This window comes from Dendrobates tinctorius, unplaced genomic scaffold (assembly GCF_039654945.1).
Source record: "Dendrobates tinctorius isolate UK_male_01 unplaced genomic scaffold, ASM3965494v1 ptg000297l, whole genome shotgun sequence".
In the NCBI taxonomy this organism is placed as follows: Eukaryota; Metazoa; Chordata; class Amphibia; order Anura; family Dendrobatidae; genus Dendrobates; species Dendrobates tinctorius.
The window spans coordinates 1530545-1602274 of NW_027361964.1; the positions used below are offsets into that span (position 1 = coordinate 1530545).

General features: G+C 48.8%; 2 protein-coding genes across 3 annotated transcripts; one reads left to right on the forward strand and one right to left on the reverse strand.

Moving 5' to 3' along the window:
• Positions 1-11459: 11459 nt before the first annotated feature.
• On the forward strand, positions 11460-46600 carry LOC141073135 (uncharacterized). 2 transcript variants are annotated; one of them, XM_073560496.1, is made up of 5 exons: positions 11460-12051; positions 33879-34005; positions 34134-34207; positions 36869-39818; positions 43182-46600. In XM_073560496.1, the coding sequence occupies exons 1-4, from the start codon at positions 11733-11735 to the stop codon at positions 37294-37296; spliced, it is 948 nt and encodes a 315-aa protein (XP_073416597.1). In that variant the 5' UTR covers positions 11460-11732; the 3' UTR covers positions 37297-39818; positions 43182-46600. The 2 variants fall into 2 exon arrangements, with proteins under 2 accessions (XP_073416597.1, XP_073416596.1); XM_073560495.1 differs by lacking the exons at positions 11460-12051; positions 33879-34005; positions 34134-34207 and having other exon boundaries at positions 37301-39818.
• A 1996-nt stretch (positions 46601-48596) lies between these two features.
• LOC141073174 (olfactory receptor 10AG1-like) lies at positions 48597-49601 on the reverse strand. Its single transcript, XM_073560559.1, has one exon. The coding sequence runs from the start codon at positions 49599-49601 to the stop codon at positions 48597-48599; it is 1005 nt and encodes a 334-aa protein (XP_073416660.1).
• Between the last annotated feature and the right edge of the window lie 22129 nt (positions 49602-71730).

The window sequence follows — 71730 nt, forward strand, 5'->3', positions numbered from 1 at the left end:
GGGATAAACTGTTTGTTCCGGATTCTTTGCGGCCTAGACTTCTGCATGAGTTTCATGAGTCTAGGTTGAGTGCTCATCCAGGTATCACAGCTACTAGAGAGGCAGTGGCCAGGGGTTTTTGGTGGCCTTCATTAAGGTTCGATGTAAAGGAATTTGTTTCTGCTTGTGGCATGTGTGCCCGTTCCAAAAGTTCGCATAACCGACCGGCTGGGGAACTCATACCTTTACCGGTTCCTGATAGGCCATGGACTCACCTTTCCATGGATTTTATTACCGGCCTTCCACCTTCCAGGGGCAATACCGTGATCTGGGTGGTGGTGGATAGGTTTTCTAAACAGGCCCATTTCATTCCCTTGGCAGCATTACCCTCAGCAGAAACATTGTCAAGGTTGTTTATGCAGCATGTGGTCCGATTGCATGAGGTACCCCTGAATGTTGTGTCTGACAGAGGTGTGCAGTTTGTGGCCAAATTTTGGAGGGCGTTCTGTATGAAATTGGGCATCTCACTCTCCTTCTCGTCGGCATATCACCCGGAAAGTAATGGTCAGACAGAACGCACCAATCAATCCCTGGAACAAATTCTCAAGTGTATGACCTCCGCCAGACAGGAGGATTGGTGATGCGTTACCATTGGCGGAATTCGCTTTTAACAACCGGGTGAGTCAGTCCACCAACATGTCCCCATTCCTGATTAACTATGGGTTTAATCCGCATTTTGGGGAGTTTTCACGGGTGGATTCCGATTGTCCAGGGGCAGAGTTGTCCGTTCAACGGTTAAAAGACCTCTGGGCTGAAGTCCGGCGTAATATCTCTCGGGCCCAGGGGAGATACAAATATTTTGCTGACAAAAAGAGAGCCTCGGGAGACATGTTTCAGGTGGGAGAGAAGGTTTGGCTCTCCACACATAACATCAACTTAAAGGTACCATCAGCTAAGTTGGGACCAAAGTTCATTGGTCCGTACGAGGTTATGGAGATAGTCAACCCAGTGGCATATAGGTTGCGTCTCCCCGTCTCCTTAAAAATATCTAATGTGTTCCATAAGTCTCTGTTGAAATCCATAGGGTCTGTCACAGAGGACTCCGAGCCTGTTGTTCATAGAATCATAGAATCATAGAATCATAGAATCGTAGAGTTGGAAGGGACCTCCTGGGCCATCTGGTCCAACCCACTGCTCAAAGCAGGATTCGCTAAATCATCCCAGTCAGATGTCTGTCCAGCCTCTGTTTGAAGACTTCCATTGAAGGAGAACTCACCACTTCTCGTGGCAGCCTGTTCCACTCATTGATCACTCTAACTGTCAAAAAGTTTTTTCTAATATCTAATCTGTGTCTCTTCCCATTCAGTTTCATCCCATTGCTTCTAGTCTTTCCTTGTGCAAATGAGAATAAAGTTGATCCTTCTACAATGTGACAGCCCTTTAGATATTTGTAGACAGCTATTAAGTCTCCTCTCAGTCTTCTCTTTTGCAAACTAAACATTCCCAAATCCTGCAACCTTTCCTCATAAGACAGGGTTTGCAGACCGGTCACCATTCTGGTCGCTCTTTTCTGAACTTGCTCCAGTTTGTTGATGTCTTTTTTAAAATGTGGTGCCCAAAACTGGACACAATATTCCAGATGAGGTCTGACCAAAGAGGAGTAGAGGGAAATAATGACTTCACGTGATCTAGACTGTATGCTTCTGTTAATACATCCTAGAATTGCATTTGCCTTTTTTGCTGCTGCATCACACTGTTGACTCATATTCAGTCTGTGATCTATTAGTATACCCAAGTCTTTTTCACATGTGCTGTCACTTAGCCCTATTCCTCCCATTCTATATATGCTTTTTTCATTTTTATTGCCCAGATGTAGTACTTTGCATTTCTCCCTGTTAAAAACCATTCTGTTAGTTGCTGCCCACTTCTCCAGTTTATTTAAATCTTTTTGAATCCTCTCTCTCTCTTCTCTAGTATTAGCTATCCCTCCTAGCTTTGTGTCATCAGCAAATTTAATCAGTTTACCCTCAATTCCTTCATCTAAATCGTTGATAAAGATGTTGAACAATACAGGGCCCAGGACAGAGCCCTGTGGTACCCCACTTGAGACATTCTTCCAACTGGATGTGCAGCCATTTACGACCACTCTTTGGGTCCGATTACTAAGCCAGTTATGAATCCACCTAACAGTTGCCTTGTCCATTCCATACTTAGTCATTTTTTCAATAAGGATTGTATGAGAGACTTTGTCAAATGCTTTGCTGAAGTCAAGATATACTATATCTACAGCATTTCCTTGATCCACCCAATCAGTGATACCGTCATAGAAGGAAATTAAGTTAGTCTGACATGACTTATTAGTTACAAACCCATGCTGACTCTGTTTAATCACTTCATTCTTATCCAGGTATTGACATACATGTTGTTTAATAATTTGTTCAAAGATCTTTCCTGGTATAGAAGTCAGACTCACCGGCCTATAGTTGCCTGGGTCCACCTTCTTCCCCTTTTTGAAGATAGGAACAACATTTGCTCTTCTCCAGTCTTGTTCCTCCAGTTCTGGTGGAGGGTCAGTTGGAGTATGAGGTAGGATATATTGTGGACTCTCGGTGGGTGCGCCGCTCTTTGCAGTACCTGGTCCACTGGAAGGGATATGGACCAGAGGAGCGCTCATGAGTCCCTGCTCACTCTGTACGTGCAGATCGCCTGGTTCGGGCTTTCCATGCCAAGTACCCGGGGAAGCCTGGGGGTCCAGAGGCCCCCCGTTGAGAGGGGGGTACTGTCATGATCCCAGTGCAGGTTTTTGAGCTGCACGTCAGGGGTTAATGTCTGGAGCTCGGTGCAGGTTTTGACTTGCACGCCTGGGGTTAATGATTGTGGCCTCTTTCTGGTTCTGGGAGAGCTTCTTAAACCCCTGGGAAGCTTCAATCCCTGCCAGTTATACTTGTGCCTTTGGCCTAGTGTGCTGACCCCCTTGTGCCTGTTCGTTGCTATAGCTTGTTTATATGGTTCTGACCCGGTTCTGTTTCCCGTTGTGAGTTTGCCTGTTGATTCTGTACTGTGCTATTCCTCTCTGTGTATGACTCGTTGCCTGTGACCTGACTACTCTCTGCTCACCCTTCTTGTACCTTACAGCTATCTCTGTGTGTTGACTCATTGGCTACGTCGACTCCTGACTATCCTCCCTGTCTATGCCCCTTGGTAACTTTGTCTCGCAGTTACTCTGCTAGGAATTGTCTTGCAGCTCCTAGCGCTGTGGAGTTTAGGCCACACCCCCAGCAGTCACGTGCTTCAGCTCCTGCGGCTGTGAAGTATGCATCTACTCGGCTGCTGCCCGCTCCACAGGAACAGTTCGCTTTACTCAGGACACGCGCACTAGCTCAGTGAACAAGTTCAGTGCGGTGTTCCTGACATCACACTTCTTATCTTTAAACTGTTCTAATATCTCTGGCCACTACTGTTTCTCCCTCTCATAATGATAGTTCTGCATCACGTCACTTGTCTTAGCTATTGCATTATTCCTGTGTCCTGTTGTGTATAAATATGTGATTCCTCAGATTTTGTATTAGTCTATGCCTGATGAAGACCTGAGGAGTCTCGAAAGCTGTGATTTGTTACCATCTTTTCAGGTAGCCATTAAAGGTGTCAACCACTGAGGACTCTCAATTCTGAATCTCTTCAGTAACGTTGTTCACCTTTGGTTAGAAACATCAGTTGATGGCCTTACATAGATAACAAAGATACAACTGAGAGAAAGAAAAGGGGGAAGAAGAAGAAAGAAGAATGAGATTAGGAGGTCACTGATCTGAAGAAACCTTTATTATGTATCTAATCAATAAAATCCCCTTGTGTCAGCCATGTCTGAAATTGCTTAGATTCAGGATCCCACGATACCATATAGCCAACCATACAGAGTCCGATGTGTTACCGAACGTCGTGAGCTCCTCCACTCGCTGTAGAGCATTCACCGCCTCTAACCAGTCTATTCTTTTTGGTGAGAGAAGAGATCTTCATAGCTGAGGGATAGTTTGTCGGGTGGCTAGCATAAAATATGGTCGCAGATCCTTCTCAATTTTAGAAATAGACCACGAGAAAATAGATTGTATAACTATCTCAGGATCCGGCTTAATCCGTGAGTTGTGTAGACGATTATAGAGAGAAAATGTGTCACTCCAGTGAGATCTGATCCCTGGGAGCCCCACCAGATATGAAGCATTAATCCAGGCGCCCAGGAACACCTCCAGCAAATGTCTGACATCTCTGGGTAAATTCTGTGTACATTGACAGGCATTCTGTACCACGGGGACAAGATCGCATAGTTCTGTTCCTGTTGTGTACAAGACACGGTCAGTTTCTGAGTGATGATAAAGGACTAAGTCCACCTCTCAATTGGATTGACCCATACAGTTCAAAAGTTTGTTACCGGTCTACCCCGACACTACTATACATCAAAGATATGACTTGAGCTGGTGCTTTTGACATGAAGTAAAATTGTCCAAAATAGGTGAAAGCGTGTGGTAGGTCAGAACCAGGAGTCAGGGACTTCATGTTGCTATGTAGTTGAAGGTATTGTATCCAACATCCAAGTGCTCTCCTCCTACCACCCAAGATGGCCTCTAATGTTTTAAGTCCTGATTGATCAATTACATCTCTGACATGGTGTATAGCCTCCTGTGGTGGAGGAAGCAATATATGGTTGGGATTTTGCAAAGTAATAGGGACCTGGGGATTGCCAACCAAAGGGATCCTGGTATATTTACCAGGTTAAGGCATCTAGCAAACCTCCATTAGGTGTTATTTTATGCATCATAGAAGACACATTGACCTTCCCCAGAGTAGTATTTAGAGGCAACCAAAAAATTCCTTGATAGCGTGTCGTGGTGAGTTTGTGTTCTATTTCTACTCAGAGTTTGTTTTTTCTATTATGGAACAAGTCTAGTATGCTATTTCCAATAGTTGCTGCATGATAGGCCCTCAGATAGGCAGTCCTGCACCCCTGGTGTCCTTGGACCTAGTAAACTGGGCATGACTCAGTTGAGGTCTTCCGCTATGCCACACAAAATTTCTCATCATTTTACGCAGTTTAGTAAAGAAAAAAACCATCAATGTCCCAGAGAATGTCTGTAAGAAGTAAAGTATTTTGCGTGGACTTGCCGGTGAGCTTAAGAAAAATGGCACCAGAATCGGTGCATGCGAAGATTGAGATCTCAGCTCAATAATAAGCCAAAATCTCAATCTGCGCATGTGCAGTCTGAGGCGCCAGTTTCCTGAAGCCCACCCCGGTAGATCAATGTGCACGGTGGAGACTCCGCTTCTTCTTTGCACCCTCGTCATTTTCCTGAAGCCCATGCCAGGACATCAATGGGTTCTGCCTCCCATCACTAGGACATTTTCCTTTCCCAGCCCTTGGCTTGCAGCATCTCCCCACTCCTGCCTCCATCAGCTTACTGCAGCAATGAACCTGTCTCTCGTGACTCCGCTCAACCCTCCAGTAAACTAAATTTGGAATATAAGTGCAATAACCCTGGTATGGGGCCATCATGTTCACTGTTATCCACCCCCACGCAGCGTCCACACTGATAGAATAATCACAGACACCGGTCTCGGGGATAACAGCGGCTTTACTTCAGCAGAACGGGGAGATATAACATGGAGTAATGGGAACAGGTCACGTGGGGAATCCACGGCCCGTACAGATCAGGATTGGGTTCTGACACAGAATTGAGGTTCTGGAGCTTTAGGAACCTGGATTAGTCAGGATCAGGACCTGCAGGTAATTATAAGAGAGTTCACAGTCTCTTGGTGGCATAAAGGCAGAAGAGGGAATATACGGAATATGTACAGACCTGACATCCCGGGTTCATGTCCTCAGCCGGTCACGGTACGGGCAGAAATATACTGGAAGTAAATAGCGGATAATATGCGGTGAGGCGGGGGACCCTCGATGTGCTCAACATGCGGAGCAATAGGTTCTTCTGTACACAGTTAGTGCGACCTAATGCTGGAGAAGCACGCCTTACACCGGACAGACCCAGGGTTAGAAAGGGTGAAAAGTCTTCAGCCATCTTGGCTGTAGAAGTCAGGGGAAGATCCAAGGTTTTAGGCCTGGCTGTAAGAGAAGGATGGACCTCCAGGCTTGGAGACCCCTCACACGAGGTCTGCTCTGGGTCACATCATGAGCCAGACTCCCCAGGAAACCTTCCAGAACCCTGTCTTGTCTCCACAGACACTGGAGGTCGCTTCTGCCATTGACCCTTGGTGACGGGTCACCGACCAATAGGACAACTCTCAATTCTTGTGTCAGACTTCACATTGTGAGAATAATATATAAATCATGAATATATGAGATTAGTAATAGATTAATTTAGACCATATAACAGTAAGAGGATAACTTAGGGGTGAGCTGAGGTGTACAGAAGCTACTCAGGGTCCAGGGATACTTACAGGGACGGACACAGTCTGGACCCGGTCACTACATACTCCCCCTCTTAAGGTGAGCCGTCCTCTACGATTGTGTGAGTAGAGGGCTACTAAGAAAGGAAGGCAAAATGCATGCAATGCTAAGTAATGACAAGGCGGAAATATTCAGACATATGGAATAAATATCTGTAAAACATGACGGTGGCTATGTGGAATAGAGTCTCTTTCCGCAATATACTCTCGTCCATATGAAAGGCTCTGAGATGGCTCTTTTAGAGGCAAGAGAAAAGCACATCTCGTCCATGACGGAAGATGAGATAATGCAGGTGCTTGGTATGACCCAGGTACGGAGACTTGAACGTTACTAACCTAATTAAGGAAGTACAAGAAGATATACACTTGAAAGAGAAGATGGCGCTGTAAATCCTTACACACCAGCTACGGGGCGGCTTTTATAGCTTTTACCCCAGAGCTTCAGAGCGATAAGAAAAGGAGATTTGGTCGATTGAAGCTTAGCTGGATGGAGATCTCTGGAAGTTACAAGCTTGTAGATGTCTCCCTTTGGTCAGTAGAAGTTGCCTTGGGGTCCAGAATGAATTCAGTCAGGATGAGGTTAACCTTTCTTTCCACCATCTGTTCTCAGCACACATGCTCGGAGATAAAATCTTGTTTTTTCTTTCTTCACTGCACTGAGCTTTCTGCTGCAGTCCTGATTATTGTGGAGGAGGCAGCACCACCTCCCGGCAAGAGATCGACAGTCTATACTAGTCTATGGACGTGGGAGGGGCCAATTTGGGCACCATTTCTGAAGCTCCACCCACTATGAAGCTCACCACAAAGCTCCCTCAGACAAGGGGGAGGGGCATCTTTGGAGTATATTACAGTACAGTTCAATGCACAGATTAACACAGGCTTAAATGAAAGGCTCCCCCTCTTGAATAAAGCACTGCTGTGGAGGAGAACCTGCACTTATCTTTGCTCCACAAGGCAGCAGCAGTACAGCATATGCCAGGAAGCAATCTTTAGAAGTACTCACTGGCAAGATAGGGGTTAATGAGCAGTTCTGAGCCTTGTAGTGCCATAATAGTAGAAAGGCACAGAGAAATGTATCCTGTTCGTGACGCCACTTTTATTCCACAGCCCTGGTATGGGGCCATCACTTTCACTGTTATCCACCCCCACGCAGCGTCCACAGCCGATAGAATCACCACAGACACCGGTCTCGGGGATAATAGCGGCTTTACCTCAGCAGAACGGGGAGATATAACATGGAGTAATGGGACCAGGTCACGTGGGGAATCCACGGCCCGTACAGATCAGGATTGGTGTTATGATTGAGTGACCGTAGGAGGCAGACACAAAAATAGAAGCTACGTCCAGAAAACCAGAGGAACTGGCAACTATCCGATTGCAGACCCCTGAACCTATCAACACAACTAGCAGTAGCCGTGGGGTGTACTTACGGTGCCCTAGACCCCTCAAACACAGCCGGAGGACTATATAGCCTAAAGATAGAAAGGGAAATCTAAACTGCCCCAGAGCAGACCCCAAAGTAAAAGGCAGCCCCCAAAATATAATGACGGTGAAGCAAGATAAAAAAAAACACTGACACAGATAGAAAGATAGGCTGAGCAAACGATGGGGCCCAATCTAATCTAAACAGGAAAGGAAAGGAAAGCTGCTGTCTGCAATCGGCAAAAAACCCTATCAAAAACATAGGCCAGCAAGCTGAAATGGAAAAAGACCCTGAAGCAACTAAGCTTCAAAACTAAATCAGCACTCTGGTATTTTCAGGAGACAGAGCTAAGGAGTTCAGCTCACCCCAGCAGGGAATGGCTGAAATCCAGAAAAAACAAAGCAAGGCACAAATGCAAAAAGCAAGGAAGAAAACTTAGCTTTAGCAGAGCAGGAATTCAGACTGGACTCCAAGGATACCACAGAGAAATCACCCGCAGGGAGAATGGGCGTATGCAGCATTATATCCAGTCTGTGACTCCACTCAGCCAGTCATCATCATTAATCTCAGGTGTCTGATAATCAGACTCACTACCTCTCCTTACCAGAAGAGGGAGTTCCTCGGGCCTCAGTGATGAAGGGGAAAATGAACTCACAACAGATTGGGTTCTGACACAGAATTGAGGCTCTGGAGCTTTAGGAACCTGGATTAGTCAGGAGCAGGACCTGCAGGTAATTATAAGAGAGTTCACAGTCTCTTGGTGGCATAAAGGCAGAAGAGGGAATGTATGGAATATGTACAGACCTGACATCCCGGGTTCATGTCCTCAGCCGGTCACGGTACGGGCAGAAATATACTGGAAGTAAATAGCGGATAATATGCGGTGAGGCGGAGACCCTCGATGTCCTCAACACGCGGAGCAATAGGTTCTTCTGTACACAATTAGTGCGACCTAATGCTGGAGAAGCACGCCTTACACCGGACAGTGGGGACCCAGGGTTAGAAAGGGTGAAAAGCCTTCAGTCAATTTTGGCTGTAGAAGTCAGGGGAAGATCCAAGGCTTTAGGCCTGGCTGTAAGTCTGGAGATGAAGAGAAGGATGAACCTCCAGGCTTGGAGCCTGCAGGGGGTCAGGACACCCCTCACACGAGGTCTGCTCTGGGTCACATCTTGAACCAGACTCCCCAGGGAACCTTCCAGAACCCTGTCTTGTCTGCACAGACACTGGAGGTCGCTCCTGCCATTGATCCTTGGTGACCGGGTCACCGACCAGTAGGAGAACTCTCAATTCTTGTGTCAGACTTCACATTGTGAGATTAATATATAAATCATGAATATATGAGATTAGTGAGTAATGGATTCATTTAAACCATATAACAGTAAAAGGATAACTTAGGAGTGAGTTGAGGTGTACAAAAGCTACTCAGGGTCCAGAGTTACTTAAAGGGACGGACACAGTCTGGACCGGGTCACTACATAAGATACCCCCCATTTTCACATAAAAAATCTTTTTTTTCCCCTATTTTCCTCCTCTAAATTTCATGTGTGTCTTATAGTCCAAAAAAATACAGCAATCAGGTCTTCATTGTTTCCATTAGAGCATTCAACTTTTTGGTGGAAAAAAATGTGCAGCATGTTGTACCTCTTCTTCTGGTTAATATGATGAAACTTACGACTGAGCCTCCTAACAAATTGAAGTACACAAAGGTGTACCTAGCCTGAGCATTGAAATTTACAGTGGGCCCATGGAGTCACTTCTGCTGGTTGGCCCTAGGCACCACAGTGCGACACTGCATGTTATTTCAGTTTCCGTCACTTTTTTTAGCCATGTCCTGGACAAGCTGTCTTTGCAGGCGGTTACATGAATGCAGACAGGAAAGCACTGATGACTCTGCACCTCTAAAACGCGTGTACCTATTAGTCCTGCGAAAATTCCCAGCTTACTGCTAGGAGCTGCCAGTTATAGTTTTACAAACCCTGGTTCACATCTCTAGTCCAGCTCCTATATAGAAGTTCGGCCCACTCACTGTGGTGAGCATCGACAACGTGCCGGAGGAAATTGGAAGAATTGGTTCTCATACAATAACCATCTGAGCTAATCTTCCAGATCTCTGTTTAGATCCTTCTGCTCCTATATAGTCTGTTATTACCATTCTGATCTCAGCCTTTTTCCTGACTATTCTCTCTTTGATTTTGTGCCTTGTTTGCCCTCCTGGTGTAACCCCCGAGACATGACCATTCTTGCCCGCCTACTCCATCAGATAATAAGTACTGTGAGCACTCTACCGAGGACGCGTATGCAAGTCCACATCACTGTACAGGCCTAAAAGAGGGAAGGTTAAGGCTCCTGGTCTAATAGCCAGGCCACACTCACACGTTCAGTATTTGGTCAGTATTTTACATCAGTATTTGTAAGCCAAAACTAGGAGAGGAAAAGTATAATAGAAACTCATCAACACTTTTTACATGACATTGGAGTTGTCGAGTTACGGTTAGGCTACCTCTTTCAACGATTAGTCCCCATTTTACCACCACCCCACCCAAACCCCAAAATAATACCAGGACACCAAAATGGAATAGTAATGGTCACAGCAGCCTTTTATTTAAATAACATACAATTAGAAATAATATACGTAACATTGGGAGGGTCCTTGAAGCTCTCAAAAGCTGGTGACCAAACGTGAAGAATACTTTTGTGGACAAACACGTACCATAAAATACTCCCAGCCGTTACCCAACTGGCTCGGGAGCACCAATACCCCATCAGGGTTGCACTGTCCACTTAAGCCCTGGGGATCCGACCAACCACTGCCGGAAGTCCCCTCAAATCACCAGACCCAAACCACAAATAATAACAATTGAGGAATCCATATTACCACAGATCCCCCAAAACAAATTTAGCACCAACTTCAAGGACCTCCTCCCCCAAACACAAACCAGCCACCATGACCCGTGTAAATAACGCCTACACCCAGCACCATTCAAAAACAAGGGTGGGTGAGTGGGCGGGACAATCTCTGCGGCTCAGGAGCGGGAACTGAGGTAACCGCCCCACAAGCCGCCCCTCAAATACCCCCCTTATTTACATACCCCACCCTCCGGGCCCGTTAACCCCCTCCCTCCAACCCACTGTCATGTGGGCCTCCACTTACGCCACTGGGGGGGGATGTGGCTCACTCCAGCCCTTGCCTTCAATATGCACAAAAAGTGCAAAATGCATTAAAATGAATGGGAAGCTTCTTTTAAGCGTTTTTTGAGCTGATTTTTTGGTAAATCCGTGGGAAAAACGCGAAAAAAAACCGCAATGTGTGAACACAGCCTCAATGTGGCCTCAGAGCAGCCAACGCAAAGACTAAGATCTGCCAGGTGACCACAGATGCAACCAAGTTATTAATGAATCCTCACCCTATAAGTCTGGGGAGAGGTCCTGTAAGAACGGAGGCACTGCGTATGACCCAGAGGGAGCAGGACCTTCTGGAAGTTCTCCTGAGCTCTACCTCGCTCTATACTCGGCCGTAGAAGATGGAACATGAGAGTAGGACACACATTCATTTTAATCACATGTATAAACTGTGCAAAATATAGAGGGAAGAAGGAGAGGGGGGTGGGCGGCTTCTTATTTCTTCCTCTTCACAAAGGGTTAATACGGTGTCCTTTATATAGAAGTAACCGGAAAGTTTTACTTTCACTTTCATCCTTCAAAAGACAGTGAAAAATTACACTCCTGAGAAAGAGAGAAACAACCGTCTTCTCTCGATAGATCCAGCTCTTCTCTGTAGAATGGACTCCTCTCCATAGAACAGGCTCCTCTCTACAGAACCAGGTTCTCTCCAAAGAAACATCCCCTCTCCAGAACTAGCTCTTTTCCAGAACCAGCTATGGATTCTCGGTCCATGAAGGATTATATCAGGAACTTCAGCCTGAATAATGGGCCTCATGGTAATCAGGGCTACTCGCGGGTTCTCCTGCAGCTGTTCGGTTACACCGGTCACGGGAAGTCCTCCTTCATAAACTCCTGTACGTACGTGCTGGATGATGGACCCTATACGGCCCATACTAAGGTGGCCGAGTCAGAGGAGTATCCCGAGACCATGATAAGGAATGCGTATGAGCTGACGGAGACCATCACCTTGGTGGACAACCGAGGGTGTGCCAAAATGAGCAAGGATGAGACCGGGGAGATCTACGCTCAACTGGGTGAGTGCCGGAGATGACTTCATATTGTGCCACAATGTGGATGACTTATGAATTAGATATATATATATATACACATAAATCTATACCCGCTCCAGTCCATACTTAATGCAGCAGCCAGCGTCTTCTGTCTGGCTAATCGGTACTCGGATTCGTCCGCTCTTCGCCAGTTCTTACACTGGCTGCCCATTCATTATAGGATCCAATTCAAAGTACTTGTTCTCACCCGCAAAGCTCTCCACAGTGCGGCACCCCCTTACATCTCCTCCCTCATTTCTGTCTATCGGCCTAGCCGATCGCTGCGCTCTGCAAATGACTTTCAATTAACCTCTGCACTAATCTGTACCTCCCACTCCCAACTCTAAGACTTCTCCCGCGCTGCACCAATCCTCTGGAATGCTCTACCCCAAGAAATTAGGACCATCCACAATTTGCATAGTTTTAGGCGCTCCCTCAAAACACATCTGTTCAGAGCGGCCTATCAGGTTCACTAATCACAGTCATTCTATGTGTAAGTGTGCGTGTGTAGCCCATTCACTATATCCATCCCTCACTCCCTCAGGATGGCTGGACCACCATTGTAAATACACCATTGCAGGGACGGACATAGACTGTAGTGGGCCCCTGTGCAAGAAATTTTTTGCCCCCCTTCATAGGGCAACAAAGTTATTTGTTATTTGTTGTTCTCTAATATTGAGTCTATAAAGGGCTGGATATAATATCTGTATAGAATATAATGTAACCCCCCATAGAATATAATGCAGCCCCTTATACATGGGCGGACCTACCGCCTGTGCAGCCGATGCATTGCACGGGCCCTGGGGAGAGGGGGCCCCTCCAGCCTCCTGCACCACATGGCTAATTATGTCAAAATTCAAATTAGCCATGTGTTGCTTAAGCAGGAGAGCAGCAAAGGGGCCCCTGTGAGTGCCCCCCCCACTGAAAGAGCCAATGATGGGGCCTGGAGGAAAGAGCGTCAGTCGACGCGCCCTCTCCCATCATTCCCTGCTCTGCCTCTGACACAGCGGGTTCACGATGACGTCATCACGCTCTCACTGTGCACCAGGCAGCGCAGGAGACAGGAGTCGGGAGCAGCGCAGGCACCAGGAGAAGGTGAGGAGTGTGAGTACTGGACTATGGGGCCATATACCATGCTGGGGGGGCTATATACCATGGTGAGGGGCTATATACCATGCTGTGCTGTATTATACCATGCTGGGGGGCTATATACCATGCTGGGCTGTATTATACCATGCTGGGGGGGCTATATACCATTCTGGGGGGGCTATATACCATGCTGGGGGGGCTATATACCATTCTGGGGGGGGCTATATACCATGCTGGGCTGTATTATACCATGCTGTGGGGGCTATGTACCATGCTGGGGGGGCTATGTACCATGCTGGGCTGTATTATACCATGCTGGGGGGGCTATATACCATGCTGGGCTGTATTATACCATGCTGGGGGGGCTATATACAGGACAGCATGGTATATAGCCCCGCCAGCACGGTATATAGCCCCCCAGCATGGTATGATACAGGACAGCATGGTATATAGCCCCCCAGCATGGTATATAGCCCCCCAGCATGGCATGATACAGGACAGCACGGTATATAGCCCCCCAGCATTGTATATAGCCCCCCCAGCATGGTATATAGCCCCCCCCAGCATGGTATGATACAGGACAGCATGGTATATAGCCCCCCCAGCATGGTATAATACAGCCCAGCATCGTATATAGTCCCCCCAGCACGGTATATAGCCCCCCCAGCATGTAATAATACAGCCGAGCATGGTATATAGCCCCCCAGCATCGTATGATACAGTTCAGCATGGTATATAGCCCCCCCAGCACGGTATAATACAGCCCAGCATCGTATATAGTCCCCCCAGCACGGTATATAGCCCCCCCAGCATGGAATAATACAGCCGAGCATGGTATATAGCCCCCCAGCATCGTATGATACAGGACAGCACGGTATATAGCCCCCCCAGCATGGTATGATACAGGACAGCACGGTATATAGCCCCCCAGCATTGTATATAGCCCCCCCAGCATGGTATATAGCCCCCCCAGCATGGTATGATACAGGACAGCATGGTATATAGCCCCCCCAGCATGGTATGATACAGGACAGCACGGTATATAGCCCCCCAGCATTGTATATAGCCCCCCCAGCATGGTATATAGCCCCCCCAGCATGGTATGATACAGGACAGCATGGTATATAGCCCCCCCAGCATGGTATGATACAGGACAGCATGGTATATAGCCCCCCCAGCATGGTATGATACAGGACAGCATGGTATATAGCCCCCCCAGCATGGTATGATACAGGACAGCACGGTATATAGCCCCCCAGCATTGTATATAGCCCCCCCAGCATGGTATATAGCCCCCCCCAGCATGGTATGATACAGGACAGCATGGTATATAGCCCCCCCAGCATGGTATGATACAGTTCAGCATGGTATATAGCCCCCCCAGCATGGTATGATACAGGACAGCACGGTATATAGCCCCCCCAGCATGGTATATAGCCCCCCCAGCACGGTATAATACAGCCCAGCATCGTATATAGTCCCCCCAGCATGGTATATAGCCCCCCCAACATGGAATAATACAGCCCAGCATGGTATATAGCCCCCCAGCATGGTATTTAGCTCCCCCGCATGGTATATAGCCCCCCAGCATGGTATAATACAGCCCAGCATGGTATATAGCCCCCCCCAGCATGGTATAATACAGCCCAGCATGGTATATAGCCCCCAGCATGGTATAATACAGCCCAGCATGGTATATAGCCCCCCAACATGGTATATAGCCCCCCAGCATGGTATATAGCCCCCCCAGCATGGTATAATACAGCCCAGCATGGTATATAGCCCCCCAGCACGATATATAGCCCCCCAACATGGTATAATACAGCCCAGCATGGTATATAGCCCCCCCAGCATGGTATATAGCCCCCCCAGCATGGTATGATACAGGACAGCATGGTATATAGCCCCCCCAGCACAGTATATAGCCCCCCCAGCATGGTATAATACAGCCCAGCATGGTATATAGCTCCCCCAGCATGGTATATAGCCCCCCAGCATGGTATAATACAGCCGAGCATGGTATTTAGCCCCCCCAGCATGGTATATAGCCCCCCCCCAGCATGGTATGATACAGGACAGCACGGTATATAGCCCCCCAGCATGGTATATAGCCCCCCCAGCATGGTATGATACAGGACAGCATGGTATATAGTCCCCCCAGCATGGTATATAGCCCCCCCAGCATGGTATATAGCCCCCCCAGCATGGTATAATACAGCCCAGCATGGTATATAGCCCCCCCAGCATGGTATATAGCCCCCCCAGCATGGTATGATACAGGACAGCATGGTATATAGCCCCCCCAGCATGGTATATAGCCCCCCCAGCATGGTATAATACAGCCCAGCATGGTATATAGCACCCCCAGCATGGTATATAGCCCCCCAGCATGGTATGATACAGTCCAGCATGGTATATAGCCCCTCACCATGGTATAATACAGCCCAGCATGGTATATGGCCCCCCAGAATGGTGTAATACAGCCCAGTATGGTATATAGCCCCCCAGCATGGTATAATACAGCCCAGCATGGTATATAGCCCCCCAGAATGGTGTAATACAGCCCAGTATGGTATATAGCCCCCCCAGCATGGTATAATACAGCCCTGCATCGTATATAGCCCCCCCAGCATGGTATGATACAGTCCAGCATGGTATATAGCCCCTCACCATGGTATAATACAGCCCTGCATCGTATATAGCACCCCCAGCATGGTATGATACAGTCCAGCATGGTATATAGCCCCCCAGAATGGTATAATACAGCCCAGCATGGTATATAGCCCCCCAACATGGTATATAGCCCCCCAGCATGGTATATAGCCCCCCCAGCATGGTATAATACAGCCCAGCATGGTATATAGCCCCCCAGCACGATATATAGCCCCCCAACATGGTATAATACAGCCCAGCATGGTATATAGCCCCCCCAGCATGGTATATAGCCCCCCCAGCATGGTATGATACAGGACAGCATGGTATATAGCCCCCCCAGCACAGTATATAGCCCCCCCAGCATGGTATAATACAGCCCAGCATGGTATATAGCTCCCCCAGCATGGTATATAGCCCCCCAGCATGGTATAATACAGCCGAGCATGGTATATAGCCCCCCAGCATGGTATAATACAGCCCTGCATCGTATATAGCCCCCCAGCATGGTATATAGCCCCCCCCCAGCATGGTATGATACAGGACAGCACGGTATATAGCCCCCCAGCATGGTATATAGCCCCCCCAGCATGGTATGATACAGGACAGCATGGTATATAGCCCCCCCAGCATGGTATATAGCCCCCCCAGCATGGTATATAGCCCCCCCAGCATGGTATAATACAGCCCAGCATGGTATATAGCCCCCCCAGCATGGTATATAGCCCCCCCAGCATGGTATGATACAGGACAGCATGGTATATAGCCCCCCCAGCATGGTATATAGCCCCCCCAGCATGGTATAATACAGCCCAGCATGGTATATAGCACCCCCAACATGGTATATAGCCCCCCAGCATGGTATGATACAGTCCAGCATGGTATATAGCCCCTCACCATGGTATAATACAGCCCAGCATGGTATATGGCCCCCCAGAATGGTGTAATACAGCCCAGTATGGTATATAGCCCCCCAGCATGGTATAATACAGCCCAGCATGGTATATAGCCCCCCAGAATGGTGTAATACAGCCCAGTATGGTATATAGCCCCCCCAGCATGGTATAATACAGCCCTGCATCGTATATAGCCCCCCCAGCATGGTATGATACAGTCCAGCATGGTATATAGCCCCTCACCATGGTATAATACAGCCCTGCATCGTATATAGCACCCCCAGCATGGTATGATACAGTCCAGCATGGTATATAGCCCCTCACCATGGTATAATACAGCCCAGCATGGTATATAGCCCCCCAGAATGGTATAATACAGCCCAGCATGGTATATAGCCCCTCACCATGGTATAATACAGCCCAGCATGGTATATAGCCCCCCAGCATGGTATAATACAGCCCAGCATGGTATATAGCCCCCCCTGCATGGTATATAGCCCCCCAGCATGGTATATAGCCCCCCAACATGGTATATAGCCCCCCCTGCATGGCCCCATAGTCCAGTACTCACACTCCTCACCTTCTCCTGTCTCCTGCGCTGCCTGGTGCACAGTGAGAGTGTGATGATGTCATCGCGCCCCCGCTGTGTCAGAGGCAGAGCGGGGAATGATGGGAGAGGGCGCGTCGGCTGACGCTCTCTCCTCCAGGCCCCATCATTGGCTCTTTCAGTGGGGGGGCACTCACAGGGGCCCCTTTGCTGCTCTCCTGCTTAAGCAACACATGGCTGATTTGAATTTTGACATAATTAGCCATGTGGTGCAGGAGGCTGGAGGGGCCCCCTCTCCCCGGCCATGCAATGCATCGGCTGCACAGGCGGTATGTCCGCCCCTGTGCCACTGTATATACACCCCTGTCCTCTGTATCTCCCCCTCCTCACTGTAGATTGTAAGCTCCACGAGCAGGGTCGTCTTATTTCGCTTTAATTATTGTATTGTTAGCGTTGTTACTTATGACTGTTGTGTCTGAAACTGTTCAACTGTAAAGCGCTGCGGAATATGTTGGCGCTATATAAATAACGATTATTATTATTATAAAGCTGTACAAAAGTTTTACGCAGGTGTAGAGAAATACTGCAAAGCGAGAAGCTTTAAAAACTAGAAGTGTTAAAGTGAACCTGTCAGCTCTTTTGGCCGCTATAAGCTGCGGCCGCCGCCTTTCAGGGCTTATCTACAGGATTCTATATTGCTGTAGCTAAGCCCCCGATCTGACCTGCAGGATAAGAAAAATACCCTTTATTATACTCCCCCCCCGTGGGGCGGTCTGGTTGGATGGGTGTCGCAGGTCCGGCGCTTCCCCATCTTCCGGCATCGCGCTCCTGCGCAGGCGTGCTGATCTGTCCTGTTGAGGGCAGAGTAAAGTACTGCAGTGCGCAGGCGCTGTGCCTCTCTGACCTCTCCCGGCGCCTGCGCACTGCAGTACTTTACTCTGCCCTCAACAGACCAGAACAGAAGTGCGATGCCGGGAGTGATGAAGCAAGCAGGAGGTCAACGTCGTAAGAAGATGGGAGGCGCCGGACCCAGACCTGCGACACCCATCGGACCGCACCGCCCCCTGGGGGAGTATAATAAAACGTATTTTTCTTGCAGGTCGGACCGGGGGCTTATCTATAGCATTATAGAATGCTGTTGATAAGCCCTGAAAGCCAGTTGTAATGACCAGGCCGAGCGCTCCCTGTTATCCCCCCGCACACGGTGTCCGCAGCCGAACGAATTGTGCTACACACCGGTCTCGGGGATAACAGCTGCTTTTACTTCAGTAACGGGAATTATAACTTGGAACAAATAAGTCGCAGTCTCTCATGGGTCGTCCACGGCGATTCCAGTTCACACTTAGACGCTGAGATGTGATTGGGGTCTGGAGCTTTACGAGCACTGGACGGTGTCATTTGGTAGTTTACAGGAGGTAGACGCAGCAATTAGAGGTTACAGACCCGTACTCGGGTTATCTCCAGTGTGTCACGCCACGTGCACAAGTACTTATAGGTGAATGTAAAAACTGTGGTGAATCCTGTCAGAAAAACTTTAGAATGAAGTCTGTACATGTTAGAGAGGGAACCCAGGCTCTTAGGCCTGCAGGAGATCTTGTAGTGAAAACAGCCTCCACGTGTGTTCTGCTCTCCCTGAAGACATCCCTGAGACTAAAGAACATTCTTGACTTGCCTGCAAAACAGCTCCTCCTATTGACCATGTGACTAGGAGCTGGCCAATAGGACACCAAAGTCACATCTCAGATCCTTACAAAACAATAATTATGAGAAATTGTACACTTTCACCATTAGATGGCGTCAGAACACAGAAAATGAGAAATGCATTGCATCTAAAATGGAGGTGACTAGAAATGGAGAATTACAGCTCACAAATGCAGGGGATAATGTACAGGGGCAGTTAGAGAGTGAGCTGTAGTGTACAGAAGCTACTCACTATCCAGGATTAATTAGGGTGGTTTCACATTAGCGTTTCCAGCAGCAGCGTCGGCCTGCGCACAGCTGCCACTAAGCCCCGCCCCCTGCCGTGCCTTCTCCGGTAGCTCTACCTAGGGGCGCATGATGCTGCATGCGACCTGCGTCCCCTATCTTTAGCACTGGGGACGCAGGACGTGCGCAGGTATGCATTTGGCGGCGCATGCGTCCTTTTGACGGTGCGCTGACCAGCGCCAAACGCAACCTGTTGCAATTTGGTGCGCTCGGTGCACCATTAAAAGGATGCATGCACCGCCAAACACATACCTGTGCACAGCCTGCGTCCCCAGTGCTAAAGATAGGGGACGCAGGTCGCATGCAGTGTCACGCGCCCCTAGGTAGAGCTACCGGAGAAGGCGCGGCAGGGGGCGGGGCTTAGTGGCAGCTGTGCGCAGGCCGACGCTGATGCTGGAAACGCTAATGTGAAACCACCCTTAAAGGGACCGACACACTCTGGACTGGGTCACTACACAGTGACCGCATCTTATAGCGGCCAAAACTGTCGACAAGTTCCCTTTAATAGTAGAGACAGCAACTGCACAGTACAGGATTTGATGAACAGGAGATTTGTGACTGTAACAGGTTGGCAATGGGCCGCTCCGGCAGCAGCAGTACTACAGTATACAGTTGTGGCCAAAAGTATTGACACCCCAGCAATTCTGTCAGATAATGCTCAGCTTCTTCCTGATGAGATAGATGAGATAATGGACAGGGAATAGACACCCGACTGAGTATGGGAGATAGGCATGGGTGACAGCAGAGCGGTATAGAAAACAGACAACGGATGGTGAGATATTTTGTAGGACCACCTTAATCTGCAGTCTTTTGGGGTCTGTCTCTCCACCTCTCTCTCCAGTCTTTTGGGGTCTGTCTTTCCAACTTTCTCTGCAGTATTTTGGAGTCTGTCTCTCTGCTCCTTTCTCTGCAGTCTTTTGGGGTCTGTCTCTCCCACCTTTCTCTGCAGTCTTTTGGGGTCTGTCTCCCCACCTTTCTCTGCAGTCTTTTGGGGTCTGTCTCTCCACCTCTCTCTGCAGTCTTTTGGGGTCTGTCTCTCCACCTTTCTCTGCAGTCTTTTGGGGTCAGTCTCTCCACCTTTCTCTGCAGTCTTTTGGGGTCAGTCTCTCCAGCTTTCTCTGCAGTCTTTTGGGGTCTGTCTCTCCAGCTTTCTCTGCAGTCTTTTGGGGTCTGTCTCTCCACCTCTCTCTGCAGTCTTTTGGGGTCTGTCTCTCTAGCTTTCTCTGCAGTCTTTTGGGGTCTGTCTCTCCACCTCTCTCTGCAGTCTTTTGGGGTCTGTCTCTCTAGCTTTCTCTGCAGTCTTTTGGGGTCTGTCTCTCCACCTCTCTGCAGTCTTTTGGTGTCTGTCTCTGTCACCTCTCTCTGCAGTCTTTTGGGGTCTGTCTCTCCAGCTTTCTCTGCAGTCTTTTGGGGTCTGTCTCTCCCACCTTTCTCTGCAGTCTTTTGGGGTCTGTCTCTCCACCTCTCTCTGCAGTCTTTTGGGATCTGTCTCTCCAGCTTTCTCTGCAGTCTTTTGGGGTCTGTCTCTCCCACCTTTCTCTGCAGTCTTTTGGGGTCTGTCTCTCCCACCTTTCTCTGCAGTCTTTTGGGGTCTGTCTCTCCCACCTTTCTCTGCAGTCTTTTGGGGTCTGTCTCTCCAGCTTTCTCTGCAGTCTTTTGGGGTCTGTCTCTCCACCTTTCTCTGCAGTCTTTTGGGGTCTGTCTCTCCACCTCTCTCTCCAGTCTTTTGGGGTCTGTCTCTCCCACCTTTCTCTGCAGTCTTGTCTTTTGGGGTCTGTCTCTCCACCTCTCTCCGCAGTCTTTTGGGGTCTGTCTCTCCAGCTTTCTCTGCAGTCTTTTGGGGTCTGTCTCTCCACCTTTCTCTGCAGTCTTTTGGGGTCTGTCTCTCCACCTCTCTCTGCAGTCTTTTGGGGTCTGTCTCTCCAGCTTTCTCTGCAGTCTTTTGGGGTCTGTCTCTCCACCTTTCTCTGCAGTCTTTTGGGGTCTGTCTCTCCAGCTTTCTCTGCAGTCTTGTCTTTTGGGGTCTGTCTCTCCACCTCTCTCTGCAGTCTTTTGGGGTCTGTCTCTCCAGCTTTCTCTGCAGTCTTTTGGGGTCAGTCTCTCCAGCTTTTTCTGCAGTCTTTTGGGGTCTGTCTCTCCAGCTTTCTCTGCAGTCTTTTGGGGTCTTTCTCTCCACCTTTCTCTGCAGTCTTTTGGGGTCTGTCTCTCCAGCTTTCTCTGCAGTCTTTTGGGGTCTGTCTCTCCACCTCTCTCTGCAGTCTTTTGGGGTCTGTCTCTCCAGCTTTCTCTGCAGTCTTTTGGGGTCAGTCTCTCCAGCTTTCTCTGCAGTCTTTTGGGGTCTGTCTCTCCACCTTTCTCTGCAGTCTTTTGGGGTCTGTCTCTCCACCTTTCTCTGCAGACTTTTGGGGTCTGTCTCTCCACCTTTCTCTGCAGTCTTTTGGGGTCTGTCTCTCCACCTCTCTCTGCAGTCTTTTGGGGTCAGTCTCTCCAGCTTTCTCTGCAGTCTTTTGGGGTCTGTCTCTCCACCTTTCTCTGCAGTCTTTTGGGGTCTGTCTCCCCACCTCTCTCTGCAGTCTTTTGGGGTCTGTCTCCCCACCTCTCTCTGCAGTCTTTTGGGGTCTGTCTCTCCACCTCTCTCCGCAGTCTTTTGGGGTCTGTCTCTCCAGCTTTCTCTGCAGTCTTTTGGGGTCTGTCTCTCCACCTTTCTCTGCAGTCTTTTGGGGTCAGTCTCTCCAGCTTTCTCTGCAGTCTTTTGGGGTCTGTCTCTCCACCTTTCTCTGCAGTCTTTTGGGGTCTGTCTCTCCACCTTTCTCTGCAGACTTTTGGGGTCTGTCTCTCCACCTTTCTCTGCAGTCTTTTGGGGTCTGTCTCTCCACCTCTCTCTGCAGTCTTTTGGGGTCAGTCTCTCCAGCTTTCTCTGCAGTCTTTTGGGGTCTGTCTCTCCACCTTTCTCTGCAGTCTTTTGGGGTCTGTCTCTCCACCTCTCTCTGCAGTCTTTTGGGGTCTGTCTCCCCACCTCTCTCTGCAGTCTTTTGGGGTCTGTCTCTCCACCTCTCTCCGCAGTCTTTTGGGGTCTGTCTCTCCAGCTTTCTCTGCAGTCTTTTGGGGTCTGTCTCTCCACCTTTCTCTGCAGTCTTTTGGGGTCAGTCTCTCCAGCTTTCTCTGCAGTCTTTTGGGGTCTGTCTCTCCACCTTTCTCTGCAGTCTTTTGGGGTCTGTCTCTCCACCTTTCTCTGCAGACTTTTGGGGTCTGTCTCTCCACCTTTCTCTGCAGTCTTTTGGGGTCTGTCTCTCCACCTCTCTCTGCAGTCTTTTGGGGTCTGTCTCTCCACCTTTCTCTGCAGTCTTTTGGGGTCTGTCTCTCCACCTTTCTCTGCAGTCTTTTGGGGTCTGTCTCCCCACCTCTCTCTGCAGTCTTTTGGGGTCTGTCTCCCCACCTCTCTCTGCAGTCTTTTGGGGTCTGTCTCTCCACCTCTCTCCGCAGTCTTTTGGGGTCTGTCTCTCCAGCTTTCTCTGCAGTCTTTTGGGGTCTGTCTCTCCACCTTTCTCTGCAGTCTTTTGGGGTCTGTCTCTCCACCTTTCTCTGCAGTCTTTTGGGGTCTGTCTCTCCAGCTTTCTCTGCAGTCTTGTCTTTTGGGGTCTGTCTCTCCACCTCTCTCTGCAGTCTTTTGGGGTCTGTCTCTCCAGCTATCTCTGCAGTCTTTTGGGGTCAGTCTCTCCAGCTTTCTCTGCAGTCTTTTGGGGTCTGTCTCTCCAGCTTTCTCTGCAGTCTTTTGGGGTATGTCTCTCCACCTTTCTCTGCAGTCTTTTGGGGTCTGTCTCTCCAGCTTTCTCTGCAGTCTTGTCTTTTGGGGTCTGTCTCTCCACCTCTCTCTGCAGTCTTTTGGGGTCTGTCTCTCCAGCTTTCTCTGCAGTCTTTTGGGGTCAGTCTCTCCAGCTTTCTCTGCAGTCTTTTGGGGTCTGTCTCTCCAGCTTTCTCTGCAGTCTTTTGGGGTCTGTCTCTCCACCTTTCTCTGCAGTCTTTTGGGGTCAGTCTCTCCACCTCTCTCTGCAGTCTTTTGGGGTCTGTCTCTCCACCTTTCTCTGCAGTCTTTTGGAGTCTGTCTCTCCACCTTTCTCTGCAGTCTTTTGGGGTCAGTCTCTCCACCTTTCTCTGCAGTCTTTTGGGGTCTGTCTCTCCAGCTTTCTCTGCAGTCTTTTGGGGTCTGTCTCTCCACCTTTCTCTGCAGTCTTTTGGGTTCTGTCTCTCCACCTTTCTCTGCAGTCTTTTGGGTTCTGTCTCTCCACCTTTCTCTGCAGTCTTTTGGGGTCTGTCTCTCCACCTCTCTCTGCAGTCTTTTGGGGTCTGTCTCTCCAGCTTTCTCTGCAGTCTTTTGGGGTCTGTCTCTCCACCTTTCTCTGCAGTCTTTTGGGTTCTGTCTCTCCCACCTTTCTCTGCAGTCTTTTGGGGTCTGTCTCTCCAGCTTTCTCTGCAGTCTTGTCTTTTGGGGTCTGTCTCTCCACCTCTCTCTGCAGTCTTTTGGGGTCTGTCTCTCCAGCTTTCTCTGCAGTCTTTTGGGGTCTGTCTCTCCACCTTTCTCTGCAGTCTTTTGGGTTCTGTCTCTCCACCTTTCTCTGCAGTCTTTTGGGGTCTGTCTCTCCAGCTTTCTCTGCAGTCTTGTCTTTTGGGGTCTGTCTCTCCACCTCTCTCTGCAGTCTTTTGGGGTCTGTCTCTCCAGCTTTCTCTGCAGTCTTTTGGGGTCTGTCTCTCCAGCTTTCTCTGCAGTCTTTTGGGGTCTGTCTCTCCAGCTTTCTCTGCAGTCTTTTGGGGTCTGTCTCTCCACCTCTCTCTGCAGTCTTTTGGGGTCTGTCTCTCCAGCTTTCTCTGCAGTCTTTTGGGGTCAGTCTCTCCACCTTTCTCTGCAGTCTTTTGGGGTCTGTCTCTCCAGCTTTCTCTGCAGTCTTTTGGGGTCTGTCTCTCCAGCTTTCTCTGCAGTCTTGTCTTTTGGGGTCTGTCTCTCCAGCTTTCTCTGCAGTCTTTTGGGGTCTTTCTCTCCACCTTTCTCTGCAGTCTTTTGGGGTCAGTCTCTCCAGCTTTCTCTGCAGTCTTTTGGGTTCTGTCTCTCCACCTTTCTCTGCAGTCTTTTGGGTTCTGTCTCTCCACCTTTCTCTGCAGTCTTTTGGGGTCTGTCTCTCCAGCTTTCTCTGCAGTCTTGTCTTTTGGGGTCTGTCTCTCCACCTTTCTCTGCAGTCTTTTGGGTTCTGTCTCTCCACCTTTCTCTGCAGTCTTTTGGGGTCTGTCTCTCCCTCCTTTCTCTGCAGTCTTTTGGGGTCTGTCTCTCCAGCTTTCTCTGCAGTCTTTTAGGGTCTGTCTCTCCCACCTTTCTCTGCAGTCTTTTGGGGTCTGTCTCTCCACCTCTCTCTGCAGTCTTTTGGGGTCTGTCTCTCCAGCTTTCTCTGCAGTCTTTTGGGGTCAGTCTCTCCACCTTTCTCTGCAGTCTTTTGGGGTCTGTCTCTCCACCTTTCTCTGCAGTCTTTTGGGGTCTGTCTCTCCACATTTCTCTGCAGTCCTTTGGGGTCTGTCTCTCCACCTCTCTCTGCAGTCTTTTGGGGTCTGTCTCTCCAGCTTTCTCTGCAGTCTTGTCTTTTGGGGTCTGTCTCTCCACCTCTCTCTGCAGTCTTTTGGGGTCTGTCTCTCCAGCTTTCTCTGCAGTCTTTTGGGGTCTGTCTCTCCAGCTTTCTCTGCAGTCTTGTCTTTTGGGGTCTGTCTCTCCAGCTTTCTCTGCAGTCTTTTGGGGTCTTTCTCTCCACCTTTCTCTGCAGTCTTTTGGGGTCAGTCTCTCCAGCTTTCTCTGCAGTCTTGTCTTTTGGGGTCTGTCTCTCCAGCTTTCTCTGCAGTCTTTTGGGGTCTTTCTCTCCACATTTCTCTGCAGTCTTTTGGGTTCTGTCTCTCCACCTTTCTCTGCAGTCTTTTGGGTTCTGTCTCTCCACCTTTCTCTGCAGTCTTTTGGGGTCTGTCTCTCCAGCTTTCTCTGCAGTCTTGTCTTTTGGGGTCTGTCTCTCCACCTTTCTCTGCAGTCTTTTGGGTTCTGTCTCTCCCTCCTTTCTCTGCAGTCTTTTGGGGTCTGTCTCTCCAGCTTTCTCTGCAGTCTTTTAGGGTCTGTCTCTCCACCTTTCTCTGCAGTCTTTTGGGGTCTGTCTCTCCAGCTTTCTCTGCAGTCTTGTCTTTTGGGGTCTGTCTCTCCACCTTTCTCTGCAGTCTTTTGGGGTCTGTCTCTCCCTCCTTTCTCTGCAGTCTTTTGGGGTCTGTCTCTCCAGCTTTCTCTGCAGTCTTTTAGGGTCTGTCTCTCCCACCTTTCTCTGCAGTCTTTTGGGGTCTGTCTCTCCACCTTTCTCTGCAGTCTTTTGGGGTCTGTCTCTCCACCTTTCTCTGCAGTCTTTTGGGGTCTGTCTCTCCACATTTCTCTGCAGTCCTTTGGGGTCTGTCTCTCCACCTCTCTCTGCAGTCTTTTGGGGTCTGTCTCTCCAGCTTTCTCTGCAGTCCTTTGGGGTCTGTCTCTCCACCTCTCTCTGCAGTCTTTTGGGTTCTGTCTCTCCACCTTTCTCTGCAGTCTTTTGGGGTCTGTCTCTCCCTCCTTTCTCTGCAGTCTTTTGGGGTCTGTCTCTCCAGCTTTCTCTGCAGTCTTTTAGGGTCTGTCTCTCCCACCTTTCTCTGCAGTCTTGTCTTTTGGGGTCTTTCTCTCCACCTTTCTCTGCAGTCTTTTGGGGTCAGTCTCTCCACCTTTCTCTGCAGTCTTGTCTTTTGGGGTCTTTCTCTCCACCTTTCTCTGCAGTCTTTTGGGGTCAGTCTCTCCACCTTTCTCTGCAGTCTTGTCTTTTGGGGTCTTTCTCTCCACCTTTCTCTGCAGTCTTTTGGGGTCAGTCTCTCCACCTTTCTCTGCAGTCTTTTGGGGTCAGTCTCTCCACCTTTCTCTGCAGTCTTTTGGGGTCAGTCTCTCCACCTTTCTCTGCAGTCTTGTCTTTTGGGGTCTTTCTCTCCACCTTTCTCTGCAGTCTTTTGGGGTCTGTCTCTCCACCTTTCTCTGCAGTCTTGTCTTTTGGGGTCTTTCTCTCCACCTTTCTCTGCAGTCTTTTGGGGTCAGTCTCTCCACCTTTCTCTGCAGTCTTTTGGGGTCAGTCTCTCCACCTTTCTCTGCAGTCTTTTGGGGTCTGTCTCTCCACCTTTCTCTGCAGTCTTTTGGGGTCTTTCTCTCCACCTTTCTCTGCAGTCTTTTGGGGTCTGTCTCTCCACCTTTCTCTGCAGTCTTTTGGGGTCTTTCTCTCCACCTTTCTCTGCAGTCTTTTGGGGTCAGTCTCTCCACCTTTCTCTGCAGTCTTTTGGGGTCTTTCTCTCCAGCTTTCTCTGCAGAATTTTGGGGTCTGTCTCTCCAGCTTTCTCTGCAGAATTTTGGGGTCTGTCTCCCCACCTTTCTCTGCAGTCTTTTGGGGTCAGTCTCTCCACCTTTCTCTGCAGTCTTTTGGGGTCTGTCTCTCCACCTTTCTCTGCAGTCTTTTGGGGTCTGTCTCTCCAGCTTTCTCTGCAGTCTTTTGGGGTCTGTCTCTCCACCTTTCTCTGCAGTCTTTTGGGGTCTGTCTCTCCACCTTTCTCTGCAGTCTTTTGGGGTCTGTCTCTCCAGCTTTCTCTGCAGTCTTTTGGGGTCAGTCTCTCCACCTTTCTCTGCAGTCTTTTGGGATCTGTCTCTCCACCTTTCTCTGCAGTCTTTTGGGGTCTGTCTCTCCACCTCTCTCTGCAGTCTTTTGGGGTCTGTCTCTCCACCTTTCTCTGCAGTCTTTTGGGGTCTGTCTCTCCACCTTTCTCTGCAGTCTTTTGGGGTCAGTCTCTCCAGCTTTCTCTGCAGTCTTTTGGGGTCAGTCTCTCCACCTTTCTCTGCAGTCTTTTGGGATCTGTCTCTCCACCTTTCTCTGCAGTCTTTTGGGGTCTGTCTCTCCACCTTTCTCTGCAGTCTTTTGGGGTCTGTCTCTCCACCTTTCTCTGCAGTCTTTTGGGGTCTGTCTCTCCAGCTTTCTCTGCAGACTTTTGGGGTCTGTCTCTCCACCTTTCTCTGCAGTCTTTTGGGGTCTTTCTCTCCACCTTTCTCTGCAGTCTTTTGGGGTCTGTCTCTCCCCAGTTTGGGGTCTGTCTCTCCTTTCTCTGCAGTCTTTTGGGGTCTGTCTCTCCACCTTTCTCTGCAGTCTTTTGGGGTCTGTCTCTCCACCTTTCTCTGCAGACTTTTGGGGTCTGTCTCTCCACCTTTCTCTGCAGTCTTTTGGGTTCTGTCTCTCCACCTTTCTCTGCAGTCTTTTGGGGTCTGTCTCTCCAGCTTTCTCTGCAGTCTTGTCTTTTGGGGTCTGTCTCTCCACCTCTCTCTGCAGTCTTTTGGGGTCTGTCTCTCCAGCTTTCTCTGCAGTCTTTTGGGGTCAGTCTCTCCACCTTTCTCTGCAGTCTTTTGGGGTCTGTCTCTCCAGCTTTCTCTGCAGTCTTTTGGGGTCTGTCTCTCCAGCTTTCTCTGCAGTCTTGTCTTTTGGGGTCTGTCTCTCCAGCTTTCTCTGCAGTCTTTTGGGGTCTTTCTCTCCACCTTTCTCTGCAGTCTTTTGGGGTCAGTCTCTCCAGCTTTCTCTGCAGTCTTTTGGGTTCTGTCTCTCCACCTTTCTCTGCAGTCTTTTGGGTTCTGTCTCTCCACCTTTCTCTGCAGTCTTTTGGGGTCTGTCTCTCCAGCTTTCTCTGCAGTCTTGTCTTTTGGGGTCTGTCTCTCCACCTTTCTCTGCAGTCTTTTGGGTTCTGTCTCTCCACCTTTCTCTGCAGTCTTTTGGGGTCTGTCTCTCCCTCCTTTCTCTGCAGTCTTTTGGGGTCTGTCTCTCCAGCTTTCTCTGCAGTCTTTTAGGGTCTGTCTCTCCCACCTTTCTCTGCAGTCTTTTGGGGTCTGTCTCTCCACCTCTCTCTGCAGTCTTTTGGGGTCTGTCTCTCCAGCTTTCTCTGCAGTCTTTTGGGGTCAGTCTCTCCACCTTTCTCTGCAGTCTTTTGGGGTCTGTCTCTCCACCTTTCTCTGCAGTCTTTTGGGGTCTGTCTCTCCACATTTCTCTGCAGTCCTTTGGGGTCTGTCTCTCCACCTCTCTCTGCAGTCTTTTGGGGTCTGTCTCTCCAGCTTTCTCTGCAGTCTTTTGGGGTCTGTCTCTCCACATTTCTCTGCAGTCCTTTGGGGTCTTTCTCTCCACCTTTCTCTGCAGTCTTTTGGGGTCTGTCTCTCCAGCTTTCTCTGCAGTCTTTTGGGGTCTTTCTCTCCACCTTTCTCTGCAGTCTTTTGGGGTCTTTCTCTCCACCTTTCTCTGCAGTCTTTTGGGGTCTGTCTCTCCAGCTTTCTCTGCAGTCTTTTGGGGTCTGTCTCTCCAGCTTTCTCTGCAGTCTTTTGGGGTCTTTCTCTCCACCTTTCTCTGCAGTCTTTTGGGGTCTGTCTCTCCACCTTTCTCTGCAGTCTTTTGGGGTCTGTCTCTCCAGCTTTCTCTGCAGTCTTTTGGGGTCAGTCTCTCCACCTTTCTCTGCAGTCTTTTGGGGTCTGTCTCTCCACCTTTCTCTGCAGTCTTTTGGGGTCAGTCTCTCCACCTTTCTCTGCAGTCTTTTGGGGTCTTTCTCTCCACCTTTCTCTGCAGTCTTTTGGGGTCTGTCTCTCCACCTTTCTCTGCAGACTTTTGGGGTCTGTCTCTCCACCTTTCTCTGCAGTCTTTTGGAGTCTGTCTCTCCACCTTTCTCTGCAGTCTTTTGGGTTCTGTCTCTCCACCTTTCTCTGCAGTCTTTTGGGGTCTGTCTCTCCACCTTTCTCTGCAGACTTTTGGGGTCTGTCTCTCCACCTTTCTCTGCAGTCTTTTGGGGTCAGTCTCTCCACCTTTCTCTGCAGTCTTTTGGGTTCTGTCTCTCCACCTTTCTCTGCAGTCTTTTGGGGTCTGTCTCTCCAGCTTTCTCTGCAGTCTTGTCTTTTGGGGTCTGTCTCTCCACCTCTCTCTGCAGTCTTTTGGGGTCTGTCTCTCCAGCTTTCTCTGCAGTCTTTTGGGGTCTGTCTCTCCAGCTTTCTCTGCAGTCTTTTGGGGTCTGTCTCTCCAGCTTTCTCTGCAGTCTTTTGGGGTCTTTCTCTCCACCTTTCTCTGCAGTCTTTTGGGGTCAGTCTCTCCAGCTTTCTCTGCAGTCTTTTGGGTTCTGTCTCTCCACCTTTCTCTGCAGTCTTTTGGGTTCTGTCTCTCCACCTTTCTCTGCAGTCTTTTGGGGTCTGTCTCTCCAGCTTTCTCTGCAGTCTTGTCTTTTGGGGTCTGTCTCTCCACCTTTCTCTGCAGTCTTTTGGGTTCTGTCTCTCCACCTTTCTCTGCAGTCTTTTGGGGTCTGTCTCTCCCTCCTTTCTCTGCAGTCTTTTGGGGTCTGTCTCTCCCACCTTTCTCTGCAGTCTTTTAGGGTCTGTCTCTCCCACCTTTCTCTGCAGTCTTTTGGGGTCTGTCTCTCCACCTCTCTCTGCAGTCTTTTGGGGTCTGTCTCTCCAGCTTTCTCTGCAGTCTTTTGGGGTCAGTCTCTCCACCTTTCTCTGCAGTCTTTTGGGGTCTGTCTCTCCACCTTTCTCTGCAGTCTTTTGGGGTCTGTCTCTCCACATTTCTCTGCAGTCCTTTGGGGTCTGTCTCTCCACCTCTCTCTGCAGTCTTTTGGGGTCTGTCTCTCCAGCTTTCTCTGCAGTCTTTTGGGGTCTTTCTCTCCACCTTTCTCTGCAGTCTTTTGGGGTCTGTCTCTCCAGCTTTCTCTGCAGTCTTTTGGGGTCTTTCTCTCCACCTTTCTCTGCAGTCTTTTGGGGTCTTTCTCTCCAGCTTTCTCTGCAGTCTTTTGGGGTCTTTCTCTCCAGCTTTCTCTGCAGTCTTTTGGGGTCTTTCTCTCCACCTCTCTCTGCAGTCTTTTGGGGTCTGTCTCTCCAGCTTTCTCTGCAGTCTTTTGGGGTCAGTCTCTCCAGCTTTCTCTGCAGTCTTTTGGGGTCTGTCTCTCCAGCTTTCTCTGCAGTCTTTTGGGGTCTTTCTCTCCACCTTTCTCTGCAGTCTTTTGGGGTCTTTCTCTCCACCTTTCTCTGCAGTCTTTTGGGGTCTGTCTCTCCAGCTTTCTCTGCAGTCTTTTGGGGTCTGTCTCTCCAGCTTTCTCTGCAGTCTTTTGGGGTCTTTCTCTCCACCTTTCTCTGCAGTCTTTTGGGGTCAGTCTCTCCACCTTTCTCTGCAGTCTTTTGGGGTCTGTCTCTCCAGCTTTCTCTGCAGTCTTTTGGGGTCAGTCTCTCCACCTTTCTCTGCAGTCTTTTGGGGTCTGTCTCTCCACCTTTCTCTGCAGTCTTTTGGGGTCTTTCTCTCCACCTTTCTCTGCAGTCTTTTGGGGTCAGTCTCTCCACCTTTCTCTGCAGTCTTTTGGGGTCTGTCTCTCCAGCTTTCTCTGCAGTCTTTTGGGGTCAGTCTCTCCACCTTTCTCTGCAGTCTTTTGGGGTCTGTCTCTCCAGCTTTCTCTGCAGTCTTTTGGGGTCAGTCTCTCCACCTTTCTCTGCAGTCTTTTGGGGTCTTTCTCTCCAGCTTTCTCTGCAGTCTTTTGGGGTCTGTCTCTCCACCTTTCTCTGCAGTCTTTTGGGGTCTTTCTCTCCACCTTTCTCTGCAGTCTTTTGGGGTCAGTCTCTCCACCTTTCTCTGCAGTCTTTTGGGGTCTGTCTCTCCAGCTTTCTCTGCAGTCTTTTGGGGTCAGTCTCTCCACCTTTCTCTGCAGTCTTTTGGGGTCTTTCTCTCCACCTTTCTCTGCAGTCTTTTGGGGTCTTTCTCTCCACCTTTCTCTGCAGTCTTTTGGGGTCAGTCTCTCCACCTTTCTCTGCAGTCTTTTGGGGTCAGTCTCTCCACCTTTCTCTGCAGTCTTTTGGGGTCTGTCTCTCCAGCTTTCTCTGCAGTCTTTTGGGGTCAGTCTCTCCACCTTTCTCTGCAGTCTTTTGGGGTCTTTCTCTCCACCTTTCTCTGCAGTCTTTTGGGGTCAGTCTCTCCACCTTTCTCTGCAGTCTTTTGGGGTCAGTCTCTCCACCTTTCTCTGCAGTCTTTTGGGGTCTGTCTCTCCAGCTTTCTCTGCAGTCTTTTGGGGTCAGTCTCTCCACCTTTCTCTGCAGTCTTTTGGGGTCTTTCTCTCCAGCTTTCTCTGCAGTCTTTTGGGGTCTGTCTCTCCACCTTTCTCTGCAGTCTTTTGGGGTCTTTCTCTCCACCTTTCTCTGCAGTCTTTTGGGGTCAGTCTCTCCACCTTTCTCTGCAGTCTTTTGGGGTCAGTCTCTCCACCTTTCTCTGCAGTCTTTTGGGGTCTGTCTCTCCACCTTTCTCTGCAGTCTTTTGGGGTCAGTCTCTCCACCTTTCTCTGCAGTCTTTTGGGGTCAGTCTCTCCACCTTTCTCTGCAGTCTTTTGGGGTCAGTCTCTCCACCTTTCTCTGCAGTCTTTTGGGGTCTGTCTCTCCACCTTTCTCTGCAGTCTTTTGGGGTCAGTCTCTCCACCTTTCTCTGCAGTCTTTTGGGGTCTGTCTCTCCCCCTTTCTCTGCAGTCTTTTGGGGGCTGTCTCTCCACCTTTCTCTGCAGTCTTTTGGGATCTTTCTCTCCACCTTTCTCTGCAGTCTTTTGGGGTCAGTCTCTCCACCTCTCTCTGCAGTCTTTTGGGGTCTTTCTCTCCAGCTTTCTCTGCAGAATTTTGGGGTCTGTCTCTCCAGCTTTCTCTGCAGAATTTTGGGGTCTGTCTCCCCACCTTTCTCTGCAGTCTTTTGGGGTCAGTCTCTCCAGCTTTCTCTGCAGTCTTTTGGGGTCAGTCTCTCCACCTTTCTCTGCAGTCTTTTGGGGTCTGTCTCTCCACCTTTCTCTGCAGTCTTTTGGGGTCTGTCTCTCCAGCTTTCTCTGCAGTCTTTTGGGGTCTGTCTCTCCACCTTTCTCTGCAGTCTTTTGGGGTCTGTCTCTCCACCTTTCTCTGCAGTCTTTTGGGGTCTGTCTCTCCAGCTTTCTCTGCAGTCTTTTGGGGTCAGTCTCTCCACCTTTCTCTGCAGTCTTTTGGGATCTGTCTCTCCACCTTTCTCTGCAGTCTTTTGGGGTCTGTCTCTCCACCTCTCTCTGCAGTCTTTTGGGGTCAGTCTCTCCACCTTTCTCTGCAGTCTTTTGGGGTCTGTCTCTCCACCTTTCTCTGCAGTCTTTTGGGGTCTGTCTCTCCAGCTTTCTCTGCAGACTTTTGGGGTCTGTCTCTCCACCTTTCTCTGCAGTCTTTTGGGGTCTTTCTCTCCACCTTTCTCTGCAGTCTTTTGGGGTCTTTCTCTCCACCTTTCTCTGCAGTCTTTTGGGGTCTGTCTCTCCAGCTTTCTCTGCAGTCTTTTGGGGTCTGTCTCTCCAGCTTTCTCTGCAGACTTTTGGGGTCTGTCTCTCCAGCTTTCTCTGCAGACTTTTGGGGTCTGTCTCTCCACCTTTCTCTGCAGTCTTTTGGGGTCTTTCTCTCCAGCTTTCTCTGCAGACTTTTGGGGTCTGTCTCTCCAGCTTTCTCTGCAGACTTTTGGGGTCTGTCTCTCCAGCTTTGAACATCTAGAGGTGACATTTTGCCCCTTCTTGTCTGCGCTCTCGCTCGGTGACATTTGATGGAGACGTCTGTGATCAGTAATTTTCACGTCACAGTTACTTTGAGATTTGGGTCTGGACGGTGACTGCGCCGTTCACCCACATGATTGTGCTCTGATCTAAGCCCTCCGTTGTAGCTCTGGTAGGATGTTGAGGGTCGTTGTCCCCCTGGGAGGTGAACCTACGCCCCAGTCCCTGGTCTTCTGCAGCTTCTAACAGGTTGGCGTCTATCATGGGATTCATGCTCCTCTGCAGTGATTGGTTCCTTCTGCATGTCAATCTTTTCCCATGATTCCATCCTATATCCTATGACTAAGGGTGCCTGTGTGCGCCAGAAACGCGTCAGGTTTTGTTTTTAATGGCTATTCAACAAACTTTGCTTTTATTGTCGGGATGGCCGTGCTGGATATAATCCTCTTTCTATGTGGTGGCTGAACCTCATAAGCGGGATCGGCACCTACCACCGAAGTTCCAACCCAGACGGACACGTTCTGTAGCGCGGGGAGCTCCGTACCCCCTTTCGATCGCTGAGTTCTAACCCTAGTGATGGCACGGGCGGGGGAGCTAAGCGGGGTCTCCAAGTGGTCTGCAGTTCTCTACTCTGTGAAAGCTTCACTGAGCAGGGGACATACCTTCTCCTGGTAATATGCCAATTTTGAAAAAATGCTTCCATTTTGCGTCTATAGCAAGAGAATTTAAAGGTATTCCTCCACTTAAGGCAAATAATACATATGTCATCCCACGACCAATGGATCATTCAGATTCTCACCAGCCTGACTGAGCCACTTGACATTGAGCACTGCTTGTTGGCTACAGTGCAGCCTGTGGGCCCAGGTCCTTGGTTTCGTTATTCCTGGTTATGCCCTTCTGATGGTTTCTAGACCCCGGAGAACAATGAGATATCATCAGGAGTGGAACACTTTGACAGAAGACACAACAGCACAGAGCGAGATAAGAAGACAAGTTTGGTGAGTGACTCCATGCCATTTATCAGATGTGTCTTCTCCACGATCCAGGGAACTTTCTGCCTTTGGGCTGTGAAGTCAGATGGCGCCCTGACTATGAAGACATGATGAACATAGTGCTGACCGCAGACTTGGTGGATCGCTCTGCAGATTTCATCGTTCCTGTGCTCGTCTACAGGTGAGAACTCCACATATATATCTGCAGATATTGTACAGTACGAGAGCAAGAGATGAAATATCTCTGAGAGCCTCTGCTCCATGACAGCTCCAGATGTGATCATGGTGTCATTCTCCGTTATCTCACAGTGCCAACACACAGATCGCCTCCGCAGAAGAAAGCGAGCTGAAGGAAATCCTCACTAAGGCCAAAAAAATAACAGGTAACAACAGAACCAGATTATATCCACATGTGCCATATAGTATCTATATATATAATAGCATACAGTGCCCAGAGTAGCAGTGCCATACACATAGCTGAGCGTTACCTCCTGGTCCAGGTGATGCCTCATATGACCTATACAATGCATTTTATTGTAATGTAATAGAATAAATATTATTCTCTGCCTTCTACATTACTCTGTGCTCCTCCTCCTAGACCTGTCCTCCGCCTTCTACATTACCCTGTGCTCCTCCTCCTAGACCTGTCCTCTGCATTCTACATTACTCTGTGCTCCTCCCCCTAGACCTGTCCTCTGCCTTCTACATTACTCTGTGCTCCTCCCCCTAGACCTGTCCTCTGCCTTCTACATTATTCTGTGCTCCTCCTCCTAGACCTGTCCTCTGCCTTCTACATTACTCTGCGCTCCTCCTCCTAGGTCTGTCCTCTGCCTTCTACATTACTCTGTGCTCCTCCTCCTAGACCTGTCCTCTGCCTTCTACATTACTCTGTGCTCCTCCTCCTAGACCTGTCCTCTGCCTTCTACATTACTCTGTGCTCTTCCTCCTAGACCTGTCCTCTGCCTTCTACATTACTCTGTGCTCCTCCCCTAGAACTTTGCCCTCTGACTTCTACATTACTCTGTGCTCCTCCCCCTAGACCTGTCCTCTGCCTTCTACATTACTCTGTGCTCCTCCTCCTAGACCTGTCCTCTGCCTTCTACATTACTCTGTGCTCTTCCTCCTAGACCTGTCCTCTGCCTTCTACATTACTCTGTACTCCTCCCCTAGACCTGTCCTCTGCCTTCTACATTACCCTGTGCTCCTCCCCCTAGACCTGTTCTCTGCCTTCTACATTACTCTGTGCTCCTCCCCCTAGACCTGTCCTCTGCCTTCTACATTACTCTGTGCTCCTCCTCCTAGACCTGTCCTCTGCCTTCTACATTACTCTGTGCTCCTCTTCCAAGACCTGTCCTCTGCCTCCTACATTACTCTGTGCTCCTCCTCCTAGACCTGTCCTCTGCCTTCTACATTACTCTGTGCTCCTCCCCCTAGACCTGTCCTCTGCCGTCTACATTATTCTGTGCTCCTCCTACTAGACCTGTCCTCTGCTTTCTACTTTACTCTGTGCTCCTCCCCCTAGACCTGTCCTCTGCCTTCTACATTACTCTGTGCTCCTCCTCCTAGACCTGTCCTCTGCTTTCTACATTACTCTGTGCTCCTCCCCCTAGACCTGTCCTCTGCCTTCTACATTACTCTGTGCTCCTCCTCCTAGACCTGTCCTCTGCCTTCTACATTACTCTGTGCTCCTCCCCCTAGACCTGTCCTCTGCCTTCTACATTACTCTGTGCTCCTCCTCCTAGACCTGTCCTCTGCCTTCTACATTACTCTGTGCTCCTCCTCCTAGACCTGTCCTCTGCCTTCCACATTACTCTGTGCTCTTCCTCCTAGACCTGTCCTCTGCCTTCTACATTACTCTGTACTCCTCCCCTAGACCTGTCCTCCGCCTTCTACATTACCCTGTGCTCCTCCCCTTGACCTGTCCTCTGCCTTCTACATTACTCTGTGCTCCTCCTCCTAGACCTGTCCTCTGCCTTCTACATTACTCTGTGCTCCTCCTCCAAGACCTGTCCTCTGCCTCCTACATTACTCTGTGCTCCTCCTCCTAGACCTGTCCTCTGCCTTCTACATTACTCTGTGCTCCTCCCCCTAGACCTGTCCTCTGCTTTCTACATTATTCTGTGCTCCTCCTCCTAGACCTGTCCTCTGCTTTCTACATTACTCTGTGCTCCTCCCCCTAGACCTGTCCTCTGCCTTCTACATTACTCTGTGCTCCTCCTCCTAGACCTGTCCTCTGCCTTCTACATTACTCTGTGCTCCTCCTCCTAGACCTGTCCTCTGCCTTCTACATTACTCTGTGCTCCTCCTCCTAGACCTGTCCTCTGCCTTCTACATTACTCTGTGCTCTTCCTCCTAGACCTGTCCTCTGCCTTCTACATTACTCTGTGCTCCTCCTCCTAGACCTGTCCTCTGCCTTCTCCATTACTCTGTGCTCCTCCTAGATCTGTCCTCTGACTTCTACATTACTTTGTGCTCCTCCTCCTAGATCTGTCCTCTGACTTCTACATTACTTTGTGCTCCTCCTCCTAGATCTGTCCTCTGACTTCTACATTACTTTGTGCTCCTCCTCCTAGATCTGTCCTCTGCCTTCTGCATTACTCTGTTGTTTCTCCAACATTAAGTCAATATGTCATCAGCAATTCTCATACACATCCTCAAATTTTCCCACCTAGATTATTGCAACATTCTTTTCCGTGACCTCCCACCTATCCCTCTTAGGATCTCTGGCCGCTGTGTGTTCCTTATACTGTGACTTTTATATTCTCCTCCATATTTGGTTTATTTAATCATTTCCATACTGTAGTTAATCTCCTAGTTGGCCATGTTCCTATCAGAGAGAGGAGAGGAAACAGGGATATTCTCTGCAGACTCTGTGACCTTAGCTGCATGGCTGGAAAATGTTGAATATATTGAGCTATTGCCTGGATCTGCGGTGAGATGAGGAACCAGGCCAGAACTGAGGGACGGAGTTCTATATATCTGCGGAATAAGTAATAACATGCATTCCATGTATAATATCAGTCCTCTGCATAATTATTTCCTAGGTCTCTTCCCCACCGTGGTCATCACCCGTAAGCTGAGTGAGCATCTTCCAGACATTCAGGAGAAGTTCAGGAGGATGGGAGTGGAGAACATATTCCCCGTTGAGAATTACACAGTGGAGGATCACGGAAAAACTCGGGGGAAACATGAAGGGATCCTAAAGTGTCTGTACGAGATCATGAGAGACGTGGAGTTCCGGATGGAGGAGACTCGAAATCCCAGTGCCGAGAAGATGGAGAGGAAGAAAATTTTATTAGAATTTGCCCATGAAAGAGATGTGGAAAAAGTACAGAAAAGATTGGACAGAGAGCGCGCCAGGTGGGACGATTTGGATAGATGGATAAGGGAGAGGAATGTTATCACAAGAGACGATTTGGTGATATGGATGACTTTTAACAGACCCAACATAAAGCAATGTAGCATGCAGTAAAGTGTCACGTCTTATAAGGAGGTGTTATCCTGAATAGAGGACATCCACTCGACTGATGTTATCACATCTGGAACCTACTGTAAAGGTGACAGAACCCTAATCCCTATGTGTGTCTGACATGTGATATTGAGAGCTCCTCGGGGGAGGAGACTGAAGTTCATGAATGAAACTATAGACAAATATAAAAATACATTAAACGGTTAAATAGTTGGTTCTCTATCAATCAGACAATCGTGCTATAAAGATTTTCATCTTAACAACGAGGGACAATGTAATCAATCATGTGCTCCATGTAAATCAGCGCAGCCGCTCATCACAGAGCGGAGGAGGGTGAGGATGCAAGGCTCTGGTCCTACTGTCAGGTGTGGAGTCTAAGTCTTCATTCTGATGATAAGATGCAGATTACCTGCTACACATCGATCACCAGCAACAACAGATAAGCAAATATAATTTGTGTCAAATGTTTTGGTATTTGCCAAAAACACCAAAAGCCAACAGTACACTATTCGTTTTACACAAATAACCTAAAAGTCTGGCCACCATCTTTCGCATTTCAGAAGATTGCATTAACCAAAGAAGATTGACACAACCCTAGACTGTGCCTGACGGGCTTCCCCATAATGTCTTGCTGCTATCACATCACATGGTATTGTGCAGCCAATCAGGAGAGACTATCAAAGACTGTATAAAAACAGAGGCAGGGAATGCAGCAGTCATTTTTCATAGTGAATATGCATAGCAAGAGTATTTTGCAGCTCACAGGTCAGCAATAGATCCATAAATATAGAAGATACTGTACAGAGAGATTGACAGTACAGAAGAGAGGAAGAGAAAATAATTCAGATTTCAGATATAAGGAGAAGGACATGATAGCAGACCATGAGGCAGGGGCATGGACACATCGACGGCTGCGGCTTTCTTGACCTTTGTGGTTATTGTGCTCCTGTAATGAAATCACACTTTTTTGCATTTATGCAGAAGCAGGCCACTAATATTGCTGAACACAAAATTATACGATGAGGTCCCTTTGACATTGCTGAGGTTATGTTTGCGTTTGAAAGCTTGTAAAGTGTTGGATGCAATCGTATAAGACACGTCTTTTCAGGGCATTTGGAGGCTTTTAATGACTTTGGAATCTCAAGGATTTGATTCATTTCTGATCTGAATTCGTAGTCAAATTCAGTAAAACTGTTGAATTCAGAAGATGCATCCATCACTATCATCAGACATGGATTCCTCTTGTAGCCCAATGATGTTCCCTGTCCCCGACCCTGACTACCACAAGAAAGGCGCCATTTACAGCATTTCAGCGTCACTGTCTCACCTGCTCTCATTAAAACCTATGGCATTCAGATGTGGAGCGGTACAAGGCTCCTGGGAATGTCATCCTGGGAATGTTGTTGCGGTTCTTGGGGCACCACCAAGAGGTGGAGTCACAGAGTCGCTGCCAGTGCCCTCAGCTGAGACTTCCTCATCCTTATCTATTACTAAAAAGAAGCTGGAGTGATAGAAGTCACAGCAAGTGGTAAAAGAAAATCGCTGGGGCCCAGGAATCCAGAGGGGCCACATCAGATGGATAATTGATGACGGTCTTTATACAGGAAGTCTCACAAACAGGAAGTTCTGAAGCTCAAGGGCCTTTTCTGAAGTGAGAACCTCTTGTCTAGTACTTTACACTGTGGATACCATTAGACCATGAAGGTGACCATATCTGGTGATTCTGGGATTGTGGACAACAGTCCATGCAAGGTGACATCACCAGGATGGCTCATGACTCTTAGGGTGCCAGTCTTAGGGCTATGCCACGGTTGCTGGTAGAAAAAGTGTGGATGTAGTAAGTCAGAGGAGACCTGTACGTGGTACTCACTACGTTACTTCACTTCTGAATCCCTCTGCTATATTTCATGGGGTCCTATAAACAACAATAGGCCTTGGAAACCATCACTGTCCTGTACACTGAAGACTTAGATGACTACAGCATAATGATGTCGGCTCATCCATGGTGGACCTTCTCTGAGCTATTCAACCAAAAGGCCTGTTCCTGTTACTGTTACCAATTATGAGAGGTTTAGTCCTCAACAAAAAGAATTGTATTTTCAGTGGCTTTCCCATCTTCATCTGCAGGTGGACAGCATGCCAGTGATACATGTTCTTGGTAGAGCAGATGTTATGCCACAAAGATGCCCTCATGAACCAACAGTATTAAAATACAGCAGTTCTTGGCACAAGGAGGAACATTACGGCCTCAGTCCGTGCGGCTATGCTGCCATATTGAACATTTTGCATGGTCATTTCTATCTCTTCTGATTGAAAAGTGGTAAGTGGTTTGCTTCTATGATCTGCCCGTGGAACAAATCTGATAAAAAGGCCAGATTAAATAGATTATGGCCTCCTGAGTTCTCGTTGTGTGCCACAAGTCGACTACGCCCTATCATCCCAGGAAAAGGTGATCTCAGAAGACTGGCTTGTCACAATGGCTTTACATCCTTTGGACTTTGTGGGTGCCTGCTTAAACCTGATTGGTGAGTCGAATGAGTGCCATTGTTGGGATGGTCTAATCTCTACTTCCCTAATAGGTATACTATTAGTAATCTAACATTTACATCAGAAAACCAATGTATCATCTGTAGGATTACATAAAAATCATCACGGATGTATTACTTACTAATTTGATCCGTGGGATTCCCCATTGAGTTGATTACAGATGATGTGGTTATAGCAAAGAGATAAAATGTATTTATGAACCCAAAGGTGGCACACGCTTAGTAGTTGTGGATATCTGTGAGAGAAATAGCACGCTTGGTGGTTACATAAGGCATACTGGTTGTCATACTGTACTCTTAATGGTTCCAAAGTCCACCCTTCAGCAGAAACTACGGCCAGAGGTCTTGAAGAAGTTCCACAGATTTTATTTATAGGGCATGTACATACATATGCTGTGCTTGCAACAGAAAATCTCAAGGATCATACATTTTTCAGACCATCTGTGGCCCTACCTCGTAAAAGTGGAGGGAGTCGTGGAAAATTGAAAAGTTGCAAATCATTGAGCAAATATGTTGTGCACCATAACTTGTGATACCAGGAAACTGGAATTAGGGGGATCATTGATTTTCAACACTTTGTAAAGCATGAACTTGACTTTTAACAGCAGATGAGTTTTAGGAGGAGGGTGTTGTAGCTGTTTTCGTTCTGACCCAAAGTCAGGCATGCCAGATCACCAGTGAGGCCAAATTAGGAGTTTTCGCCCTTAATTTACAAGCGCGCTTGGAGACAAAGGAGACTGCACACAGGTCGTGGGAAAATCACTTTATCTGATCTACTGAAAACACAAGGCAATATTTTATACCATTTACAACAAATGTAACTCTATGGAGCTCATGTAGCCCCCACCCCTCTGGGCCATACCTTGTTCACCATGTAAATAAAGTCCGTGGAGCCTCATTTAAGAGCCTCAAACACGGGACTAGCCAGATCTCCCTCCAGGGAAGGACCCAGCCAAGGATTCTGGCTACATGGGAGCAATGCCTAGTTGAGCGCCTTTGCCGGCTGCCGCAGTGTTTTCTTTGACTGGTCTCCCTGAGGTCAGTGATTGTTTCGTGATGTTGGTCTACTAGGCATTGCTCCCACCTAGCCAGAATCCTACTCCACACTGATGAGGGGCAACACCCCGAAACAGCTGTCTGTGGATGGATACCTGGCCTTGGTATTTCCCTTGTCATATCTGTAAACTCGTAAAGAGCTGGATATTGACTTAAAGGGCCACTTAATATGGTGGTAATGGTGGTTTCCGAAAGGAGCCACTCCTTGGCTGGGTCCTTCCCTGGAGGAAGATCTGGCTAGTCCCGTGTTTGAGACTCTTAAATGAGGCTCCATGAACTTTATTTGCATATTCGTATTTCCCAGGGAGCATTGCACCTAGGATTTCACTGTGATTGAGCGCCTTTGCCGGCTGCCGCAGTGCTTTCTTTGACTGGTCTCCCTGAGGTCAGTGATTGTTTCGTGATATTGTTCACCATGTACTCAACCCAGAACATGTTGTGGCTGACTATTGAGAACATATATGATAAGAAGTATAGTCTCCTTGAAGAGGAGACTGACACACTGCTGCATCATGAGAATAAATTCTAGTAATGAAAGGCAAAAGGCAATTAAAGAATTAAAGGCAGTTAAAGGCAAACCATTAACCCTTCTATATCAAGGGCAATCTTTAATGAGTCTTGTAGGCTATCACTGCCCCTCTCTTCTACCCCAGTACACATACTTCTCATGAGGTGAATGAGCAGGCCTCTTCATGAAGCAGCCATGTGCTATCCATCTATGCCGATCTCCATATCTCTCCTTGGGGAGGCGCTCTCACAGCCCACACTGCTCCTGCTATGGCTCACAGTTTTGCAGTCTATCACGGACTCTTTATCTTTACAGATCGGCAGCTTCTTCTTAGTCCACATGAATCTTGAGGCCTTCCTTTATAGCTTGCTCTGGTTGTCCCACGACAGACACTGCTAGCCATTCACCTCTTCATATTCCCACCAATACATTCCTAAGTGTCTGGATAGGACCTTCTCCATACTCAATGACTATGCTCTTCAGGCACCTCATACAGTCAGACCAGACACAGGTGTGAAAAGCGCCTCAACATAGACACCTCTCCACATCATCCCAGGGCCAGGACAAGGTATATTGGTGCTCTAGGCAGATGAAGCCTGATGGTGCCCCTCCACCACATGAACCCTCAGCCCCCATTTAAAGGAATGGGTCAGAGACTAAGGTAACAGGAGACAGGATGCTTACCAAACCCAGCCGCCCTACAATGGGTCAGGTAACAAGCTCTGATGACCACTTCCACTAGAATTGTTACCTGTTTCACAAAATATATCAGCAAAGGTAAAAAAGTGGTGTACTTTAGATGTGAGACCCAACTGGGAATGTGCTTTCATAGTTAGATATGGAAACATTCATTGCATGCAGAACCATGTACACGATACCAGGGACAAATAGCGATATTCACCCCTCAGATCCTATATTTTAAATGTTAAACCCAAGGACGTTCATGGAAACTAATATTACCTAACTTTAATGGGGTTGTTAGGTTTCAATAAAGGTGTGCAGCATGTGGCGGATACCCCAATGTTAGCGAATCAGACTCCATTATAAAGGAATATGGATGCTTGTTTTAATATCCATCATGCAAATACAGTTTTCAACAAAACAGATGGTGATTCTGGTGCCATGTTCTTATATGGATAGTGGTCCTGGTGATGTATTCATGTAGTGTTGATGATTTTGGTCTCGTATTCCTGTACTGATGGTGGTTGTGGAGACATCTTCATGTAGTGTTGGTTGTTCTGGTGCTGTACCCATGTACTGTTGATGGCTTTGGTGATGTATTCACATAGTGATGATGCTTCTGTTGCTGTATTCATCACCAGAACCATCATCAGTACATGCATACAAAACCAAAATCATAATCAGAACATGAATACATCAACAGAGCCATCAACAGTACATAATAACGGCACAAGGACCATCGCCAGTGAATTAATAGATGGCTAGAACCCCTATCAGTGCATGAATACATCACCAGACCACCATCAGTACATTAATGCATCACTAGAACCTCAATCAGTGCATGAATACATCGCCAAGGTTAGTACAGGAATCAATTGTAATGTCAAGTCAAGCCCATATAGATTTGTATCGCATGAACCTACAACTCCCAGCATCTCCTTACTATTGTTATCAGTCATTATCAGACTGTGGACCATACAGGAACTATAGTATTGATGAGAATTAGTCAGTATCAACAGGTAAACTTTTACATCTTGGTACCTTATGGGTGGTCTCTTATTGAGTCTTTTCTTTCTTTTTGTCTCCATGTTGTCCAGACGCCAAGATGAGTGTTCACAACCACAGCTCGTCTCTGCAGACTCTTCTTTTCTCCAGTCTTCTGTAGCACATCCCGACAGGGTGACCTTAAAAATAATAATATTGTTAAAATGCTCTCTGCTTAAAAAACATCTGTCCATTATATGACCTAAACAAGCCTCCACTGGTATATGGCCTCCACACTGTCTGACATTATCAGCTATAACGGCCACACTGTCTGCCCTTAGGAACCACGGCCTGTACCATGGCTGACACTTCTATACTTGTTTCCCTTGCACTCTGCATATACTGTACAGTACATACTATATACAGCCCCTTATATACAGTGCAATGTCCCCCACAGCACCCAACACAGTATAATATCCACAACAGCCCCTAACATACAATATGATGTCCATTGTAGCCTCCATTCAGTATGATGTCCACCAAAGTCCCCCATTATATAGTATCAATGCCCCCACAGCACCCCATACAATATTATGCCCCCCAGTCACCAATACAGTATATTGGCCCCACAGCCACATATGTACAGTATAATGTCCCACACAGCACCCCACACAGCATGATATCCACCACAGCCTCCCAATAAATGGAATGGAATGTCCCAATAGCCAGCACCTCTTGTGAAGTCCCTATAGCCAGCTCCTCTTGTGATGTCCCCATAGCCAGCCCCTCTTGTGATGTCCCCATAGCCAGCTCCTCTTGTGATGTCCCCATAGTCAGCTCCTCTTGTGAAATCCCCATAGACAGCTCCTCTTGTGATGTCCCCATAGCCAGCCCCTCTTGTGATGTCCCCATAGCCAGCTCCTCTTGTGATGTCCCCATAGTCAGCTCCTCTTGTGAAATCTCCATAGACAGCTCCTCTTGTGATGTCCCCATAGCCAGCTCCTCTTGTGATGTCCCCATAGTCAGCTCCTCTTGTGAAATCCCCATAGACAGCTCCTCTTGTGATGTCCCCATAGCCAGCTCCTCTTGTGATGTCCCCATAGTCAGCTCCTCTTGTGAAATCTCCATAGACAGCTCCTCTTGTGATGTCCCCATAGCCAGCTCCTCTTGTGATGTCCCCATAGTCAGCTCCTCTTGTGAAATCCCCATAGACAGCTCCTCTTGTGATGTCCCCATAGTCAGCTCCTCTTGTGAAATCTCCATAGACAGCTCCTCTTGTGATGTCCCCATAGCCAGCCCCTCTTGTGATGTCCCCATAGCCAGCTCCTCTTGTGAAATCTCCATAGACAGCTCCTCTTGTGATGTCCCCATAGCCAGCTCCTCTTGTGATGTCCCCATAGTCAGCTCCTCTTGTGAAATCCCCATAGACAGCTCCTCTTGTGATGTCCCCATAGTCAGCTCCTCTTGTGAAATCTCCATAGACAGCTCCTCTTGTGATGTCCCCATAGCCAGCTCCTCTTGTGATGTCCCCATAGTCAGCTCCTCTTGTGAAATCCCCATAGACAGCTCCTCTTGTGATGTCCCCATAGCCAGCTCCTCTTGTGATGTCCCCATAGCCAGCCCCTCTTGTGATGTCCCCATAGCCAGCCCCTCTTGTGATGTCCCCATAGCCAGCTCCTCTTGTGATGTCCCCATAGTCAGCCCCTCTTGTGATGTCCCCATAGTCAGCTCCTCTTGTGATGTCCCCATAGCCAGCCCCTCTTGTGATGTCCCCATAGCCAGCACCTCTTGTGATGTCCCCATAGTCAGCCCCTCTTGTGATGTCCCCATAGTCAGCTCCTCTTGTGATGTCCCCATAGTCAGCCCCTCTTGTGATGTCCCCATAGCCAGCCCCTCTTGTGATGTCCCCATAGCCAGCTCCTCTTGTGATGTCCCCATAGTCAGCTCCTCTTGTGATGTCCCCATAGCCAGCTCCTCTTGTGATGTCCCCATAGCCAGCCCCTCTTGTGATGTCCCCATAGCCAGCCCCTCTTGTGATGTCCCCATAGCCTGCTCCTCTTGTGATGTCCCCATAGCCAGCCCCTCTTATGATGTCCCCATAGTCAGCTCCTCTTGTGATGTCCCCATAGCCAGCTCCTCTTGTGATGTCCCCATAGCCAGCTCCTTTTGTGATGTCCCTGTGGGGAGGAGGACCCCCATATAGTGATTGGGCCGGAACCAAGGGGACCGCCATCAGGGGGATTACAAAGTGAGAGACACGACTAAGGGTGTCAGGGCAACAGGGGGCGGGGCTAGGAAAAAAGGAGCAGGGGGCGCGCTCAGGTGTCAGTTGACAGAGAGCCGGACAACAGACAGGAAGCCGTGTGAGCCAGAGAGGACCGAGGGAGCGGACGGTGTGTTTTGGAGAGACCGACAGGGGTCTGTGAAGGGAAAGCTGGGCACTCACCGACAAGTGACACGTGAGAGACTTTCACCGGCGGCCGCTCCCCTCATATGGTCGCATACAGCCACCCCCGCTGTTTCCGCCCTGTTGTGACAAGTCCACTATCTCAAGTTACCGCTGCGACTACAGACCATTCCGTTGCAGCGGTCAGGACACTGCCCCCCTGCCTTCTCCCACAGCTGCGACCCTGTCATCACCGGCCCCAGGGGGCGCCACCTTGCTACAGGCGGCCGTAGAGGCCCCCGTCTGGTTTGCTAAGGGACCCTGAGCAGAGGTTGGCGAACGGTTATATTTTAGAGACTGTGTCATAACTCCGCGGTGAGACGAGAGCCGCAAGGAGACTCCTGTTGCGCCCTATCGGCACCGTTTCTTCAGGGCCTGTTGCGCCCCATCGGCACCGTTTCTTCAGGGCCTGTTGTGCCCCGCCGGCACAGTTTCTTCAGGGCCTGTTGCGCCCCATCGGCACCGTTTCTTCAGGGCCTGTTGCGCCCCACCGGCACAGTTTCTTCAGGGTCTGTTGCGCCCCACCGGCACAGATTCTTCAGGGCCTGTTGCGCCCCACCGGCACCATTTCTTCAGGGCCTGTTGCGCCCCATCGGCACCGTTTCTTCAGGGCCTGTTGCACCCCACCGTCACAGTTTCTTCAGGGCCTGTTGCGCCCCACCAACACAGTTTCATCAGGGCCTGTTGCGCCCTGCCGGCACCGTTTCTTCAGGGCCTGTTGTGCCCCATCGGCACAGTTTCTTCAGGGCCTGTTGCGCCCCACCGGCATAGGTTCTCCAGGGCCTGTTGTGCCCAAACCTTCCCGGAATACCGAGGTGTCGAGGTGGCAGCATCAGTGACCTCTAAGCAGCCACATCTGTGACTTCGAGCAACGCATGGAAGGATAAGTGACCTATAGGAATAAATACCCTAGTTTTGGCATACTCCGGCTTTCGACACCCTGACTAGCCGGGTTGCTCCCAGTTAATATAAAGATATTGTTTTATTGTTTTGAGTCCCTGCGAGGACAAATTGTTGTTACCCCTTTTTACTGGTTCAGCCTAGCCACCAGCAGCTCCAAGTTATAAGAGTTGATTATACAATCCATACCCTGTCTCGTGTCTCGTCACTGCGTCCTGAGAACCTGCTCGAACCCAACATCCCCATAGCCAGCCCGTCTTGTGATGTCCCCATAGCCAGCTCCTTTTGTGATGTCCCCATAGCCAGCTCCTCTTTGATGTTCCTATAGCCCCTTTTGACCACATAGCCAGCCCCCTTGTGAAGTCCCCATAGACGGCTCCTCTTGTGATGTCCCCATAGCCTCTTGTGATGTCCCCATAGCCAGCCCCTCTTGTGAAGTCCCCACAGCCCCATATGTCCTCCATAGATTACCGTTCTTGGAACGTCCCCACAGGACCTAGGTATTATATCCTCCATTCATTAGGGAGATATTAGAAAACAAATTTATAAAAGCTTATAGTGAATTAATCCCGGCTCCCTGTCCAGCGCTGCTCTGTCTCCTCCTCCATCTAATGCAGCAGTCGGGGGTGGTTGGCACGATGATGACACTACATCATGACCTCCGATGTCCTCTACAGACGATGGAGTTCCTGGCAGGGGACGGGGCTGATTACAGCTCCTCCGCTCCTTTGCCGGGCGGCGCCGACATCGATTGTACTTTTGTCTTGCGGATGTGAATACAATTTAGAAGGAGCGATGGCCGAGGGGCAGGAGAGAGGGGTGAGCGGTGTGAGTGACTGACACTGCTCCCCGTGGGCCCACACCTCGGCCGTCACTGTGCTAGATTCCCAAAAAATGGTCTTACGTGTTATTCTGAGTTTACAAAACAAGAAACAACCAATAAGAAATAGCTCCGCTGACTACAAGACGATCCCTATAATAATCAATCTTTATTAGATATATGCATACAAAAATAAAAAATACAATATATTACAAAGAGGTTAAATGCAGCGACAAATATTCCAGTGGTATTTAAATAATATATCAATGTGACTTCATAAAATATTCACTCCATGACTGCAAATATCTCAGAAGAGACACATCTTAGAAGTGATATAGCCCACACAGAAAAATGTGTTAGAGGAGCCAATAAAAAAGCCTAACGCAGGAATCAATGTGATAATAATCAATCTAATACTAAATCTACGCCTAGACGTCTCACAGTAATATCTCCCCCTAGTGTGGGAGTTAGAAGTCACTTCAGTATGCCAAAATGATGATACTACACATAGACTCCATAACAATGGCCCAGATTATATATCTCATCGGTGCACAGAATGCTTTCAATAGTACGTTACTAGCATGCCACCACCGGATGTGAAGTCAACGTTACAACCATAGCAGAAAGTAACCAATGAATTGAGGGAACAAGCTCACGATAGTTACCACCAAACCCCGGGACGCGCGTTTCGCACTGTGGCTTCCTCAAAAAGGGAAGCCTGTGGCCATAGGAAGGTGAAGACGGACCACAGGAATTCAGCAATGGGAGTGTTTGTTTTTATCCATATATGCCCCCCCTTGGGTGGCAGGAGGTACCACCCTAGGCAGGTGCCTAGTGCCTACCTTTCCTACCACTCTTCCCAGCCCTGCCTTCTACCAGGATTGTGCCTCAGTTATGAGAACCACATCCTCATCAGGTTCTGCCTGGGCCGCCAATGACAACGGCATCTCCTCCTGTGCTGCCCTACACCCCTCAACTCCACAAAGCTAACTAGTGCACAAACGAGGGGGAAGCTTGGTATGACATAAACATAATGGAGGGAAAAGGTCCAGCTCACCGTCATATAATTCCATCGCAGTCCGTAACTCAGACGTTGTCTGGATGCAATGTAGCCCAAACAAGGAGGAGATGATCCAGCTCCACCAGCAGGCAATCTGGATCATCTCCCCCTTGTTATGACATAGACATACAACAAAGAGGGACTGGTAAACCTACCAACAAGAAGTTTTACATCATGAGGGTAAATTCAAGGTTTACCCGTCACAAGTAATTAGCACAAGAGGGCCGTGCCGGAGGCTCCACCTTTGGCTGGCTCTTTCTTACACAATTACCAGGTAGACTTGCTTTAGCTTTAGAAACTGCCTAGAAATACCTTGATGTTTTCCAGAGAAGTGTCCATATTGCTTTTTTCATCTCCTTGTTCCTCAGACTGTAGATCAAGGGGTTAATAGTTGGAATAATAACGCAATAGAAGAGAGCGATCATCCGGCCACTTTTGCTGGAAGCATCAGAGTCTAAACGTAGGTACATAAACATGGCGGTGCCATAGAAGAGAAGGACGGACGCCAGGTGGGAACTACACGTCGACAGGGCCTTGTGTCGTCCCTCTGCGGATCGGATGAGAAGGACGGAGCTCAGGATGTTTATGTAGGAGCATAGAATGAGCAGCAGAGGTAAGGTCGCTCCACACAAACAGGCCATGAAGACCGATACTTTGTTCATAAAGGTATTTGCACATGCCAGAGTCAGAAGTGGGGGAATATCGCAGAAGAAATGGGCAATGAGGTTTGATCCACAGAAAGGCAAGCTAAAAATAAAGCTGGTTTGACCTAAAGATACAAAAGATCCGACCACCCATGACCCAATCGTCATTCGGTAGCATAGTTTGGGACTCATCACGGACATATATTGTAAAGGGTGGCAAATGGCCATGTATCTGTCAAAAGCCATCACTCCAAGGAAGACGCACTCCGAAACTCCAAAGGTAAAATAAATATACATCTGAATGATGCAGCCTACTCTAGTGATGGACCTCTTCTCCGACATGAAGTTCTCCAGAGCCTTGGGGACCACGACACTGATGGAGCATAACTCGACGAGTGAGAGGTTACGTAAGAAGAAATACATGGGTGTGTGGAGCACGGGGTCCAGGGTCACCGTCACGATGATAAGACCATTGCCAATCAGGGAAAGAATGAAGGAACAGACAAAGAAAGACAAGAAAGACACTTGGTATGAAAACGCAAAGTCTGAGAATCCAAGGAAGAGAAACTCGGTGACGTTACTGCGGACGCTCCTTACCATGAACTTGGGGTGTTCATTTTCTCTAAGAGTAATATTATTAGTAAAGTGAAACAGGCAAAGCATCGTGAACGGCTTCTCGCACCTCCGACATCTACTCCATGTTGTGCAGGAACCTAGGGAAGGAAAAACAATTGGGCACTAAGCAAAGTGTTCCAAAACTCCTGCTCAATTTGTAAAAACAACCCCAAGCGTTCATGCCGTGGAACCAGATTGAGTATGTGTATTAGACACATGAAGGGTACGTGTACTGTCAGAATAAACTGTCCTATGTGGGCACATGAGAACTAGCACTGTATCTGGTCATTATATGACATTTTCACCAGTTTTCACCTCTGCAGTCTTTCTAATTCTCAGTTAACTCTCAGCTAGTGGGAGAAAAAGCTCAAAATCTTCTCATATAAACAGTAACGGTATGTTCACTCGTTTTTTGCTGACCAATGTGACCAGCAGAAACTCTACAGAAGCCATGATTTCAAAATCCACAGATTTTGAGTCGAGACTTGTAGAGTTTCCCCTCCAAAAATTCAGCAAAAAAGTCAGTGTGAACGCACCTTTAGTGAATGCACACACGGAGGTTTATTGCTGAGTTTCAAGAGCAGAATCTAAGCAGAAGCTTCATGTTTTTGAGGAGTTTTGGAGGAGGATTTGGAGAGTTTCTGCTCAGTTTCTGCTCCAGAACCTCCTAAAAACCTCTAAGTGCACATATTTTCAAGTGGTGTTCCCAAAGAATTGAATTCAAAGAGTTTTCCTAGAGTTTTGTAACAGTATCTGAGGAGGATTTTGGAAGGGATCCGGGTCACAAACTTAAAGTCCTACCTTCAAAAGCAAATGTTGGTAAAACAGCAATGTGTACAGAAGCCCCTGAGGACACTATCTATCCATCCATGCACCCAGCCATCAGTCCAGCCATCCATCCAGCCGTTCAGCCATCCGTCCATCCTCCCTCCAGCCATCCATCGATCTAGCCATCCGTCCATTCATCCATTCAGGCATCCGTCCATCCTCCCTCCATCCATCAGTCCAGCCATCCATCCAGCTGTCCAGCCTGCTGCCTCTTCCTATACAACAAGAGAAGATGTAAACCTCAACATACTCCACCTAGCAGGGTCCAGATTGACCTCTGTCAGGTGAATAATGAGGTGATGGAGGCCTGATTTATTATTGCATTTGTATCTATTTTTGAGGTTTGGTTTTTATTTTATTTTTTGTTTTGCGCCAAATTCTTCTTTTATGTTGCGTCCATTTTGAACTTTATTTTCTACTTGTTCATTTGTTTTTCTTTTGTTTTTTGTTCACCATTATTTAGTAACATAGTAACATAATTAGCAAGGCCGAGAAAAGCCCTGTGTCCATCCAGTTCAGCCTATATTCCATCAGAATAAATCCCCAGATCTACGTCCTTCTAAAGAACCTAACAATAACTGTAAGATACAATATTGTTACGCTCCAGGAAGACATCCAGGCCTCCCTTGAACCCCTCGACTGAGTTTGCCATCACCACCTCCTCAGGCAGGGAATTCCAGATTCTCACTGCACTAACTGTAAAGAATCCTCTTCTATGTTGGTGGAGAAACCTTCTCTCCTCCAGACACAGAGAATGCCCCCTTGTGACCGTCACCTTCCTTGGTATAAACAGATCCTCGGAGAGATATTTGTATTGTCCCCTTATATACTTATACATGGTTATTAGATCGCCCTTCAGTTGTCTTTTTTCTAGACTAAATAACCCTAATTTTGCTAATCTCTCTGGGTATTGTAGATCCCCCATCCCCTTTATTAATTTTGTTGCCCTCCTTTGTACCCGCTCTAGTTCCATTATATCCTTCCTGAGCACCGGTGCTTAAAACTGTACCCAGTACTCCATGTGCGGTGTAACCAGGGATTTGTACAGAGGCAGTATAATGCTCTCGTCATGTGTATCCAGACCTCTTTTAATGCACCCCATGATCCTGTTTGCCTTGGCAGCCGCTGCCTGGCACTGGCTGCTCCAGGTAAGTTTATCATTAACTAGGATCCCCAAGTCCTTCTCCAGGTCAGATTTACCCAGCGGTTTCCCATTCAGTGTGTAATGGTGATATTGATTCCTTCTTACCATGTGTATAACCTTACATTTATCAGTGTTATACCCCATCTGCCACCTTTCGGCCCAAGTTTCCGACTCATCCAGATCCATCTGTAGCAGAATACTATCTTCTCTTGTATTGACTGCTTTACATAGTTTTGTATCATCTGCAAATATCGATATTTTACTGTGTAAACCTTCTACCAGATCGTTAATAAATATGTTGAAGAGAAGAGGTCCCAACACCGACCCCTGCAGTTCCCACTGGTCACAGCGACCAGTTAGAGAATATACCATTTATAACCACCCTCTGCTTTCTATCACTCAGCCAGTTACTTACCCATTTACACACATTTTCCCCCAGACCCGGCATCCTCATTGTGTGTACCAACCTCTTGTGTGGCACGGGATGAAACGCTTTGGAAAAATCAAGATCTACCACATCCAATGACTCACCTTGGTCCAGTCTATAGCTTACCGCTTCATAAAAACTGAATAGATTGGTGTGACAGGAGCGATTCCTCATAACCCCATGCTGATATGGAGTCACACAGTTATTCTCATTGAGATCATCCAGAATAACGTCCCTCAGAAACCCTTCACATACTCTACCAACCATAGAGGTTAGACTTACTGGCCTACAATCTCCAGGTCACTTTTAGAGCCCTTTTGAATATTGGTACCACATTGTACGTCTTTTTTAAGCGTCACCATTTTTTTGCACACAAATGTAAACCCCGTTCCTCCTCACTAGAAATGTTTGCACAGATGTTAGACTGATTTGTGTGTGACATTTTATTGGGAGATGCAGCGTTTTGATCTAAACAGGTGCAGAAGTAGGTAAAGGACAAAAAGAAAAAACATTTCAGTTTTTGCACAAAATTCCGGAACCCCCCGAGTGCCACATTGAAAAATTGGGCTCAAACAAATGAATGTCACTCCTAAGAGAAGATTGACTGAAAGTAAAAACGCAAACGAGGACTGCGGTCATTAATGTACAGTGTGTGGTAAGAACGCTGGTGCCAATGTACGCTGCCAAAAAAACAGACGAAATTAAGGACAATTTTATTCCAGAACAAAGGTGTGGCAAAAATGGTGATGAATCGATGCCAATGTTATTATAGCAGGAAACTCTACTAAAGTGCAAAGTAGAAATAAAGGTTGTGGAGAGGGCGCCCCCAGCCTCGGGCAGGATGCAGGGGTGTGTTTCTGAAGAAATGCAATCTGCTGCCAGTGAGAACATGATGCGGGTACTGTAGACAGTGGACTAGAAAGACCTGGACCAACAGCAGGAATGAGCGAGCGCACCGCCACCATCTCCTCCTGGTCTTACCAACTCATGAGCTGCCCAACCTTAGTTGACAAGATGCAGCCACAGAAGGACTACAGATACTACAAGGTCCACACGCACAACTGCTACAAGGTCCACACACAAATGCCACAAGGACCACACACACAAATGCTACAAGGACCACACACAAATGCTACAAGGTCCACACACAAATGCTACAAGGTCCACACACAAATGCTACAAGGTCCACACACAAATGCTACAAGGACCACACACAAATTCTACAAGGACCACACACAAATGCTACAAGGTCCACACACAAATGCTACAAGGTCCACACACAAATGCTACAAGGACCACACACAAATTCTACAAGGTCCACACACAAATGCTACAAGGACCACACACAAATGCTACAAGGTCCACACACAAATGCTACAAGGTCCACACACAAATGCTACAAGGTCCACACACAAATGCTACAAGGACCACACACAAATTCTACAAGGTCCACACACAAATGCCACAAGGACCACACACAAATGCTACAAGGACCACACACAAATTCTACAAGGACCACACGCAAATGCTACAAGGACCACACACAAATGCTACAAGGACCACACACAAATGCTACAAGGACCACACACAAATGCTACAAGGACCACACACACAAATGCTACAAGGACCACACACAAATGCCACAAGGACCACACACACAAATGCTACAAGGTCCACACACAAATGCTACAAGGACCACACACAAATGCTACAAGGACCACACACAAATGCCACAAGGACCACACACACAAATGCTACAAGGTCCACACACAAATGCCACAAGGACCACACACACAAATGCTACAAGGACCACACACAAATGCCACAAGGACCACACACACAAATTCTACAAGGACCACACACAAATGCTACAAGGTCCACACACAAATGCCACAAGGACCACACACAAATGCTACAAGGACCACACACAAATTCTACAAGGACCACACGCAAATGCTACAAGGACCACACACAAATTCTACAAGGACCACACACAAATGCTACAAGGACCACACACAAATGCTACAAGGACCACACACAAATGCTACAAGGACCACACACAAATGCCACAAGGACCACACACACAAATGCTACAAGGTCCACACACAAATGCCACAAGGACCACACACACAAATGCTACAAGGACCACACACACAAATGCTACAAGGTCCACACACAAATGCTACAAGGACCACACACAAATTCTACAAGGACCACACACAAATGCTACAAGGTCCACACACAAATGCTACAAGGACCACACACAAATGCTACAAGGACCACACACAAATGCTACAAGGTCCACACACAAATGCCACAAGGACCACACACACAAATGCTACAAGGACCACACACAAATGCTACAAGGTCCACACACAAATGCCACAAGGACCACACACAAATGCTACAAGGACCACACACAAATTCTACAAGGACCACACGCAAATGCTACAAGGACCACACACAAATTCTACAAGGACCACACACAAATGCTACAAGGACCACACACAAATGCTACAAGGACCACACACAAATGCTACAAGGACCACACACAAATGCCACAAGGACCACACACACAAATGCTACAAGGTCCACACACACAAATGCTACAAGGTCCACACACAAATGCTACAAGGACCACACACAAATGCTACAAGGTCCACACACAAATGCTACAAGGTCCACACACAAATGCCACAAGGACCACACACACAAATGCTACAAGGACCACACACACAAATGCTACAAGGTCCACACACAAATGCTACAAGGACCACACACAAATTCTACAAGGACCACACACAAATGCTATAAGGTCCACACACAAATGCTACAAGGACCACACACAAATGCTACAAGGACCACACACAAATGCTACAAGGTCCACACACAAATGCCACAAGGACCACACACACAAATGCTACAAGGACCACACACACAAATGCTACAAGGTCCACACACAAATGCTACAAGGACCACACACAAATGCTACAAAGACCACACACAAATGCTACAAGGTCCACACGCACAAATTCTACAAGGACCACACACAAATGCCACAAGGACCACACACACAAATGCTACAAGGACCACACACACAAATGCTACAAGGTCCACACACAAATGCTACAAGGACCACACACAAATGCTACAAAGACCACACACAAATGCTACAAGGTCCACACGCACAAATGCTACAAGGACCACACACAAATGCTACAAGGACCACACGCACACATTCTACAAGGACCACACACAAATGCTACAAGGACCACACACAAATGCTACAAGGACCACACACAAATGCTACAAGGACCACACACAAATGCTACAAGGTCCACACACAAATGCCACAAGGACCACACACACAAATGCTACAAGGTCCACACGCACAAATTCTACAAGGACCACACACAAATGCTACAAGGACCACACACAAATGCTACAAAGACCACACACAAATGCTACAAGGTCCACACGCACAAATGCTACAAGGACCACACGCACAAATGCTACAAGGACCACACACAAATGCTACAAGGACCACACGCACACATTCTACAAGGACCACACACAAATGCTACAAGGACCACACACAAATGCTACAAGGACCACACACAAATGCTACAAGGACCACACACAAATGCTACAAGGTCCACACACAAATGCCACAAGGACCACACACACAAATGCTACAAGGACCACACACACAAATGCTACAAGGTCCACACACAAATGCTACAAGGACCACACACAAATTCTACAAGGACCACACACAAATGCTACAAGGACCACACACAAATGCTACAAGGACCACACACAAATGCTACAAAGACCACACACAAATGCTACAAGGTCCACACGCACAAATGCTACAAGGACCACACGCACAAATGCTACAAGGACCACACGCAAATGCTACAAGGTCCACACACAAATGCTACAAGGACCACACGCACACATTCTACAAGGACCACACGCACAAATGCTACAAGGACCACACGCAAATACTACAAGGTCCACACACAAATGCTACAAGGACCACACGCACACATTCTACAAGGACCACACGCACACATTCTACAAGGACCACACGCACACATTCTACAAGGACCACACGCACACATTCTACAAGGACCACACGCACACATTCTACAAGGACCACACGCACACATTCTACAAGGACCACACGCACACATTCTACAAGGTCCACACACAAATGCTACAAGGACCACACACAAATGCTACAAGGTCCACACACAAATGCTACAAGGTCCACACACAAATACTACAAGGACCACACGCACACATTCTACAAGGACCACACGCACACATTCTACAAGGTCCACACACAAATGCCACAAGGACCACACACAAATGCTACAAGGTCCACACACAAATGCTACAAGGACCACACGCACACATTCTACAAGGTCCACACACAAATGCCACAAGGACCACACACAAATGCTACAAGGACCACACACAAATGCTACAAGGTCCACACACAAATGCTACAAGGTCCACACACAAATACTACAAGGACCACACGCACACATTCTACAAGGACCACACGCACACATTCTACAAGGACCACACGCACACATTCTACAAGGTCCACACACAAATGCTACAAGGACCACACACAAATGCTACAAGGTCCACACACAAATGCTACAAGGTCCACACACAAATGCTACAAGGACCACACACACAAATGCTACAAGGACCACACACAAATGCTACAAGGACCACACGCACACATTTTACAAGGACCACACGCACAAATGCTACAAGGACCACACGCAAATGCTACAAGGACCACACACACATGCTACAAGGTCCACACACAAATGCTACAAGGTCCACACACAAATACTACAAGGACCACACACACACATTCTACAAGGACCACACACACACATTCTACAAGGACCACACACACACATGCTACAAGGACCACACGCACACATTCTACAAGGACCACACGCACACATTCTACAAGGTCCACACACAAATGCTACAAGGACCACACGCACACATTCTACAAGGACCACACACACATGCTACAAGGACCACACGCACAAATGCTACAAGGACCACACACAAATGCTACAAGGACCACACACAAATGCTACAAGGACCACACACAAATGCTACAAGGACCACACACAAATGCTACAAGGACCACACACACACATTCTACAAGGACCACACACACACATGCTACAAGGACCACACACAAATGCTACAAGGACCACACACAAATGCCACAAGGACCACACACAAATGCTACAAGGACCACACACAAATGCTACAAGGACCACACACACACATTCTACAAGGACCACACACACAAATTCTACAAGGACCACACGCACAAATGCTACAAGGACCACTCACACTCCACACTAGCAAGTTCCCTAGATGCAGATTCTCCCTCCTGAATGGGACTAATACTTCAATGCTGCATAAAAAGCTGCAAATCTGATGTCTGCCTTGTGTTCCTACTACAGATTCTCCTGTAAAATCAATTGTGTGAACACGCAGTCATCTGAGACGCTCCATGAAAAGCTAATGAGTGCAAAGATGCAACATGAGCTACCAACCCCGCTGTGTGCCGAGTGCAGCAGAGTTACGACTGTCACCTGGAATGGTCTCCTCAAGGAATCACACACCATCAGGGCAATGGTCGGCACAATCCCCTCGATCTCTCGGAGGCAACACAGATTCAGAACTTGTTTTTATCATCTGGTTCCTCCCTTGAGGTGTCGTCCCTCGGAGATTGACTATTCCCTTTCTCCTGTAATGAGACTGAAAAGTCAGAAGATGGAGATTTCCTAATGGACGTAAAAGCCATAAAAATTTCCAGTGCTGCATTATAGAAGGTGGACATTATCTGATGAATTACTTTCATAATCTAGAGATAAGATGTCGAAGATTTCCCTCAGCGGCTAATGAGCCCATCGTTAGTCTGGTTACATCTTTGAATATTGGTGACCAATGCTCATTGTCTCATGCTTCTTTGTTAATGGATCCAACTTAGATCAGCGGCACAAGTTTACAGCTTTATTAATTATCCAAACCATCCCAAGACGGAATCACGAATGGTTTTCAGCATTTTTATGACTCCTACCCATTGAGCATTTTCATCCCATTGTGATCCCTTTGCTTCCAGAGTGAAAAGAGAATATGTAGATGGACTCTGCTGTACAGACTCACATTCGACAACTTGACCATGTGAAGATCGATCTGCTCATCTCCAGTGTACAACACGCAATCTACAACATCTGGGTGGCACAACAGATCCACACAGGTCATAGTCACAATAAGAAGGCACTTTTCAGACACTCTCTATCAGAAAGCCGATAATGTTAGAAGATGGAAAACCTTCTCACGTTCTCCATTAAAGACACGAGTATTGCTATGGTTTATAATGAGCATCGTGACTTGCGTTCCTAGTGATAGAGTTGTGCTCTGCCCAGCAACAGGTAGTTAGCAGGGGGAGACAGTGTTGTTGTAAAGTCAGTTCAGACCTAACTTGCAGCTAGAACAGACCATTTCTTTGATTAATAAAGCAGAGTTGCATGACCTGGATGTCCCCGACGTGAGTGAAGCCCAAGGCAGCAGATAGTGGGAACCTAAGCAGAGAAAGAGAGAGACGTGATGGACTGGAGACGGGTCCTGGGACAGGATGCCTAGCGGTGCAGCCCCATGTTTATAACTCAGAGAGGTAATGGACCAAGATGGAACAGGGAATGTGAGACCAAGAGAGTGGCCCAGGCGGGAGGTCCAAGGTGTCACCAAGCTGTGAAGCTAAGTATTGGCAAACTAATTCTCCTAAGAGGGAAGAGGACGAGCAACCACGGGTTCATAATAGGACTCTCACTTACTGTAGTACTGAGCTGCTGGGTTGTAGTGACGGCAGGTGAAATAGTGGAGACAGAAACCAAGCGAATTAAAAGAAAGGAACTGAGACTATGGGTGAAAATGCTCCGTGTGTTGAAGGAAACGTCTATTAAGTTGTGTACCCGCTATCTTTTGTACATAATCTGTTCAGTAAAAAGTTTAATTTTGACTGGTGGCCTCCCTCATTAACCAACGTCATTGGTAATATGCAGCATGCAATGGTGTAGAGCCTCCATAGACAAAGCCAACACACCTGGTGAGGACCCCCACCTTCATGTAACGTGTCGGTGGGTAAGAGACGAGAACCTCGGTCACGGCTACTGTGGCGCCCCCAGGAGTACGGTCACCACAGTGGCATTACCTTCCTCCTAGGGAGTGTGATGTCATGCTTGGGAGCAACGAAGGGTCTCTCTAGCAGTTACTCTCTACATACAACACAGTTCTCATTCCAGGCCAGCAGAGGGAGCACTGAACCAAAACTGGGGGAAGAGCTACTCTCTGGGGGCCAGGAAGGGAAAGAGTAGTGAGTTCGTGTGAGGAGGGCAACGTGTGTGGACGTGGAGGAGAGGAGCTGGAAGATTGAGCAGAGTTGAGTGCTCACTTCTAGCTATAGCGCATGATCTGGAGCCTGGTCTCCACGGTTGTATGGATACTGAAGGTCCTGCAGCAGAAACCGGAGGAATAGGAAGCTGTAAATGCTCTATTCCCATATAAGACTCGGAGGCACAACAGCAACGGGTGAGCCAGAAGAAGAAGAAGGCTACAGCTGTCTGCTGTTATGAGTTCATTTTCTGCTCCACCAGCTGGGAGTTCTCCTTCCATTCTCCCTCTGGTGGTGACAGAAGGTAGTGAGGTTGGTTTAATTGGTAATCGTCTGCCACCTGACGAGGAAGATAATGATTGGATCTCTGGAGTATCAGACTGGATATAAGACAGCCAACGCCCTATCCTGTTGCTGGTGATTCAGTCTGCTTCTCAGGTCTTGGACTTCAGCTCTGCTCCAGTCATCTCAAGTTAAGTTTGTTTTTGCTAATGTTCACACTTGCTCTTGTTGGTCTGCTCAGTTTTTGCGTGGTCAGCCAGCCCGGCTGGGGCTGTGCTGAATTTCCACTCTTATTTATCTGTATTTGCCAATTTGCCTTTTTGTCCTTTATTAGATTGGCCTCTTTTTTGCTCTGTCTCAGAATATTTCAGAGTGCTGATATAGTGGGAGAAGTCTTGTGACTTCAGGGTTAATTTTGTTATCAGAAGTGTTGGACATTATTTTGAGTAGGGTTTTTCGGCAGATTGCAGACAGTGTCTTTCCTTTCCTGTCCTTTCAAGTTAGTTTGGCCCCATCGTTTGCTAAGCTTATTTTTCTGCCTTTGTTTGTGTTTTCATCTTGCTTCACCGTCAATACATGTGGGGGGCTGTCTTTCCTTTGGGGTCTGCTCTGGGGCAGTTAGTTTTCCTCTCTTCCTGCTTTAGTATTATGTAGTTCTCCGGATGTGACGAGGCGTCTAGATTCATCGTAGGTACGCTCCACGACTGCTGCTAGTTGTGTGTTAAGATCAGGGGTCTGCACTCTGCATAGTTGCCAACCTCTCTGTTTTTCTGAGACTTAGCATGTGTTGCTTTTTTTTCTCCTCTGTGACCCATTCATAACAGTCTGCCATACGAGGGAGTTCTAAAAGAGAACAAGCAAGTGGAACTTCAGTGTAACACTGTACTGCAAGTACCTCAGATAAGCGCTAGAAAGGAGACTACACAACCCATCTGCATAGAGAGATTCCTAAGTTGCTTCCAAGCTGGCCAGCCTCTGTTCCATCTGTAATCTGGAATTCTGGACTGCATTTACCAAGCAAAGTAAAGGTAAAAGAAACTGCACCCTATTGTGTTCTTGCCTTCTTCCTGCAAACTCTCCAGCACTGCTACATTTCTGTGCCTGACACTACACCCTCTTCCTCAACACCTATCCTCTTCATCTACTCTGCCCTGGGACTACTGCCCTACCTGTGGAGGGCTACAACATCATCGCTGCACCACACCATCTGTCCCACAGGATCTGTCTGCAGCGTCGGCTTAACCCCTTTATTGCCGAGCACCACAGGTGGCGTCACGTATCATCCACTCATAAACTTTAATCAGCCATGCTTTAACCCCTTTTTACATGGATGCCCAGGGCCACAGACCGGGTCACCGCTACTGTGACACTTCCCTCTGAGATATCGGCCCGGTACAGAGTACCCCACTGCCCTGGCGGGCGATCCACTACCACCCCGCACCATGCTCCATTAACATCTCAGATGCCTGAAAATATTTTATAGAAGAGCACAATAGGGATCTTTCCAATCTAAAATTCAAGGATATTGAGGTTTACTGAACTTCAAGGGGTGGGAACCACAAGTGCAAACTACTGAATCGGGAAAGCAAGTGGATCTTTTTGCTTGTAATCCAAGCACCTACGGGATTAATTGTAAAACATGACCTTACTGACCATTATTATCCTTAGCACAACAGATCGTAAGTAGAGTCCATTTTGGCTGGAGTCCTTTGCATTGTTCTTACAAGGTTGTTATTCATATTTTATACTATTGTTGTTTGTTAGAGATACGCTGTTAGCCATGAGATGTGAGGTCCATCGTGTAATTATACTGGATTTTCCCGATTAAATAAGGATGACTACTTGTATGCTACAGATTCCCCATCTGGACCTTGGATTCTTCCCTTCTCCTGGGAACTGAGCTCAACGTTTACTTATTCTAACTACGACACTTAGTCTCCACAACGTGACGAGGTTCACCCTCTTGGGTTTCTCTGACTTGTCCCTCTCAGTCCAGGTCATCTTACTGATCTTCCTTCTATTTGCCTTCATCACCTCACTGGTAGGTAATGGACTCATCATCTTGGCCGTTACACTTGTCCCTCATCGGCACACCCCCATGTATTTTTTTCTCAGGGGTCTATCAATAAATAAGCTCTGTTCCATTAATACCACAGTGCCCAAGACTTTGCAGAACTTCTCATTGGACAGGTCAATCTCTTTCATGTTTTGTGCAACTCAGATGTACGTTTTCTCAGCTGTTACTGTATCAGAATGTCTCTTCCTTATAGAGTTTGACCATTTTATGGCCGTCTGCCACCTTCTTCGATTCACTTTAGGTGGCTATGGATCCACATTTGTCAGAGTTTCTGGTGCCCTTCATACTCCAGATCAATATTCGGGTCTCTTTTCTGCAGATCTCATTAGGTTGCACATTTCTTTCTCCTCTTCCTCACAAATTCGCTCACCACTGAGCTCGATGTTTTCAATGTTGTATGTGTAACACTTTTCAGTCTTCATGGTTCATTAATCATTCATGGATGAATATAAGGTTTTTTAAGGGAGAAGACCAGGCTGGAGGTCCTGACAAGGCACCGGGCCCGGAACTGCTGGGGCCGAGCCTATTGTTGCTGGGAGGAAGGAAATTGAGGATGGAGGAGACCCATGAACTGCAGAGAGGGGGTGTGGTGAGCCAGGGAGGGAAAAGGGGTTTCGTGGGGGAAATGAGGTATAGCTCCTGCCAGAGAGAAGCGAGAGTGCAGACCTGCTTTGCACTACGAGTAGCATTAGTCCACACGGTAGTGTAAAGGAACGAGTGCAGAAAGGACCGGTGAGCTTTGCTGGGCACGCAGGGCAGAGCATGTCGAGTGGGAGATTGTTGTGCGAGACTCCTGACTGCAGAGCATGCTGAGCTTGAGATTATTCAGTGGGACTTCTAACTGCAGAGCACGCCGAGCTTGAGATTATTCAGTGGGACTTCTAACTGCAGAGCACGCCGAGCTTGAGATTATTCAGTGAGACTTCTAACTGCAGAGCACGCCGAGCTTGAGATTATTCAGTGGGACTTCTAACTGCAGAGCACGCCGAGCTTGAGATTATTCAGTGGGACTTCTAACTGCAGAGCACGCCGAGCTTGAGATTATTCAGTGGGACTTCTAACTGCAGAGCACGCCGAGCTTGAGATTGTTGTGCGAGACTCCTGACTGCAGAGCATGCTGAGCTGGAGATTGTTGTGCGAGACTCCTGACTGCAGAGCACGCTGAGCTGGAGATTGTTGTGCGAGTCTCCTGACTGCAGAGCGCGCTGAGCTGGAGATTGTTGTGCGAGACTCCTGACTACAGAGCGTGCTGAGCTGGAGATTGTTGTGCGAGACTCCTGACTGCAGAGCACGCTGAGCTGGAGATTGTTGTGCGAGTCTCCTGACTGCAGAGCACGCTGAGCTGGAGATTGTTGTGCGAGTCTCCTGACTGCAGAGCGCGCTGAGCTGGAGATTGTTGAGCGAGACTCCTGACTGCAGAGCGCGCTGAGCTGGAGATTGTTGTGCGAGACTCCTGACTGCAGAGCGTGCTGAGCTGGAGATTGTTGTGCGAGTCTCCTGACTGCAGAGCGAGCTGAGCTGGAGATTGTTGACCGAGTCTCCTGACTGCAGAGCGTGCTGAGCTGGAGATTGTTGTGCGAGACTCCTGACTGCAGAGCACGCTGAGCTGGAGATTGTTGTGCGAGACTCCTGACTGCAGAGCGTGCTGAGCTGGAGATTGTTGAGCGAGACTCCTGACTGCAGAGCGTGCTGAGCTGGAGATTGTTGTGCGAGACTCCTGACTGCAGAGCACGCTGAGCTGGAGATTGTTATGCTAGTCTCCTGACTGCAGAGCGCGCTGAGCTGGAGATTGTTGTGCGAGACTCCTGACTGCACAGCACGCTGAGCTGGAGATTGTTATGCGAGTCTCCTGACCGCAGAGCACGCTGAGCTGGAGATTGTTGTGCGAGACTTCTGACTGCAGAGCACGCTGAGCTGGAGATTGTTATGCGAGTCTCCTGACTGCAGAGCGCGCTGAGCTGGAGATTGTTGTGCGAGACTCCTGACTGCAGAGCACGCTGAGCTGAAGATTGTTGTGCGAGACTCCTGACTGCAGAGCACGCCGAGCGGGAGATTGTTGTGCGAGTCTCCTGACTGCAGAGCACGCTGAGCTGGAGATTGTTGTGCGAGTCTTCTGACTGCAGAGCACGCTGAGCTGGAGATTGTTGTGCGAGTCTCCTGACTGCAGAGCACGCTGAGCTGGAGATTGTTGTGCGAGTCTCCTGACTGCAGAGCGCGCTGAGCTGGAGATTGTTGTGCGAGTCTCCTGACTGCAGAGCACGCCAAGTGGCAGATTGTTGTGCGAGACTCCTGACTGCAGAGCGCGCTGAGCTGGAGATTGTTGTGCGAGACTCCTGATTGCAGAGCACGCTGAGCAGGAGATTGTTGTGCGAGTCTCCTGACTACAGAGCACGCCGAGCAGGAGATTGTTGTGCGAGTCTCCTGACTACAGAGCACGCCGAGCAGGAGATTGTTGTGCGAGTCTCCTGACTACAGAGCACGCCGAGCAGGAGATTGTTGTGCGAGTCTCGTGACTACAGAGCACGCCAAGCGGCATATTCTTGTGAAAGGCTCCTGAATGCAGAGCACAACGAGCAGGAGATTGTTGTGAAAGGCTCCCAGCTGCAGAGCAGCATGATGGACTGGGGGCTCAACAGGTGAGACCGGTGACCACCCGTTGCTGCCAGAAGAGGGAAGACTGATCTATTAAGTGGGGAAGCCGGCCTCCAGCTTTCATCTCTGAGGAAGGGACAAGCATCGGGCTCACGATAAGTGAAGCAGACATACGCAGAAACTGTCGCCTTAATTTGCTCCGTTCTTTTTTAGTTCGTAGCTTAAAATCTGATTTACCTACCTGTTGCTACCTACGCCCGTAATTATTAAATCAGACCACTATTACCCCTGTTAACCCTTGCTCTGTGCCTCCGTGTCACTGCATCCAAACACCTGTGTTACACTTTCATGAGATACTGCTGATAAAGGAAATGATCAATATGGCAATTATAAACCTTAATTTGCCAATATATTACCTGTTACAATGTTCCTCCAGATGATGGTCTCCCGATGAGATGTATTCACAGAAATCAGACACAGCAGAGGCTTTTTGGGCATAGCAGTCCCTGAAAAACAACAATTGCTTATATACATTGCTTGTGCGTTTTTTAATTATTACCGATGTGGAATATTCTGTGATTTGGGCAAAAACTCCACAGATGTGAGACTGAAGTTTAATTTAAATACTGCGCCCATTTTGAAGGAGTCAGATCCCTCTCTCATATGTATAGAATCATAGAATGGTAGAGTTGGAAGGGACCTCCTGGGCCATCTGGTCCAACCCCCTGCTCAAAGCAGGATTCGCTAAGTCATCCCAGTCAGATGTCTGTCCAGCCTCTGTTTGAAGACTTCCATTGAAGGAGAACTCACCACCTCTCGTGGCAGCCTGTTCCACTCATTGATCACTCTGTCAAAGTTTTTTCTAATATCTAATCTGTGTCTCCTCCCATTCAGTTTCATCCCATTGCTTCTAGTCTTTCCTTGTGCAAATGAGAATAAAGTTGATCCTTCTACAATGTGACAGCCCTTTAGATATTTGTAGACAGTGTGGTGTAGTGACCACTATGTCCTCTAGGGGGCGCTGTGTGGGTGTCCCAGGACGGGTGTACAGGCACATTCAGTGTGGTAACAGGAGCAGGGTCCTAAATGACCATTATGGGGCTCAAGGTGGGTGGCCTTGGGATGCAGGCTCCAGGGTGTATTGATCAGCAGAGGTACTGCTGATATTTCTGTTACACTGTGTCAGGGAAGCCTGTGTGTGTCTATGTGCAATACAACCTTTAGTGATGTCATAGCCATGTGATCACCTGCGGGTGTGGTTACAGGGCTATGTAATTGAGGTGTTTGGCACATGTGAGGGGGTGTGGGGGAGTCTGAGTGTGGACAGATTTCCATGTGTCCAGGTGGGACACTACAGAGAGTGTATATGGGGAGGACTACAGCTCCCAGCATGTGCTGAGACTCTCGGTCCGAGTCTCCAACCACGGACGTTTTGTGTTCCTTTGCCTGAGCTGAAGGTTACTTTTCAGTGTTACGCTGCCTTGTGGGTTTATGAAGTTAATAAACCTCATGGACTTTGGGAAGAACCTGTCTCATGATTGTCCCCCGCTGCACCTGAGCGAGTCACATCCTTACAATTGGTGGAGAATGCGGGCAGCGACTCCCAGAAGCGCGTGTGGCAGTGCTGGCGATTCTGAGCCAGGAGAGCAGACGGTCTGACAACCGTGAGTAACACTGACCGAGGGCAGAGAAAGTGACTATTAATATTTGTGGGATACCTCTGAGGAGAAGAGGCGTCCAGGAACCTGTGTGGCCGACACAGGTAACAGACAGGAGTCTGTGTTGCACTGGGGTCAGTGAGAGACTGTGTTCCTGGAGGGTCAGTGAGAGACTGTGTTCCTGGAGGGTCAGTTAGAGACTGTGTTCCTGGAGGGTCATTGAGAGACTGTGTTCCTGGAGGGTCAGTGAGAGACTGTGTTCCTGGAGGGTCAGTGAGAGACTGTGTTCCTGGAGGGGTCAGTGAGAGACTGTGTTCCTGGAGGGTCAGTGAGAGACTGTGTTCCTGGAGGGGTCAGTGAGAGACTGTGTTCCTGGAGGGGTCAGTGAGAGACTGTGTTCCTGGAGGGGTCAGTGAGAGACTGTGTTCCTGGAGGGGTCAGTGAGAGACTGTGTTCCTGGAGGGGTCAGTGAGAGACTGTGTTCCTGGAGGGGTCAGTGAGAGACTGTGTTCCTGGAGGGGTCAGTGAGAGACTGTGTTCCTGGAGGGGTCAGTGAGAGACTGTGTTCCTGGAGGGGTCAGTGAGAGACTGTGTTCCTGGAGGGGTCAGTGAGAGACTGTGTTCCTGGAGGGGTCAGTGAGAGACTGTGTTCCTGGAGGGTCAGTGAGAGACTGTGTTCCTGGAGGGGTCAGTGAGAGACTGTGTTCCTGGAGGGGTCAGTGAGAGACTGTGTTCCTGGAGGGGTCAGTGAGAGACTGTGTTCCTGGAGGGGTCAGTGAGAGACTGTGTTCCTGGAGGGGTCAGTGAGAGACTGTGTTCCTGGAGGGTCAGTGAGAGACTGTGTTCCTGGAGGGGTCAGTGAGAGACTGTGTTCCTGGAGGGTCAGTGAGAGACTGTGTTCCTGGAGGGGTCAGTGAGAGACTGTGTTCCTGGAGGGTCAGTGAGAGACTGTGTTCCTGGAGGGGTCAGTGAGAGACTGTGTTCCTGGAGGGTCAGTGAGAGACTGTGTTCCTGGAGGTTCAGTGAGAGACTGTGTTCCTGGAGGGTCAGTGAGAGACTGTGTTCCTGGAGGGGTCAGTGAGAGACTGTGTTCCAGGAGGGGTCAGTGAGAGACTGTGTTCCTGGAGGGTCAGTGAGAGACTGTGTTCCTGGAGGGTCAGTGAGAGACTGTGTTCCTGGAGGGGTCAGTGAGAGACTGTGTTCCTGGAGGGGTCAGTGAGAGACTGTGTTCCTGGAGGGGTCAGTGAGAGACTGTGTTCCTGGAGGGTCAGTGAGAGACTGTGTTCCTGGAGGGGTCAGTGAGAGACTGTGTTCCTGGAGGGTCAGTGAGAGACTATGTTCCTGGAGGGTCAGTGAGAGACTGTGTTCCTGGAGGGGTCAGTGAGAGACTGTGTTCCTGGAGGGGTCAGTGAGAGACTGTGTTCCTGGAGGGGTCAGTGAGAGACTGTGTTCCTGGAGGGTCAGTGAGAGACTGTGTTCCTGGAGGGGTCAGTGAGAGACTGTGTTCCTGGAGGGTCAGTGAGAGACTGTGTTCCTGGAGGGTCAGTGAGAGACTGTGTTCCTGGAGGGTCAGTGAGAGACTGTGTTCCTGGAGGGGTCAGTGAGAGACTGTGTTCCTGGAGGGGTCAGTGAGAGACTGTGTTCCTGGAGGGTCAGTGAGAGACTGTGTTCCTGGAGGGGTCAGTGAGAGACTGTGTTCCTGGAGGGGTCAGTGAGAGACTGTGTTCCTGGAGGGTCAGTGAGAGACTGTGTTCCTGGAGGGGTCAGTGAGAGACTGTGTTCCTGGAGGGTCAGTGAGAGACTGTGTTCCTGGAGGGTCAGTGAGAGACTGTGTTCCTGGAGGGTCAGTGAGAGACTGTGTTCCTGGAGGGTCAGTGAGAGACTGTGTTCCTGGAGGGTCAGTGAGAGACTGTGTTCCTGGAGGGTCAGTGAGAGACTGTGTTCCTGGAGGGTCAGTGAGAGACTGTGTTCCTGGAGGGTCAGTGAGAGACTGTGTTCCTGGAGGGTCAGTGAGAGACTGTGTTCCTGGAGGGTCAGTGAGAGACTGTGTTCCTGGAGGGGTCAGTGAGAGACTGTGTTCCTGGAGGGGTCAGTGAGAGACTGTGTTCCTGGAGGGTCAGTGAGAGACTGTGTTCCTGGAGGGTCAGTGAGAGACTGTGTTCCTGGAGGGTCAGTGAGAGACTGTGTTCCTGGAGGGTCAGTGAGAGACTGTGTTCCTGGAGGGTCAGTGAGAGACTGTGTTCCTGGAGGGTCAGTGAGAGACTGTGTTCCTGGAGGGGTCAGTGAGAGACTGTGTTCCTGGAGGGTCAGTGAGAGACTGTGTTCCTGGAGGGTCAGTGAGAGACTGTGTTCCTGGAGGGTCAGTGAGAGACTGTGTTCCTGGAGGGGTCAGTGAGAGACTGTGTTCCTGGAGGGTCAGTGAGAGACTGTGTTCCTGGAGGGTCAGTGAGAGACTGTGTTCCTGGAGGGGTCAGTGAGAGACTGTGTTCCTGGAGGGGTCAGTGAGAGACTGTGTTCCTGGAGGGTCAGTGTTGGGAGGTTCTGGGAGAGGAATCGGATCCCTGGAACACTTGATATGACTTGGACCTGGTGAGGCACGAGTGTTGGGCAGTCTCAGGTGGAGACGGATGTCCTGAAGAGCACCCGCTGAGCCCCTGGACCCGGTGAGGCCGGTGTGTTGGGCAGTCTCAGGTGGAGACGGTGCTTGCTATGGCTCAGTGGGGTCACGAAGGTCTCGCAGCACAGGAACCTGGTGTTTTTCCTCTTTGAGCATTGGTAGCAGACGCTGTCTGTCTACACCATCCTGCTGCAGCTTTATTGAGTGTAACTAAGCGGATACAGTAGTTGTGGCTTTACACAACTATTGAGGGTGAGTACCCTGTATTATTGCTTCATAACCCATTATACCTGCACTGGTAAGGCCCTATGGGCGCGCTTTTGTGTTTTATTTATCTTTGAGGGTGACAAGCGGCTTCCGGTAACCCGGCGGGGTTACGAAGGGGACAAGCGGCTTCCGGTGGATCGGCGGGTCCACGAAGACGGCGCAGCAGGAGCTGCAGTGACTCCAGCAGCTGTGTGTGTGAACGGCAGCCGGAGGTGCCGGTGGTTTGTGACAGCAGAAGCTGTGGTGGTGCCAGCAAGAACTTGTCTGGTATCGTGAGAGACAAACTGTGGTGTGAACTGTGGCATAAGAGGTTCTGCAGGACAGACATGGGGAGATCCCGAAAAGGGGTGGAGTCCCAAAAGGGGGCGGTGGCCCAAATCGGGGTGGTAGCCCGAAAAGGGATGGAGTCCCAAAAGGGGGCGGTGACCCAAATCGGGGTGGTAGCCCAAAAGGGGGTGGAGTCCCAAAAGGGGGCGGTGGCCCAAATTGGGGTGGTAACCCAAAAAGGGGTGGAGTCCTGGGAGGGGGTGGCAACCCAAAGCGGGGTGGTGGTCCAGAAAGGGGCCAAGTTTGAAGAAATGACAGCACTGGGTGACTCAGTGGGTATGTCTGGAGTACCGCAGTGTATGTGCAGGTCTTTTTCAGAATGTGGAATATCCTTTCCGGGTAGTAATGACGGGCCACAGATGTGTACAGTGATGCTGCACCGGGAAGGAGCCTTTGGTCGGCTGGACTCTGACAGGAACTCCTCTCGTTTTCTCTCTGACCGAGAAAAGCGTCAGGGTTCGCTGTAAACACGGGGTCACGGTGAACTACCCAGTAGACAGAGTAGTGTTCGAGGGGACCAAAGGTGGTGACTGCCAAGGGGGAGGAATACCATGGGACTTAGTCTATGCCTGGGAGAGGGGCCGGGACTTTCTTTTGTTTGATGACGTTTGGTCGGACGATGGAGATGCTTTGACTGTGGGGCAAGCAGACACTGAGACAGTGATGGCTCCTGACATGGACAGGTCAGAGGTAGAACTGACCAGAGGAAGAAGTACATCTGCCCAACTGACGGACCTGACGTCTCGTGATAAGACAGATGAAACAACTGGACTAGACACATTGGTGCTGGACGGTAACTGGAGGGTTCACTCGACTGGTGTGACTGACCCAGTGGTACCCTTTGACGATATAATTAAAGAGGTAGTAGTGAGACACGTGCTGGCCGTAAAGAGAACAAGATTGTGAAATACAGCTGATAAAGGAGACTGTAACAGAACATGTCGAACGGGAAAGAGTCCTAAGGCAAGCAGCTGAGCACAGAGTGGATGAGCTGGAGAAGGACGTCTCTGAGCTCAGAGGTCACCTGTCAGCGTGTCAAACTATGAACAAAGCTATAGTGAAGGATATGGAGGTGCTCAGAGAGACCCAAGAGAAGCATCAACAGGATCCGTACATTCCTCAACCAAGAATCTGCAAAAACCCTAGACCATGCCCTCATCATCTCCCGCCTTGACTACTGCAACTTCCTGCTCTGTGGCCTCCCCTCTAACACTCTTGCACCCCTCCAATCTATTCTTAACTCTGCTGCCCGACTAATCCACCTGTCCCCCCGCTATTCCCTGGCCTCTCCCCTCTGTCAATCCCTGCACTGGCTCCCCATTACCCAAAGACTCCAGTTCCAAACCCTAACCATGACATACAAAGCCATCCACAACCTGAGCCCTCCGTACATCTGTGACCTCATCTCCCGGTACTTACCTGCACGAAACCTCCGATCCTCACAAGATCTCCTTCTCTACTCCCCTCTTATCTCCTCTTCCCACAATCGCATACAAGATTTCTCCCGTGCATCCCCTTTACTCTGGAACTCTCTACCACAACATATCAGACTCTCGCCTACCATGGAAACCTTCAAAAAGAACTTGAAGACCTACCTCTTCCGATAAGCCTACAACTTGCAGTAACCACCGATACACCAAACCGCTGCACGACCAGCAATACCCTCACCTACTGTATCCTCACCCATCCCTTGTAGATTGTGAGCCCTCGCGGGCAGGGTCCTCTCTCATCCTGTACCAGTCGTGACTTGTATTGTTTAAGATTACTGTGTGTCACATCTCCACCCTGGGCACAATTCCCTGGTGTCACATCTCCTCCACCCTGGGCACAATGTCCAGGTATCACATCTCCTCCACCCCAGCCACAATGTCCTGGTGTCACTTCTCCTCCACTCCGGGCACAATGTCCTGGTATCACTTCTCCTCCACCCCGGGCACAATGTCCTGGTGTCACTTCTCCACTTCGGACACAATGTCCTGGTGTCACGTCTCGTCCACCCTGTGCACAATGTCCTGGTGTTACATCTCCTCTACCCTGGGCACAATGTCCTGATGTCACATCTCCTCCACCCTTAGCACAGTGTCTTGGTGTCACATCTCCTCCAGCCCGGGCACAACGTTCTGGTGTCACATCTCATCTACTCTTGGCACAACGTCCTGATGTCACATCTCCTCCACCCTGGGCACAGTGTCTTGGTGTCACATCTCCTCCACCCCACACACAATGTCCTGGTGTCACATCTCCTCCACCCCGGGCACAACATCCTGATATCACATATCCTCCACCCCGGGCACAGCGTCCTGGGGTCACATCTCCTCCACCCTAGGCACCACATCCTGTTATCACATCTCCTCCACCCCGGGGACAATAAATTACTAAATACATTGATGTGTCACTGTAGATCTTTGTGGATCACTAGAAGGAGTCATGAACCATTGGAGAAGTTCCTCGATCGCTGTATACATTCACGTACGAGGGCCTTCATGTATTAGTCAGCTGTCACTTCCA

Excerpts from the sequence above, each read along its gene's own strand:
- LOC141073174 (XM_073560559.1), bottom strand. The coding sequence starts at position 49,601 with ATGCTTTGCCTGTTTCACTTTACTAATAATATTACTCTTAGAGAAAAT.
- LOC141073135 (XM_073560495.1), top strand. The coding sequence starts at position 43,772 with ATGGAATGGAATGTCCCAATAGCCAGCACCTCTTGTGAAGTCCCTATA.